Source organism: Pholis gunnellus (genome assembly GCF_910591455.1).
Source record: "Pholis gunnellus genome assembly, chromosome: 5".
NCBI classification, from domain to species: Eukaryota; Metazoa; Chordata; class Actinopteri; order Perciformes; family Pholidae; genus Pholis; species Pholis gunnellus.
In genome coordinates this window covers 3,814,035-3,886,123 of record NC_136531.1, presented here as the reverse complement: position 1 = coordinate 3,886,123, position 72,089 = coordinate 3,814,035, and the positions used below count along the sequence as shown (strand labels likewise).

At 41.9% G+C, this 72,089-nt stretch overlaps 4 protein-coding genes across 4 annotated transcripts; all 4 read right to left on the bottom strand.

Moving 5' to 3' along the window:
* Positions 1–41,856: 41,856 nt before the first annotated feature.
* b3gnt2a (UDP-GlcNAc:betaGal beta-1,3-N-acetylglucosaminyltransferase 2a) lies at positions 41,857–48,311 on the bottom strand. Its single transcript, XM_079159812.1, has 3 exons — positions 48,172–48,311; positions 46,362–46,498; positions 41,857–45,090 (listed from the first exon to the last, which is right to left on the bottom strand). The coding sequence occupies exon 3, from the start codon at positions 45,088–45,090 to the stop codon at positions 43,870–43,872; it is 1,221 nt and encodes a 406-aa protein (XP_079015938.1). The 5' UTR covers positions 46,362–46,498; positions 48,172–48,311; the 3' UTR covers positions 41,857–43,869.
* Positions 48,312–50,088: 1,777 nt separating this feature from the next.
* Positions 50,089–55,783, bottom strand: commd1 (copper metabolism (Murr1) domain containing 1). The gene is made up of 3 exons (XM_079159362.1): positions 55,601–55,783; positions 53,985–54,275; positions 50,089–51,438 (listed from the first exon to the last, which is right to left on the bottom strand). The coding sequence occupies exons 1-3, from the start codon at positions 55,772–55,774 to the stop codon at positions 51,331–51,333; spliced, it is 573 nt and encodes a 190-aa protein (XP_079015488.1). The 5' UTR covers positions 55,775–55,783; the 3' UTR covers positions 50,089–51,330.
* An 886-nt stretch (positions 55,784–56,669) lies between these two features.
* LOC306696453 (uncharacterized protein) lies at positions 56,670–61,204 on the bottom strand. The gene is made up of 4 exons (XM_079160063.1): positions 61,150–61,204; positions 59,556–59,584; positions 59,291–59,406; positions 56,670–58,700 (listed from the first exon to the last, which is right to left on the bottom strand). The coding sequence occupies exons 3-4, from the start codon at positions 59,404–59,406 to the stop codon at positions 57,368–57,370; spliced, it is 1,449 nt and encodes a 482-aa protein (XP_079016189.1). The 5' UTR covers positions 59,556–59,584; positions 61,150–61,204; the 3' UTR covers positions 56,670–57,367.
* A 5,177-nt stretch (positions 61,205–66,381) lies between these two features.
* LOC306696653 (uncharacterized protein) lies at positions 66,382–69,727 on the bottom strand. Its single transcript, XM_079160313.1, has 5 exons — positions 69,569–69,727; positions 69,451–69,483; positions 68,539–68,663; positions 67,879–67,914; positions 66,382–67,540 (listed from the first exon to the last, which is right to left on the bottom strand). The coding sequence occupies exons 3-5, from the start codon at positions 68,661–68,663 to the stop codon at positions 66,643–66,645; spliced, it is 1,059 nt and encodes a 352-aa protein (XP_079016439.1). The 5' UTR covers positions 69,451–69,483; positions 69,569–69,727; the 3' UTR covers positions 66,382–66,642.
* Positions 69,728–72,089: the final 2,362 nt, after the last annotated feature.

The following is a 72,089-nucleotide window of genomic DNA, read 5'->3' as shown; positions in this document are numbered from 1 at the left end:
TGTAAGATGTTCTTTAACAAAATAGACTTGATATTTTTGCAGGTAATGTCGACATGAAGAGCAGCGCATGTTGTTCGGCACCTGGACGGCAGAGATGTTAAATGAAGTCAATCTGTCCGCAGGACAGCGTGCAGAAACGATGGAGTTCTTAATCAGAAAACCTCCTCAGCTTCACCTGACTGGAACAAACCACCTGCTCAGGTGAGCACGGGGGGAACGATTGGCACTAAGAGAGCAGCCGAAGGCCACACACTATCAAACAAAACTTAGTTATGGCTGACATCAGAATTTAACGTTGGCCCGTCACACACAAAGTAAACTACATTTTAATATAATGAAACAATGCAGAACCGTTTTACCTTCCTTGTGTCAGATAACGGGGAGGACTTAATGATGAACACCTGTCACTGATTCAGCTGATAGGCTTCAACAATCAAGCAAAACAAACTGCACAACCTAGAAAAGTTTGATATTCATACAATCCGACAATAAATGATCTTAAAAGAACTGAAAACACAAAGAAACATGTTTTTAAGTTGGGAAACAGTAAAAGAAGAAGCAGTCAATATGTCAATGTTCACAATGGAGGTTTTAGGGAATTATCTCAATTATCAGGACTTTCATTTTTCATATCTGTAGATATCTGTATCTAAAGAGTGAAGACAATTTATGAATAATAGCTACATTTACTGAAGTACTTTAATAACTAGAAGTTTGAGGGTACTTTTACTTTAGTCGAGTATTCCTATTGTTTTGCCACTTTATACTTCTACTCCACTACATCTCATCACATTTGACTGACAGCTTTAGTTAATTTCCAGTTTTTCATCTCCTTCCTGTCCAGTTTAAACCTCGTATCTCCAGATGTGTTGATGTTGAATGTTTGTGATAAACTGAAGGACGAAATGTTCCTTTATGTGATGATAAAATCCTCCTACTTCTTCAGATTAATAAACTCTTTAAAAAGACTCTTGGATCAGCTGGAAGATGCTTCATAACAAACCTAAAAACAGGTTCTTTGTTCTTTTTCCAGCTGACACAGTTCATCATTCATGCTGTCGGGCTGCTAATGAGCGGTGAGTTGACTCCTCACAATAAACCAAAGACAAGGAAACAACCGGCCTGTCACCTCGGTAACCTCTCTCCATTGTGAGACAGTGACTTTAACGTGGTGGACGCTCATCGTTAACTTCCCATCAGTCTCCATTATCTCTCTTGTGTTTTCCAGCTCCTCACAGCTTCTTCCACTCTTGATTGTGACTGTTGTAAAAGTGAAGTAAACAAAACAACAGCAAGAGATTGAAGAAAGGATTCCACTTGAGTCGGTGACTTTATTTCTCGGAGGCAGTTCGGCTCATTTACAGGCTGTATGTTAATAATTAACTTCTGGAAGCAACGTTGACTTCTCCTCTCACAGCTGGAATGAACAGCGGTCTCCTGGACGAAAGATGAAGAAAAGATTTTGAGGGATATCTATGAATATTTTTTGTAGGTATTACTTCAAATGCTGGATGAGACCAGCCTGATATACACACATTTACTACATTCCTGTTTACACTCATTTATTTTATTTTATTGTATATATTTGATGCCTATATTGTAACTTCTGCACTATTTTACATCTCATTTTATACATATTTAATGATCGTTGTTGGAGGGAGCCTGAGCAGTCGTCACATTATCATCTCACGGAGCAGAACGACATTTCTGTGCTCGCGCAGATTTAATTAAAAATAGTTTGAGAGTCTCCGTTCTGAAGAGACCAGTTCCCTCATGTGTTCATATATGAAGGACTTATGATCCCTGCAGGCTTCATATCGGTTTGGTCACTTCATACTCACACAGTTAAAGCACCGCCGGCCTCTGGGGACTTAAAACATACAGCTTTTGTTTGAGTGGCCTCTGACACTGAAGTGTTTGTGCGATGGTTTTATCTTATGTTGCAATGAGCGACAGCCACTGAAGGTGCGGTCTATATTATGGTTTTGGATTAAAGATTAAAGCCCAGTAAAGCCTATGAACAGGCCTAATCCTGCTCTTCAGTGCAGCTCAGCAGCCGGCCCCCGGAGGCGCTGATCCACGATCAGCTTACTTCCTAACGTTCATCGTCAACGGCTGAAAAAAAACTAAAACTGTTGCAGAGCAAAAGGTAGAATCTGAGACTTTACTCCATAAAGACGTAAACATTTGGGAAATGTGAAATCAATTTCAATAAATATGGCATCCTCCGACAAAGGACTGTGATTTGGTCACATAGTGTTTCCTTTACAAACATAATTAACATATTTTCGAGCATTGTATTGACAATCTAGACCTTGATCTCTTATATCACTATTTGGTTTTATTTGTGACTGTCCTCAGGTCTCTCAAAGGGAACTGAGAACTGTGACTGACTGTCGCCATATATGGAACAGAAGTGACCATATTTGGACTGTGGAGGAGGGACATAGAGATGACGTTTACTGCTCTGGTAGCGACCTGTCAATCACAAGGTAGCCCCACCCCTAAAGCATATTCTGCTTTATGGTCTGTTTGACTCTAAATGGACCATCATTTACTAAATGAACATCATGCTGTATTGAAGAAGACTTGAAACTAGAGATTGAGACCATAAACTCATGTTTACAATGTTTACTGAGGGAATAAATCAAGAGAGAAGTAGAGTCATTTTCTCATAGACTTCTATACAACCAGAGGAGTCGCCCCCTGCTGGTCAGTAGAGAGAATGCAGGTTTGAGACACTTCAGCGTTAGCTTCATCGGCGCCTGGTTGGGAACAACTGAACAGCGGGGAACAGCTCTTCACTTTTGACAAGTGAGATTGTCCATCAGTCATTGCGCCTCTCTGTATAGTAATAAAGTAACATTCAATACAACAACAAACGTTAGTTAGTCGGCATTATGCTCCGTAAACATTGAGTATTGAGAGTTCAATGATTATTTTATTGATATCTAACCATGAATTCATTTAATTTATTTTTCTTTCAGGGAGAAAGGACTATTTTTTATGTTATGTTCTCTTCGGCCCAGATGTAAAGCAAACATCTGACTTCTGCAGAAGTCCAAGTCAGTCCTTCACCGAGTTTTGGTTTGGTCATAGTTCTCAGCGCAAACGAACTGCACATGGGGTTTGCTTGGAAACGGACCACCTCACGCAAGCGGTCTCAGATTTTTTTTGGTCGCCACCAAAGCACGATTGCTGCGTTTAAAACTGTCCGAACAAACCGCACCAGAGTTTGATTAACGTTGACCCTTACGTCGAGACACTGTGCCGCTGACCTTTACGTTCCTCGACTTCCAGTTGTGGTGGTTTCTGAGACACCACACTTCTAACATTTGTCGATTGAGATGTCAACATGGACACTGATTTCCCAGAATCCACTGCAGAGTTGCTGCTGTGGGGCTTCAGAGCTCATTCGAAAGCAATTTAACCCCATCTTTATTCTGCTTAACAATACCAGCAGAGAACACTAATTAGGTACATTTCACCCATTTCCATGTTAATGTTTTGTTTGTCGCCATTGTTTGAGGAGACAATGAGCAGATATGCTAATGAGGGAGTCCCAATAACAGTGTCCTAATGGGAGTCCATTCACAGCCGTTAGCCCAGAGGCCACCCCGCCCCCCCTACCCCCCCTCAGGGATGGAGGTATTCTCAGGCCGGAGAAAAGGCAGGTTACAACACATGAAGACTCAGAGAGAGAGAAAGCTCCGAGTAAACAAAGCTTCAGTCTCACAGGGATGAATGACAGAGGATTTAGCTTCTGAGATCAGATAGGACTGAATGTGCATTTCTGTGTCTGTGCAAGTGTGTGTGTGTATTTGATTCACACTTGAGATTACAACAGTGCATACAACTGCATACAGTTAAGGTTTTCATTTATAGTTCAGCATCAGATTTAGAGACTGTCCTAATCTTTCATAGTTTCAGCAAATGCCAAAAAAAAGGAGAAACAGAGGAAGTGGTGGATGGTTGGGTCAGCAAAGCATCAAAATATATTTATAAGATTGATTTTAGCTCCCGACAGTCAACATTGGTATCTTTTAACCATTATCGTCCCCTAACAGTAACCAAAAAGTTATTAATGTAATGTTCAACTCGCTACTTCAGGCTGAGAGTACACATGGCCTCCTGTGACAATATAATATTGATTTGGGGACAATGGCGTGGCTGGATAGCTAGCTCGTCTTGTTGTTGAACATACTGTCAAATTATATTTACTATTTGTCAACCATACGCAATGTTATTAACTTTGAATCTTGCTAGCATAACGTTAGCTTTATGCTAGCATTATGCTAATCAAGATTTTGTGAAAATGGTAATTTGAACACCAACAATTCTGAAACAAAAAAAAGCAAACTTCCACTGATGAAGAATATGTGATGAGCTACAAAAACAATAAATGGACCTTGAAGTTAAATGAAAAAAGGTTTTTTGTAGAAGAATGTTTATACATCTCGAAATAAGATGATGAAATGAGCGATACTAGCAAAAAATAAAACAAAGAACCCGTCCATCCTGTTTAAATGTTAGAAGCTAGCGTTTCACCTTTTTCAGACGGCTCAAACAAGCTCTTGGAGTATTTGTTGGTTTTTTAGCAATCAGGCATTGAGGTGTCAGCCTTGTTAAAAAAGGCCGAGGTTGCGGCGCTAATAAGGTGCTAATCCTGAGCTGCTACACAAACACACACACACACACACACACACACAAGCCTCCCTCCACCCTACAGAGGCTGAACACACAGGGCGAGCTGCAGAGAGACACACACATAACGCGGCTTATCGCTGCTCTCCAGACAGCCGCCCCAGATCAGTCAACGCACTGCGCGATCGATGCATCTGATAAGGAATTAAGACAGAAAATAAACTGTACGCGTTATCGGGGAACTCGGTACATGGCCTAATTATGATGCGGCGTGTGTGTGAGAGGATGATACGGCGGGACTGGAGTGGTGCGAGACTGCAGGAGGGAGGGAGGGAGGCAGGAGGAAGGAAGGGAGGGAGGCAGTTTTGCATCCTTGCTGCCCCAAATGGCAGCGAGGGGCAGCAAAAAATGTGAACTACAGTACCCAGAATCCCAGACACAGCATGTTCATGTTTGACTGAATAGTGACGTGATGTTTTATATCAAAGAGAAAGAGAGATGTGTTTTTTTTGATTTTGGGCAGTTCCCAGAGTCTCAAAACACAAGTTCAAGTCGAGTATAATTTTAAATAAATCCGAGTCACGTCTTTAATCTATAACAACAGGTTTCAATTTAAGTCTAAAGTCTGAGTCATTTGAAAGACCCAAAGTCAAGTTTAACGAAAGTTTTATGTAATTTGAAAGAAGTTCAAGTCGTAAGTCATTCCAAACAAGTCCGGGTACGAAGTCATCCAGACAAAATCTTACGTAACTCAAAGCAAGTCAAAAGTCCAAGTGTTAACTACGGTGGCCGACAAGGGCAAATGCACTATTTCAATTTATTTTTGTATAGCCCAAAATCACAAATTTTCCACAGAGGGCTTCAAAATCTGTACACATGTGACATCCTCAGTCCCAGGACCCTCACATCGGAACAGGAACTTCCCCCCAAAGAACCCTTTAACGGGGAGAAAACAGGGAGAAACCTGCGGGAGATCAACACACACGAACGTCCAAAACAAATACAACAATGGAACAACGTTTATCGACCTGGAAACCAAAACCTTGCAGATAAATCCTCCCAAAACAAATTCAAAACCACAGGATTAATAATATCACATGACCTCTGTGTTTTAGCAAAATATAGTTAGTAATTTGCGATGGAAATTTTATTTGACAAATTACAGACGTTGCAAATTCACATATATATTTATATAGGTTTATACGCCTCGACAGAGGAACACGCGGACTGAACTTTAAGGTAAGATTAAAGCTGGCGATGTAAAGTGAGTTGGTTAGATACTTTAGTCTTTCCAGTTTTCGTATCTTTGTAGAAGTAAAAATTGAGCCCGTACAGAAGGAAGAGAGGCTGCCAGCAACTACGTCTGAGGACACTACACCATATTTTTTGCAGGACAACAGCATTGAGTCTCGAAGAGAAGCTGTGAGCAGAGGCCTCGTTCTCTACGTTGGTGGAAAAACCGGAGGAGTTCATCAAGGTCGACCAGGTAAAGAAAATAAAACTCTGCCGCTGGGATTCGAAGCCCTGCCTGTATGAAACAACGTTGTGCAATCTAGCTGATGGCTTAGTGAAATCATGTTTCTACTGAGGTATTCGTCAAATCTTCACATTCTTAACTACAGATGAGCAACTTTAACTTTTGGAAAATGTATTTATACAATGCAGAAGGATGTTCTATATAACATTTGAAGATATGCAAAGTAAGCACCATTTTAAAATGTATGTATTCACTTTACATAACAGGCTTGAAATGAATATAAATATACATTTTAAACATGAAGGCAATGTGTTTCAGGCATGCAAACTTGTCACGTTTTGATAAAGGTTCACCAGGTTCATGTAGATGCTTAATGAATTAGAAACCCCTTTTTTAAATAGAAATAAACCAATAAAAGTGAAGTTTAAGTGTAACTACTGTAGGGCTCATTAAGTTTCAAGAGTGTAAATTTAACTTATTGTGAAGAATTTTCAATCAGCAGCACTTCCTCAACCCCTTTTGTTGTCAATAAATGTAAAGACTTGTCAGAACCCAGTTGATGCATCTCAAGGGTTACTCCTGCAAACAACACAATGTGTCCAGATGTGTTGTGTCCAGCCACGCAGCCATCACACACCATGAGGGAAAAAAGGTCAAAGTGAGAAACCGTTCCCACGTCCACGTCCAGCAGTTATCCCTGCGGCGTAGCGGACAGACAGGACGCTCAGCTCCGCCTGACGCTTTTTCGATCGTCAGCTGAAGGCGAAGGAGGCGAACCCGTCCGACTGACCGGACTCCTGCTCTGAGAGAGAAACCCCTTTGATCTGCCTTCAAACTGATTCGTGTACACCAACTGACGGGGCGGCACGAAACACCCCCGATGCCCGGGCCTGCACGCCCCCCCCCCCCCCCAGGTCCCCAGCTAAGCTATGTGCTTTCATTTATGGCAGATTCCACAACACTGAGGGTGGGGGGGTTAAGGCCTGAAATTCCCTCAACATAACGTTGTGCCTCTCTTTGGTTCCCTGCATTGGTATTTACTTTTACATTCCTTTGCAGTAATTCCGTCAGTAATGATCAGACAATATGCTATGTGTCATATAATGTGTGCAGCATTTGAGTCCAAGACAGATTTCCCTCTGTGGACGTTAAAGTATATCGTATCATATCCTCTTATCTCACTCTATTCTCTACATTTACACACTTAGTTTAGTGACGTTACCTGTATACTTAACTAACGCCACGCACACAAGTTACGTAGCCTAACAAACATACTTAGTTTAACCCAAACCCTAAAAATAATCCCATGTTAGATAAATTGAATATTAGTTACATTAGTTTTTATTGCTCCTCGTCATATTTTGCCACTTGGGCAGAGGCCCAGTTTTTTGCCAAGTATCTAGATGCAGAATGTTCACCCGTGGTTAACGTTGTGAAGCGGTGGCGATTGGGTTTAGGCAACAAAAAGTACTTGGTGAGGGTTAGAAAAACCACCACAATGACGTCACAATGGGTCTAATTGCCAAAAACTATTCACATTTCTCATCCTTTTGTTCATATGACAATAGAAATATGTGTTCACTGACTTAAACAAACAAGCATGATCTGAACTGCTTATTTTTAGAAAGTTCACTAAATCTGACAATTCAGATTTCAGTATTAAATGACATCAGCATGCTTTTGAATTAGTACTCTTTTGCAATTGATGGATTCGTGGAGCTCGGCGCTGCACAAAGTAATGAAGCGTGAGTTGGACGAGAAGCAAAAGTTTTATGTAAACGTTATTATGTATGATCGATGTGCCGGGGAGCCAATCAGTGAATTACACTAGAAATTCAGACGAAAGAATAAGTTGGAAGAAGTCAGCTTGGCCAATGAGTGAGCGAGGACATTTCTGTCCAATGGAAAAGCTAAACTTGACAGAGACGAGGTGGATTTTGCCATATTTTTACGCATTATATGGCAGGAGTGACTTGAGAAGTTTCTATTGTACATCTTTATACTTTTCCAGAGTGAAAACTCCCAAGCCTCTTCCTCCTTTCAAGTGTTTGACCCTCAATAGTTTTGGGTGGAGTATCACTTTAAGAGCAGAAATTGCTTGACTGCCTTTGGAGAGGATAATGGGGTCCTGGGTGTGTTTGTTTGTGCCCTCGACCTGATCGGCATGTGATGAGCGGGGAGGTCTGCAGGCCTAATTGGCCTCTTTAAATGGAAAAATGTCCAGCGAGCATGACGCGTCGATGAGCTGGTAGCTCCCCGCCACAAGCTCCTGCTCTTTTTTATCATCACTTTATGGAAACAAACCACTCCAATTAGCGGCAGAGCAGCCATGGAAATCATAATGACCATAAATTAGATGGTCATCGGATGGATTTAAAAAGTTGAAGTCAGAGTGGGTGATGTACTTTAAAGGTAATTTGCACTATTTTGCAATAATGTACAAAAACACTAAAATCTTTACACAACAGGGAAGAAAAAACACTTTACTTAGTAAATACTTAAAACAAGACACTGAAGACTTTATAAAAACGGATGATGCCTTTAAAGTCCAACTGAAATTCATGAGTGGAAGAACACTCAGGTGAGAAAAATAGAAGTTCCTTTAAAATGATAAAATATCTGCAATCATTCATTAAAATAGTTCAGAGTCTCATTGTTAACTGCTAATGTACCACTAACAGGACAGTAAAGGAAAAAACATCTGAGAAAATCGGTCCTTAAAACAGAGCTTAAAAGATTATTTCACAATAATAAAACACCAGTTGGAGCGCATTGGAAGCCGAATGGTCACAGCGCCCACTTAACTTCAACCGTCCCGAGTTTGATTCTGGTCTTGGGGCCTTTGTTTCATGTCATACTATAAAGAGAACATGACTTGTAAACCCATGAATAACAATACACCGTTATTAGTAGACATCCCATGAAATAATGAAGTATGTTAGCCAAGAAGCATGAACCAGGAAGTATGAAGAGTGCAAAAACCCACATAAGGTCGGCAGCAATCTTTCAGCCAGTCGAACACAGTTTGTTCCCCGAGTGAAACGAGAAGTCAACGTTGATTTATTTGTTCCGTAACTTACATACTTTAGTAACAGAATTCCTTCGTTATTCTTACCAAAACCACAATCTTTTGCGAAACCTAACTAAGTAGTTTTGTTGCTGAAACATAGCAAGTTTTTTCCTGTGAAGACGGAAGTTTATTTTGATGAGTGTACGCAAGTAACGAGCGAAAATGTACACACCTTGCTGCATTACGTAGGAAAACACTCAAAAAACGAATACATTTTCGGTAAGATTTCATTTGAGCTGTTGCATGAGGGGACGTCTTCGCTAGCCGTTGATGTTTTCTTAATGTGCTTGCGTGAACCATGTTTCTTCCCTAACTAAATACATTTAATCAATTACTGTACACATTAAGTACTTGTTCTTTACTTGCATATTTCCATTTTATGCTACTTCATATTTTTATCTTAGATGTACTCCACTACATTTATTATTGAAACCTAAGTTGCTCTGCCGATTTAGATTATTAATACAAAATGAAATAAACTAATAAATGACGATGTGTAATTATTAAGATTAGGTCCACTTTTACCAGCTGCAACATTAAAGTGATTAACACATGAATTCATTAATAATTAAAATCCAGAAATATTATACATCATATTCTTAAATGGGCTATCCATAATGAGTACTTTTAGTGCTTAAAGTATATTTTGATGCCAATACTTTTGAATTTTTACTTAAGTAACATTTTAACTTTAACTTTTACTCGTGAGAAAGTATTTGTAGTTTTACTTTCGTAAACGATTTGAGTTCTTCTTCCATCTTTGCTTAAGTCGGAGAGCCTTTGAATGACAACTAGCTGAACTTTAGAGTCTGGAATTTCTTGAAGAAAGCAGGAAAAAACAGTCAGAGAATGAACACGTTCCTGTTCTTTAAAGAGAGTAATAATCCCACTGAAGGCACCAGAAAAGCACCTTGTGGTGTTTGAAGCAGACTCGAGGCCTGCAGGTGTCAATCTGTTTTGAAGCTGCTCGTCCAGAAAGACACAAATGTGGCTCTTTAAAGAAGCGGACCGAAGGGGAGTCGCTGACACTTCAAAGGAGGTTTGTGAGCTATTCGCCCTCCCTCCAACAGCGAGGTCACTGTCAACTCTGACGAGTCACCGCTCTGCCATTAGGTTCGGGGGTGGTTGTTTTTTTCTGTCTGCTGGTGTGTGGGAGTGTTTGGAGGCGGTGGAGGGGCGCTGCTGTGGCTGTCGTCGGTGAAAATCAAACAGAGCCCAATTAAACTGATTCTAACATGCCAGTGATCACGAGGAGGAGGCTCACCTGGACTCTGTTGGACGACAGGCCTCTGCCGCCGTGACTCCTGGGACCCTAATTGTCCCGACCAAAAGGAATCTGCCGCTTCGATGTGCTAACGGCCGGCTGAGGACAAATTCCCATTTCAGTGACTGCTGGTGGGGTAACGGTGAGCTTGTCTGCAGAAATGTTACAAATACAAGATGAGGAGCTGCTTAAAGACATAGTGGGGATAAAAAAAATTGACTGACAGAAACATTTGATGATCATTTTTCACAATATCCTGACTATTTACCAACTAAACAATTAAAGGATTAATTAATCAGTTAACCGAGAAATAATTGTAAGAAAATCGATAATGAAAAGAAGTTGCAGCCGTACTTCAAAGCGCTACTAGTGGTAGAAAAGTCATCAGGAAACCCCGTCTCCTACAAAATGACAGTCCCGTACAACTAAACCGAATTCTCAAATGTGTTTGGAGGGTAACGTATTTTCTCCTATAAACTACTTGGTTAGGTTTGAAAAACATCATGGTTTGGCTTAAATTAAATACGTTTGTTACATCACTTAAATTACGGACTTTAATTGAAATAAGTGAATGTTGACTTTTGGTTTCACACTGGACACTAACAGCGGTGTCCTGGGTAAAAAAAGTCCCGTGTCAGGCTGTTCTCATCCAGCATTCTTAGCTATACCTACAAAAAAGAATGCGCCGTAATTTGTAGATATCCCATGAAATTATTTTTTATTACGTAATTATGAACGAGGAAGTGTAAAGACTACGCAAACCCACATAGGGCCGGCAGCCTAAACACCGATCTTTGACCCAAGAGAATTGCCGCATGTGAAACAGGAAGTCAATGTTGATTTATTTGTCACATAACTTGTGTACTTCAGTATCAGTCCTTCCATAGATATTTTTCATAAACCTTACTTAGTAGTTTTGTTGCCTAAACCCAACTGAGTTGTTTCCTGTGAAGACGGAAGTTTATTTTCAAAAAGACTGAATATATGTGATTGTCGGACATCGTCACGTGTTGCTGGCTTTCGTAGGAAAAAAAAGTAACTTTTTTGTAAGATATCAAACGGACTGTTGTTTGAGGATGCGTTGCCTGTGTTGACCCACCCATCCACTGTGACCTGCTCCCTATATGGACTTCTGCAGAGTTTGAATAGAAACGTATTTGTGCGACGTCAAAAACCAACGTAATCCCGTGAGAAAATATATTTTCCTCAAAACATGATTGACAATGCAGTGTTGTTATATGGGAATGTAGACCAGGTTGACTCACTGTACCTTTAACCCGATCTAAACACACTTCTGATTATTTCCAAAAGTTGTTTCATTTCAGTCCTCACATCCAAAAAATGATGTGTTTTAAGTATCTGTATTTTATCTTTTTGCAGTGTAGAATAGAAGTGCCAAACCAACAGAAGCAACCGTTTCTGATTAAGTCACAAACGGTTTGTGACTTAATTTCAAACATTAGGTCAAGGTAGTTAGGTAAGTTATAAAGTCAGCCAGAGATGTAATCGATACATCCATGAAAATAACTGAGTAGTTAGCATGTTGAGTAAAAAGAGAAACTGAAACTACAACATGAGAAACCCAAAACAAAGAAGCAGTCAAAATGAATTTACATTTATTTCACTATTTTAATCATATTTAAGCTTCTCATATCAATAAAACAAGCCACGCTTTGACAGGTGATGTAACAGTTGATGATGAATTGAAGTTCCTTCAAACAGAAACACAAATAAGAGTCATCTTCTGCTCCGAACGTCAGTCCCCTAATTACCAATTTTCTCAGAGCGGGGGGCCTCGGCATCACACAGGAGTCTCTCTCTGGTGTCGGTATAGATTATGGAGCCCACCTACAGGGAGTGGCCGCCAAACAGTACAAAACAATTAACGCTACTGCACCGCTATCAAAGGCTCGCAGAGCAAACCGTGAGCCACGCATGGCTGGAGCGAGAGCTCGACGGAGGGAGAAATGAGTGTAGTCACATCAGAAAAGCAGCGGAGCAGGAGTCTGATTTAGTACAAAAGGCTGCAATTAGCACGGCACGTTAGGAGCACATGGCGGGGCGACTCCCTCACCGCGCCTGTTTGGGACTGACTCAAGATTCCCCGAGTCCGCCTGACGCTCCACGTACAAAAAACATCAGTAATCAGCTGACGCCTGGATCCCAAAGTTCAACTTAGTCCGGCTTTTCTCTGGGTTCATGTCTTCAGTGGTCGTACTGAACAACCGCTACCCCGAAGCTGGTTCCCGGATCAATGAGTTATTAATTATGTCCTATCAACAAGGTGTAATGTTAACAATATAATCACATTGAGAGGTGAAGTCCCTCTCCTTGTATTGTCCCCTATGGCCCCTTATTTCTGAAAAAATATTCAATGGCTAGAGACAAATCATTTTTTGATCCGGTTTAAATTGTGCCATGAATTACACAAAAGGTTTTCAATATAAAAAGTAATTTAGCAAGAAAGTCACATTTTACGTTTGTCATTGATTTGTTGTTAACAACACCAACACGGTTACTTTAGCTTGGCTTTCTAGCTAGCTAGCTAACTTAGTTTCACGCACGTTATCTTACCTAATGTGTTTTATTCAGCGACTCTTCTAATCAGCAGGGAAGTGAAAGACCGAACAAGACCTGTTGTTGGTGAGAGAACATCCTGGTATGAAACATACAGGCAGAGATGTCGCTTACGCAACTTTTGGGTGTGTCGTCTTTCTAATTTAACATGTTAGCATGCTAACATTTGCTAATTAGCAAGAAATAAAAACTGAAATGGCCGCTGAAGGTAAAGTCGTTATTTTTACAGGTATTCGCTCATAAATTGGACAAATTAAATTTGGAGATGGATGAAAAGTCAGAAGATCCCATAAGTTATTACACTTCATCCTGAGGGGAACATGAACCAAATACAATGCTCCCATCCAACATTTGGTGAGAGATTTTACTGAAAACGTCACTGGTCAGCCTCAAGGTGGCGCCAAGTCTAGAGGAAAACCAAAGACAGTTGGCTCATCCTCTGGGGACCAAGAATGTACAAAAGTTTAATGGCAACTCATCCAAACCATACATATTTGTAGAGCACATTTAAAATCACAAAAACAGTTGACCAAAGTGCTATGCAACTAAAAAGACATAAAAAACAACATAGAATAAACGTAAAACCATAAGCGGAAAAAAGCTAAACAACAATAAAACATAAACATCCAATTGTTGTTGAGATATTTCAGCCTGGAATCAAAGAAACATCCAAAAATCTGATACTTGACAGTATGTAGTGTTTAAAATAAGTATTCAATAGTAATCAAAGGGGCTAAAACTAGCGAATAAACCACTGTGGCCCTTTAAATCATTGTCTACTGGAGGACCAAAGTATCACCTCTGTAAAATAAAAAGCCATAACACACAGAGTAGTACGCTGATATCACAGGTACTCTGATTCATTGTATCACCTCTGTACTAACCAGCAGTAACAGACCTTCTCTCAGGTGTTATTATGTGGATGAACACCAAATAAAACATCGCTGCCTTGTGTTGCAACAGATTAGACGCTCTCGAATAACTCCCAGGGAGAAAGAGATGGTTCTGTTTTTTTTATATCGCCTGTAATAAAACCGCACAGCCCTGCAGGCAGACTTAGTCTAAAGAGTAATGACTTTCATAATAAAGGGTCATTTGCTCGTCGCCGTGGATAACGCTAAAGACATCATTAATGGCATGTTACTTTAAAAGCCTTATCGAGTGCTGGATTAGAGAACGTATCGGCCGGTCTGAGAGTAATCTCGTTATGACAGACAAACATCTACAATGCTCCCACTCATTTTGTTCTTCTCTAAGGAAACACCCACACACACACTATAGGAAGTGTTCAGCAGAGATGATACACGTGCACAAAATAATCCCCCAAAAAAAGAATGTGTTGAATGACAACCTCGTATCAGCGGTTGCAGAGACGCACAATGCCATTATGGGTTTAAAAAGACGGTCATGGTTTGTGTTAAAATAATAACGTAAAAACGTTACTGGTGTAAATAGAATAACAACTCTCATCCAACTTTGTTACGTAACACGCGTCAACGTATCCTCATACAACAGTTTGTATATCTTCCAAAAAGTTACACTTTCCACTCGTTACATGCATACAGTCTAAGAAACTTCCGTCTTCACAGGAAACAACTTGGTTAGGTTTAGGCAACACAAATACTTTGTTAGTTTTAGGAATAGATCTTTGTTTGGGTTAAAATAACTACGTAAGTGACGTTACTTAAGAACTCAAGTTACGCGACAAATAAATCAACATTGACTTTGATTGTCCAATTCTATTAATTGATGTGTGCAATCCTACTGTGTAGAATATGTCTTGGTGTATTGTGTACTCTACTAGATCCTATAAGATCAAACATGGCCCGTATATAGAAGTACATTAACCAAAGTACTGTACCTAAGAACAAATTTGAGGAACTTGTACTTAACTTGATTATTTTCTTTTGATGCCACTTTCTAATTCTCCTCCACGTCATTTACTGAACAGCTTACTTTACAAATTAAGAGTTTCTAAGATTTGATGTTTTGTCCTTTAAATAATGGTAACAATGTTAATGTATTAGTAATAAAGTTGAGGTTTTATAAAACACACATTATGAAGGTGGCACTTCTAAGTATTTCTGCAAACAAAACAATCAATCGGTTAATATTCATATAATAATAATAATCATCAGTCAATAGTTCAAAATGAGCTCAACCTCAACCAACAACAGTAAAATCCTGCTTTTACATCAATGCATGAGTGATAATGATGTCATGTGTAATTGATAATAGTCACAACAGTCACATTGGACATTTTTGTACTTAAAATATTTTTACTTTCATTTTCATGATTTCACTGAAGTAACATTTTTAAAGCACGACTTTTACTTGAAACAAAGTATTTTTACCTTGAGGTATTAGTACTCTTACTTTCTGAATACTTCCTCCACCACTGAGAGGACAGCATGCTTTGAAGTGTCACACAGAATCATGATCACCTTCTTCTGACTCTGTTTCAGTGTAGTGATCCTTTTGGAGGCCGTTGCTGAGCCGAGCAGCACCGTTTGAGCCTCCTTAGCGTAGTAAAGGGTTAAAGCAGCGGCTCCGGTTTGCAGATGCACGTTAAGCTGCCGGCTGACGCCCCCTGTTGGTCGTCCTCGCACACGTCCCGAACTGTGGATGTGACGGAACAGATGGGAATTCATCCTGCTTTGCCCAAAAAAGGTAAGCAAAGAAGCTTTAAGCCGCAAATCGCAGAGGCCGACATCCGAGAGGTGAAAGGTGACACAGTGAAGCGTTTCATGACGCTGATACGTTTCTCTACCTGACAGGAAGTGATGTGTCAGTCCACAAAAAACTTGGCTCCTTCTGTGGGAAAAAGCAAAGGAAAATGAGGGTTGAGTAAATCCACAGGGAGTGTGTGACCGCAGGGCAATCCCCCCCCGCAGCAAAATGAAACCATGAAGCATGTTATTTGAAGGATGATGGTAGCAATTGAAGAAATGCAGGGTTTGGACACATCATGTTGGGTTGTTGGTGAAAATGCTGTGGGGTGCCCAAAGGTGTGGAAATGGGAAAACATCTCAGTGGCCTTGGATTTAAACACCGCACGTCTTTGATCGCCCTCAGGTGTCCAGAAACATCCAACATGCTGTATTTAAATCTGAAAATCAAAAACGCGTGGCGTCATTTTGCCGCTCTGAAGCTGATTATGATGATATTGCATCATGTGCTGGCGTGCGGAGGGGTGACCTCATCATCGTAGTGTTTATGGATCACTGGGCCGCTGGGCCTTGATTTCTGTTATTGAATTATGGGAAATTCATTCTTTTTATTGAAGGAGTGGTTTCCAAATCCAATAAGACAGTCAGCAGTCCTTGGTCAGAAAGCCCTCACCATTCAGCAGCAGCAGCAATGTCATTCTGCTACCGTGTGTTGGTCAGAAACAGGGAGGATGGGAGTTTTTTGTTTTTTTTAATTGACCCCCCCCCAAAAAAAAGATCGGAGAATAGAAACAGATTTGTCACAAACTCTCTCTCTGGGTTTCCAGCAGATCTGAGCCGTAAATCTACTGTAACTGAGGTCGAGTGTGTCCACATTGAAGTATATTAAAACTAGATATTAAACAGGTTTAGTTTTGATGGCAGCGGGATGATGTCTGGTTTTATGTTTTCCTTATCAGACAGATTTAATGTTGACATTGAACCAACTTCTGACCTCGATATCAAGACAACATATTGAAAGAGATTCTAGGCAGAGGTCCAGAAACAAGGGATCTCTGCAAAACATGCCATGATGTGTCACTGCCGGCCAAAATCTAAAAATATTCTGATGTGAAACCCCAACTGGCAGGAAACACTGTTTGTCAGTGCCATTAAAAATGCAAATGATCGTTACAAAAAATATTGAAATAAGTGTCTTCTGGTTGAGGTCATATTTGCTAAATAAACATAAGTAAACATTAGATTTGGGTATTTCAGTTGTTTCAGTACTTATATGACAATCTTTTGCTTTAAACATACTTAAAAAGTAGAAACAGCACAGTGTAGAAATACTTTTAAATAAATTTAAAATGATACTGAAGTAAAACTACTTAATTATTAGCGTCACAATATACTTTAAGTACAAAAAAGTACTCACTATGACGAATTACCTAGTTCACAATAATGTATAATTGTGTAATTGGATTATAATTATTGATGCATTAATGTGTTCAGTGTCGCGGCGGCTGAAGGTAAAGCTCATTTTGACTACTTTATATAAACGACTGGGTAATTGGTGAAACACTAGCAGCTGAAGAGCCAAAATATTTTCCTCTAGTTGGTGGAGACCAACACAGAGCTACAAGAGAGTATCGAATATTGGACTCATGTGGACACAGAAACTATACCGATGTGATGACCATGTTGCTCAGCGTCTGCTGGAAGTGTAAATAGTTACTAAAGTACAATTTTAATAAGGTGATAAAAGTTCAGGGTTGTGTTTGTGTCTGCTTGTTTTGAAGTTAACCAAAAGTCTTAAGAATGCAGCTTTAAAGGCACAGTGTGTAGGATTTAGTGGCATCTAGTGGTGTGGTTGCAGATCGGAACCAACTGAATACTTCCGCTCACTCCTCCTTTTCTATGAGTAGTAATGAGCCGCTGAGTGCAAAACCGAGGTAACGACGTTTATGCAGCGGTGTTATTCACACTCTTTAACTAATGCTAATGGTTACAGTTTAGAAGAACACCCACAAAGTTTGTTTTCATGCTGATTGAGCGAAACGCAACTACGACACCGACTACATGAGATGTGGATTTTCTTACATTGAGGACAAAAGAGGGCAAAAACATCAGTGTGTTTCGTGCAGCGAGGTTCTGGCACAAGAAAGCATGAAGCCGTCAAAACTGAAGCGGCATTTGTTGGATCAATCCGCAGCGGATAGACTGAAAACTATACCTCTGTCAAATGACTCTATAAGTAGACGAATTGAAGACATGTCGGATGACATCAAACAACAGATCACAGCTCGAATTAAGGCAAGTGGTCATTTTACATTACAAATCTACAGACATAACAAACAAAGCAGTTTTACTCGTTTACGTGAAACATATGTGGGACGGGGACTTACAGGAACAATTTCTCTGCACAAGAGAGCTCCCTACTACTACGACTGCAGAGGACATTCTCAGCTCAGGTTCAAACTGCACCATCTTTTCATTAAAGACATTTGAGAAGTTGAAAATTCGGGTCGCGGCTTGTCATTAAGGGGTGATGGTGGGTGAGAACCACTGATCTAGAGCATTCCTAGCTTCACTTACGAACATTATTGCACTATAGTTCGTAGATAACCCACAAACTAAGATATCAAACTAACCGTTGCATGAGGATGCGTCACTAGAGCCAGTGTTTGGTTTGTCAGTTTTGGGTAGAAACATAGCGGTGCAACACGATGGGCTCCGTGACGAGGACCCGCTCCCTATGCAGGTATGAAGGCTTCATTCTGAGCTCACAAAAACACAATCCTTAGTTTTAGGTGATTGTACAATGATGAAAACGTAGTTATGAATATTATCTTATATTTCTGCTAATAGAAATGCTACACACTGGCCCTTTGCTGTAAAGTAGTTTTATTCTTCCACACGTTCTGAATATTGCAGTAATACATAATAGATATGAACTGACCGGATTTGGGGCCTCGGCACAAAGCAGGAGTCTTTGGGGGTGAAACTAAAATCCTCCAGATGAATATATGCAACTCAACCTGCATGACTCCCTTCATGAAACGTAAACTGATTCAGCAGGAAAAGGTCGTTCCATATCATATTGAGCAGAAGGAGGGAAGGGGAGCAGTCGTTTAATTAAAATGTGATAATAGGCAGTTCGGTTCACGAGGAGGCTAAAGCCTCGTGGGTTAGAGATGCAGTGTGTGTTCCTCTGGACGTTTTCGGCCCCCGGAGCAGGATTGATCTTTGCCTCCTACAGGAGAGCCCGGCCTCCTCTGGGCTTAAGGGCCACACACCTGTGCATGCATCGGGGCCGGATAAGCCCAGATTAAGCTAAAGTTACCAGCTCTCTCCCTGCAATGTCATTCAAAACCTCAACGGCAACCGCGCCGCGGACAAAGCGCCTTTTGGGCTGTCCTAATAAACGCCATTAGCTTTGAGACATCAAACATGGAGGATTATGGGATTTTCTGGCCCTGTAAAAAAAATAAAAAAAGATGGAGGGTCTGGGGGACTCCCTCGCTCAGCCGTCCTTTCTCTGCAGAGATTACGTTACAATTTGTTTTCCTTTTTCCGCCATTTTGTACGTCCCTCCTCCTTTTGCAGAGTCCACGCAGAAAAAAGTGGTACAGTAATCCCCTGCAGATGAAACTAAGAGCTCAGTAAAAAGGAAGATTACACAGAGCTTTGTAGATTGTTTCTATACACATGTGCATGGGTATTTGGGAGATCTATAGGGACTTAACATGAGAACTGAACACATACACACACACACACACACTCACGGGTTGAGCATCATTTCTGTGTGCTATTCTTACTCCACTTCTGTGGAGAACATGAAGGGGTTTAGCCTCGCAGAAGCTGAAGTCAAGGAGTGGATACAAAGAGAAGATCAGAAAACAATAAGTGTGATGAGGCGACACCTGAACTGTGATGCGCATTGATTTGTCCGGATGATTATTTATTATAAAAATATATGTATATTCAGGTGAAAAGTCCAGGTAAAAGCTTGGTTTTTCGACGTAATGCTGTATGTAGCATGATTGTTTTTCCGATATGTTTATTTATTTACTGTCATATGCACAACAATTACAAGAAGCATTTACCTTGTTGGCAATGAAAGATATTAGATCAACAATGCTCATTGAATATGGGAAAAAAGAAGAAAAATCACGCTAATAAAAAAATGACATAAAATAGTGCAGAAGTTAAAATGTAGGTTTAAAAATGTAACATAAATAAAAAATTGTTTTTATATATTTGTGAAAGCAATTACTGTTACGGTTATATATCCCGGACTTTATACACAATATATATATATATATATATATATATATATACACATACATATATACATACATACATATATATATATATACATGTACTTTTCACAAGACAGCAACATAATGTGTTCGTGTTAATTCCCAAGCAGTCTTTCCGAACAAGAAGGTGCTTCTTCTGCTCGTGTGTCTCCCCCTACAGCAGCTATAGGGCCCATTCAGACGCCATAAGGTCACCTATAGTTTATATTCCTGCTCTGACAGAATCATGTGTACATACTATAATAATGAGCAGAGGCCCCCCTCCCCACCTGAACAGAGCCACAAGTCAAGTCGTCCCTAACAGGAGTCAAAGGTTGGGCTGCTGCTAATCCATGTAACACTAGGAGAATAATCCTCCGGGCTGTGGCCTGCCCCGCTCTACAGTTTTCTTTTCCCCCTTTTGTTTTTCTGGTAAGTGATCTTGGAAAATGTTTCAGCAGTGGCCCCCAGACTGCAGAGAGAGGAGCAGGGGCCCGAAGACTAAATTTGTGGGTCGTGTTGTTCCTCCTCGGGGAGCACTAGTGGTTTAGGAGACGAGAAGGAACCGCAGAGAGCTGTGGCGGGTAGCGTGGCTTTGGGTGATTTGGAGCGGTGTCTTATTTTGAAAACGATTACAGTGAGTCCGTCAAGATGTAACACACTTTGCTTTATTTCAATCTTTTCAAATATCTTGTAGGCTTCAAAATAATTGACATTTCAAAGGCTCGAACTATGCTTCCATGTCGGCTGAATTTAGGACACAACCAGTATATTCTTCAGCATCCCATCGCATGCCAGTCACTTGTTTAATGGTGCATTCTGGTAGTTTACATTTATATTGCATTACAGTTATATTTCCCAGGTGTCTGTGCTCTGTGTGTTCTTTTTTTTTATTCAAGAATAAATAAAAGTAAACTGGGAAATTAAAAATCTGATGTATTTTTCATCACTCAGATCAAAGAAAAGTTAACGTTTGGGAATTTCTTTTGCAGTTTTCTTCCTTTATATTGTTGGATTAGAAATAGAAAATCGTAGTTTTAAATTTGATAGCGAGGCGACGTCCCACCCGTTGGACCACCATGGGACCTTATTCCAGAAGAATATATACAGTAGTCAACAAATAGTTTTTTTGATCCTGTTTGAATTGTGCCATTAATTACACTTAATTAATTAAACATAATTTTGCACGTCAAAAAAGAAGCATTTTGTTGCAAAACTTTTGAAGTATAAGACGTTATTAGAAAACTACGATGCCTGTGTGTTTCGTAGCAGGATGTTCTCACACCAACGACGGGTCTCGCTCGTTCTTTCGCTTCCCGGCTGATGAAAAGCGTCGCTGGATAAAACACATCAGGAAAGATAACGTTACATTTGTGAATAGAACTTGGCTAAGTTAGCCAGCTAGCTAGCGAGCCAAGCTAACAGGGATGTTGGTGTTGGTGACGTACATTGTGCGAGACGAGAGATGTAGTTTACTGAGCGGTTTCACACAAACCGACGACAAACCTGGGACTTTCTTGACTTGCAAAATTATCTTTTTAAGTTTAAAAACATTGTATGTATTACAAATATTTCTCTCTCGCCGTTGACTATCGTACATATTTTTTTCCGAATGTGTCCACTCGTGGCGATGGCAGCTGTTAAACACCAACAGGACATGTAGGTAACCACCAGTTATCACTGTCGCTCGTTAAACTGAAACAACTGTTGCTCAGAAACGGTCGTGGGGACGGCCATGTGACGCTAGCAGCGAGCTACTTCAGACGACACCCACCTGTCACTCAAAGCAGCCACGCCCTTAATTATGCCTAATTTTAAGCCTTAATATGATTCAAACGGGAGAGTTGTATAAAAATTCACCGCCGGTAAAGTTGTCATGAACAGAGATATTAGCTATAGAGACAAAAATCGTTTTTTTCTACCAGGTTGCAAACATTGATTTCTGCTGTGAAGTTGGGCATTTTAACATTGAGGTCTATGGAGATCGACTCGCCTTTGCAGCCTCAAGTGGCCATTCGAGGAACCGCGGTGTTTGGCATTTCTGATATGGCTTCATTTCTCAGACCGGAGGTTGCTGCTTGTGTCTAAAATCTTTTGAAAAATGATGAGTGTCATCTTTTTAATTTAATCCCAACATGTCTGCACGTTTGACACTTCTTTAAAAAGGTGTACGTTTCTCAGCTCCAGGTGATTCTGACACGTATTATACAGGTAATAATGACAAAATGGGATTCCATTAATCCTGACGGGAGCCGAGCACAGTTGACACCACGCAGTAAAGAAAGGCAGCTAATCTAAATTGTTGTAATCCTGGTGCTATGATGGACACTTAAGCAAATAGATTCTGTTTGTACATCTTGTAACGTATATGGATTAGGTTGCCGCACAATATAAATCAGATAAGAATACAAACCAGAGATTTTATCACCTCCAGTGAAACGGATGAAGGACTTTGACAGCAACGTTTACCATCAGAATGTGATTACAAACCACATGTTTCCTCACATTTCCTAAAGGCGTTTTTTTTTCTTTTCTGTAGCCTCTATGCAAACGCATTGCATGCACAAACACACACACACACACATACACACACACACACAGAGCGTGGCCTTCAGGCAGGTGGAGACATCGACACTCAAGCCACGTTCAAAAGGAGGATGCACCAGCTTCTTCCCTCGGCCGACATTGCGAAGGTCTCTTCTGCCTTAATCCTCTTTGACTTTATTCATGCAAAGGTCATCTCTGATTCTGGAAATGGAGGAGGTGTTGGTTGTGGAGGGTCTCCGTGTGTGTGTGTGTGTGTGTGCGCCATGTTGTCATTTTGAATGCATTAGTCAACAGTGCTGGTCATTACTCACCAAGGAAGCGTGAAACTATGCAGCCTCAGAGATTGTGAAATCTTCCAAAAAAAGATCTTAAAAAGAAAGCGTCGCCTCCTGTGTTCAACGTTCGGGGAACTACTTTATTCACAACTAGTTTTCCGTTGCATCTGGACACAAGGACTTCATCGAACAAGGAATTCAGTGCACCTGAAGCTGCTGTGTCCTCTTGTTAACCAGCTGCCGTCACTTTGATGAAATTAAACGCACCTTTGGCCTTTGAAGGCTCTGACACGGCAAAGTTTAAAAACTGACTCAAAGAGCATCATCACTAACAGAGAAATGCACTTTTACATTAACCGTCAGTGGAAAACATTATGTGCACTATTTCACACAGCAAATTTGTTTGTTTTTTAACCCTTATAAACTATTATATTATCTGCACCATCCACCAGAGGCAGCCTGGTTTTACCAATTTCAACCAACCATTTTGCGTGCCATCACTCTGTTCTTGCTTTGTATATGTGCTACGCTAAGAGCTAGCGACGTAGCATAAAGTGAGGAAAAGCAAGTGGCGTAATAGAGAACGTGAGAGTCTACGGGTGTCAAACAAATACAGGACTTTCACCCAGAAGACCGGCATTACTGTCCCGTGTGAAACCGTTTACTTATTTGAAGTTCTGTTTGTGACGTGTTTTTTCCGTACTCATTTTACAGCGTTTACATATTTATCAACCATGATGTTTTTTTTAACCGAACTTAGTAGTTTTATTGCCGAACCGTAAATGTGACGCCTGGAATGTCATTAAAATTGACCTGCTATTTATACACCTTCCCATGAGAATGGTGATAAAATTGTATTTTCCCCTTCAATAATTCTTTAATAAAAATGATATACAGTTGTGCCCCTCCAGTTATTTAACAACAAATTAAAATCATGTAAAAGGTCAGGAATGAAGGCAGGTAAGATGGAGGTTTGAAGTCGACACCACTGGTCATTTTTTAATACTGAAAAAAGAGGGCTGTAGATCCCAACATCAGCTTTCTGTACTGGCAATACAACAGTCGAACTCAATGAAGTACTGCAGCAGTCAGCGAGTAACGCACCAGCAGCCATGTAAAACAGAGGAGACACACAGCAGAGAAGTGGGAGTCAATTTAACCGAAGCGCAAAAGAGAAAAGGTCACTTCTGAGCAGAGACAAAGTGCTAATTAAGAGGAGCCAGTCCACTGCCTCCACACAGAGGCGGTTAAAAAGTCTTCATCTGTCATAAAAGCCTCGGCGTCGGGACGTCAGAGAGCCGCTGAACTGGAACAACACAAAAACCAGAGAGCTGCAGCAGCGGAGGCACAGGAGAGGTAGAAGAGACGCGACGCACTGCTGTCAAATTTATTCATGAGCCTTTTCTCTGCATCAAATGATATTAGCTCATTTAAAGCTAACGGGACGAGCTAATCAGGTAACCTTCCAAAATGAACAAAAAAAATGCTGTAACTGCAGAGCTTCAGCCAATCACTGCACTCTAGTCTTTTATAGAGTTTGTAGAAAGATGTGACCCATGTCGCTGAAGCTTCAGGCTTCCACATCCCCTCAGTAATTGTTCTCAAACAAAAAACATGCTTCTTTAACTCCCAACTCGTTAAATACAGACGGTTAGTCAGCGGTTAGTCAGTTAGTTAACTTGGAGTTAGCAACTAACTCCAATGTAAACAAATCCATGTCATCATTAGACGGTCAAAGCTACTCACGTAGTATAAAGAGTGAGAAAGTCCTTGAGGACCACTGAAAGGGGCGGTTGGATGGGTCACACAAACACAGGACTTTCACCCAGGAGAGCACTGTTCGTGTCCATGTGAAACCAAGTCAACACTGACTTATTTAACTTAACGTACTAAACACTTCGAACGTTACATAAGCTACGGACGCAAAGTCACGTGGCGTTAGCGTGACGTGACTACCGTCATGGCACACTAACGCCGGTCCCCTGGGTGAAAGTCCTGTGTTTGTGGGTTTACATTGAAAGTTAGTTGAAAGCCGGGTACGTGTCATTCAGACACTAAAGGGGGCCTTTTGTGTGGATAGACAGACGACGAGGGCTACTTCCCAAGCACCGGAATTTGACTCCCCGGAAGTGAGACTAAGCTGAGCTGGTGAACACAGTGGATCATTCAGCAGCTGAAGAGGAGTTGGTGGAGACCAAAAACAGAGTTAAAAGAGAGTGAATATTGGAGCTTATCGGGTAGACGCAAACACAACTCCTAATGAATGAACATCTTGTCTATTACTCCTGGATGTGTAAATAAGCAGCACTGACAGCCCAGCGAGTGTTGTAGTTGTGCGGTTCCAAAACATTCGACTGGTCAAACTATGACGCTCTAGCTACCCGTTCAGTTTTGGACGTGTCGGGGATGGCGGCAACCTCCGGTTCTGCCAAGTGAAGCCAAAGCGGTCTTAAAACGTGCATTCTCTCTACTGACCACCAGGGGGCGACTCCTCTGTTTGTATAGAAGTCTATGAGAAAATGACTCTACTTCTCTCTTGATTTATTACCTCAGTAAACATTGTAAACATCAATCTCTAGTTTCAAGTCTTCTTCAATACAGCATGATGTTCATTTAGTAAATTATGGTCCATTTAGAGTCAAATAGACCATAAAGCAGAGTATGCTTTAGGGCGGGGCTTACTGTGATTGACAGGTCGCTGCCACTACCAGAGACGCATACGGCATCACTGCTGCTTCCCCTGATCCCAGTTTCAGTCTCATACACTGATATCCAACAGTGACATTTAATTCCTCCCAAACTCTTGATGCCAGGCATCCAGAGCTGGCACTCGGTGTAATTTGCCCTCGCCAGCGTCTTTTCTCAAACACACTGCATTCCCTGTTTGCCTGTTTTATTTGCTTTCATTGTTGTGTGTGTGTCTGTGTGTTTTGTTTTTTTCTTCTCCTCTCTCTCTCTCCCTTCCTCGTCTTCTCATCTCTGCGGTTTGATTGTTTTTCGGTTTAATCGCAGCTTATTCCCGGGCCTTGTTTCCTTCCTCGTGTTGTCATTTCATCCTCCTCCTCCTCCTCCTCGTCTCTGAGGGCTTGTTTTCTGTTCGTGCCATGGCTCTTTTCATGTGTCCCTCGCCGGCAGAAATTGACGCTTAAATACACAGGAAGGAAGAACAAAACAAACAGACAAACAGCAGCCAGAGAACAGATGGCTCTCTCTCTCTCTCTCTCTCTCTCTCTCTCTCTCTCTCTCTCTCTAACTTTGTGACATTGGAAAGAACGGGAGAGAAAAGTGATGGTGCAACACGATGAAACATCCAAACAACAAAGAGTCTGAATGGAGAGCCGAGGCTGCATACATACTGTACATGAGCTTTACATGAAACACAGATAAAGGCTCTCTCACACCCTGCCTTTATATCCTAAAGGATAACGCCGGTTTATTACAGCTTAGGTCATATTGTTGTACTGTGAGCAATCTTTACAACGGACAGCTTGGGGGATCATTTTACTGCTTTCTCTTCCACAAACGTTTGGCTAACCAGGGGTTTGATTACTACTCTCATTGTTTCACTGCTCGTATGTGTTGACCGGCAGGAATTCAACTCGATCAGTACGATTCAAGGATTCAAGAAACTCTTGGATCATTCATTGTCATTATGCAACACAGGGATGCACAACAAAATGCAGTTGTAGGCCATGTGCAACACAAATACACCATGAGAAACAAAACTACACACAAACAGAAGTGCATTCCCGTTGTGTATATCTTACATTTGTATCAGGAGGAATGTAAACGGTTCTCTGGACAGATAATATGGCCGACATCACGAAAACATTGTCCATTAACTCTGACTGTGTTTGAGCACCAAGCATCATTGATTGGTGCGATTGGCAGAGTCCACCTCCTCTCGACCAACCAGAGTCCTGCCCGTCAAGTGCAGCTGGATCCTGGACCACGATGAAGCCAGGTCTCTGCAGGAACTCCATTTGCTGGGTTCGCCTGAGGTCTTATTTCATCCTTCTTATTTTTCTCAGCATGCTGGGTAGTGGAGTAGCCTCAGGTCCGAGCTGGGTTAGCTTAGCTTCCATCTCGGCTCTCCTCCCTGGGGCGGTTTGGTGGCGTTTGGTCCGGCAGGTCTGGCTAGGTGGTCGGCCGTTATCGGTGATTGTCTCAAAGACCGCTGCACTGAATCCAATCCCCACGCTTCCTCTTCTGTTGTTGATGAATGTATTCTGTCTCATGCCATTAGTGCTCCAGCAGTAAACATGAAAATACAACAAATTAAGACAAAAAACGCTCGCCATGATGAAAGATACCAAGACAAATTGCTTGAGAAAGTCTACTTGGTAATAAACCTGATTCTGTTGATCAAACTTTAACCATCATGTAGATATATTCGCTTTATGTTCGACAGATAATAAAGGTCAATGTTATGCAGTATGTTCGGTAGACATCTTAGAGAGCTAAAGGTTTGTCACAGTCTTGCTTTGACAGAATACGCCAGCCACTCCTCGATTCTCCATCTCCAATCTCAACACAACAATCTTATCAGAGCTTTTGCAGAAGGGACTCCAGAGAGCAGCGGAGAAAAGGCCTGCAGAGGAAGTGAATGTCTGAACCACACTGTGCCGAAACGCCGCGGACAGATAACAAACAGTTTATCGGTGAGCCAGAGAAACTCTGTTGGAAGTGGGGAAGGAGAAGAGAGTGGGAGAGAGACGGCGGTGAAGGGGGGGGGGGGGGGAGGAAAGGGAAGAAAGAGGCCAGGTGAGTCAGAGGTAGCCGTCTTTATTACAGCACCAGACCCATTACATCGCCGCGGTCTGAGCCGAGCCGGGCCTTTCAACTGGGAGGTAAATTTGAGGAATCCGGCGGGTGATGAAAATGATAAAAAAAAAAGGCATTCTGGTATCCCGCCACTGCAGAGCCACTTGACATTTCTGATGACATTTGAGCCCGTTTGAATCTGCCTGAAATTGCAGCGTTTCATCCCGACGTAAGGCTACACTTTAGAAAGAAGAAAAAAAAAAGCTTCTTATCTGCAAGATTATGCCGGCGTATTATATGAGGGTATTATGCGGCGCTAATAGTGCATGTAGATACTTCACAAATGATACTAAAAATGCCTCGCATCACACACAAGGAGGATTTGGCCCTTCAGTAAAAGAATACTTCCGAATATGCAAATGCCCACAAAAGAATTAGGGCTTAACAGATTTGACTCACTCAAACAATGGCATGCGGCTCTTTTCCCAGGATGCAACTGTCCGTCAGTTTGCAGGATTAAGGCTCTGGGTTGTGACAATGTGTTGAATGGAAAAGGACAAAGAGACACCTCTTTTATTATAGGGATATGACTATAAATGCCTCTCCTATTATGCCTGACGAATGATTAAAGCCCGAGGAGGGAGACGGAGAGAGGCTGCGCACTGCCCCCTGTAGGATAATCCTGATCACAGCAGCTCCGCTTTATTTATGTTTTTGGCACCGTGTCGGAGTGGTAGTGCTGCTCCCGGTGAAATGCTTAATGTGGGGAAGTGAAGGTCTAGGTATTTTAGGTGGATGCAGAGATTTGGTCCTTTTGTTGCAGTTGAACTGACCACACGGCCTATATATATATAAATATATATATACTTTTTAAGATCTATTTTAGTTTCAATGTCCTGACAGCAATGAATCAATCAAGTGCTTTGACGATCAAAAGAAACTAAATCTGGTATCTGTGGCTGTCGCAGGACTGTAACACGTCCGTCCAATCATTGTATTTGGCCTGAATGTAATGATTGGACGGGCTACATGCAAGAACAGCTAAGAGAGTGATTCAGTACTCGAGTTCGGCGATTTCGCCGTCGCCATGTTGTTTTTTTGGCAACCAATGAACGGAAGTGACCATATTTGGAATGCGGAGGAGTGATATAGAGAAGCTGTATACGTCTCTGGTAGAGACACAGTAAGCCCCGCCCCTAAAGCACACACTGCTTTATGGTCTGTTCGACTCTAAATGGACCATAATTTACTAAATGAACATCATGCTGTATTGAAGAAGACTTGAAACTAGAGATTGATACCATAAACTCATGCTTACAATGTTTACTGAGGTAATAAATCTAGAGAGAAGTAGAGTCATTTTCTCATAGACTTCTATACAACCAGAGGAGTCGCCCCCTGCTGGACACTAGAGAGAATGCAGGTTTCAAGACACTTCCGGATTGGCTTCACTCGGCAGAACCGAAGGTTGCCGCCTGGTCATAGAGGGATTAAAACCAGTAGTTCATCTTCTGGGGAGGATAAATGTGCATCTTTCATGATAACAGGCCAGTTAGATTATGAGATATGTTTATTTTTGTATATAGAGAGAGATGAGTCCAGTGAGCTTCATGCCGTGGTGGGGACAGCGTTGGAGTAGAGTCGGTTCAGTGACTCTTTTGCCCTAAAAAACACACTTTTTATAACGGTTTAGAGGGAATGAATCTGAAAACATTTTACAGCTCTAAAGCTGACAGGACGAGGTAAATTGATTCTTAATATCCAGAGATTTTTGCATCTGCATTTTTTTTTTCTCTACATTTGTGCTGAATATAATTTGGAGGCGTTGATATTTGAGATATCAAAATTTTGGAAATCTATTTCTTACAATGTGAACGAAAAGGCCACAGCTTAATAACTTGAAATGTTTCTGTCTAGAATTTCCACTGTAAACGTATAATTGACTATAACGATAAGTGTTGCATGCTAGCTCTTTGGATGAATTATGACAAAGGCTTTATGCAAAATATATCTTTGAGAGGCCGTACTTAGCCACAGTAAAAGCTATGCTCACATGTTATTAAGCAGGTATGATGTTACCATGAATCTCAGCTGAATCAACGTGTATCAAGTCAGCTATGAATCACATGTTTGTCTTGAACTGACTCACCGTAAAAATCCCTTCTCCTTCGCGCTCATCCTCTTCTTGGGCTCGTCTGGTGTAGAGTTGGAAACGCCGACGCCGTGTTCAGCCGCCCATTTCTCAAAGCGTTCCTCCTCTTTCTCTCTCAGCGTTTCTTTCTCCTCGCGCCTCTCCTCCCAGAAAGCATCAAAGCGTCCTTTAATGGTCTTCCTCTTTTTGTCCCGGCAGAGATACTCCTCCCGTTTCTGCTGCTCTCTCTCCGCTCGGGTCATCGGGCGAATGAAGAAGATTAGCACGTTAAAACAGTATCCGAGGGTAAATGACAAAGAAATAAAGTGGCAAAGGTTGTTTCTAGCGTTACTCGCGGGAGTTTACTCGTTGGATCATTTGCCGAAATAACTACATAATGATGCATATTTGTAAAAAGTCTGAATTCATGTTTGTTAGTTCTCTCCGCAAGACGACGAGTCAATAACTTTTTAAATGCTTGTTTTCTCATTGGAGCTCGGATCGATCGGTGCTAGGGTATGCTAACATTGTAGCAGCTCCATCAAAACTCAAAATAACGTCATCTAGGCGTAAATACAGCAGCGTTGTGTTCGTTGTTTGTACATTTATACACATAGTGTCGTCCGGTCTCTACTGATATCCGGTATCGTAGAGCTCTGGGTCACGCACCTACAAAATGTCAACTTGTGCGAATTCGCATTTCTCGCGTCCATTCGCATCTTTGCATTGACTTTATATGTAATCTACTCGTGCAAAAATATTCGCTTGGCGTTTGGTGTGAACGTACCATTACTTGAGGAGAACTGGTCGCCCTCCTCCAGCTCTCTCCTGTACGTCTGTATCTTCTCCCTGTAGTGTTCTTGGACTAAGTCATCGACCCAGTTCAACATCTTCCTACGAATGCTCTTGTCTTGTCGTTGGACGTTTTCATCCATCAGAGCTGCGAGATTGTCAAAAATCTCCCGTTTTTTATCCTGGGTGTTTGTCTGATACGCTCTGTACAGATTCTCCAGGATCTCCGGATATCCAGCCGGCTTTCGTTTGTCAATCTTTGGCAGCTGCTTTCCTTCTTTTTCTTCTAGGCCTCTCTCGTTAATTTCCTCCACGCTTATCTCCTTTTCAGCCTCTCTTAAATCCAGTTGACGGACGTGATTTATGATTTTGGAAAGTCCAGTGGGGTTGATCTCTGTCCTCTGGCCGGAAGTGGCGGCAGCGGGGACGGCGCGGACCAGATGTCTGCTCCACCGACGACAGTTTCCGAGATTCACTTTTTGATGACGAAAGATGTCGTCGACGAAGAGGCCGTTGTCTCTGGTGGACTTTGGAAGAATCTCTGCGATTGTCTTCCTGGTGGAGAGGCCGTTGTCGTCCTGTTATATTGTCAGAACAAAAGCTCGTTATCAGAGTGCTAAACACCAAACTGGAGTGTAACATGTATTCTATTAAAGCTCCATTTAAAACAAATCATTGAGCCTCACTGTTGCACTGGGTGACATGTTCATCTGTATGGATTTGGATACTCTTTAATATTTGGGCTCCAGAAAAAAACAGTTGTAGCAGAAGATAATGAGGATGTAAGAGAACAAACAAATATAATTTTGTTCTTTTATCAAAAAAAAGGCCAGCTTTGGTGTACTTTTCCACTCTATTGGCTAAATCTTTATGTTTAATATTGTTTTTTAAAAGTAGTTCCATCATTGTTATCTACTTAAAACTTCTACTTCATCCGGTTTGTCACCAACTAAACTCACTTTTCAAAAAGTGAGATTATACTGTGTGTGTGTGTGTGTGTGTGTGTGTGTGTGTGTGTGTGTGTGTGTGTGTGTGTGTGTGTGTGTGTGAGAGAGAGAGAGAGAGAGAGATGTATTAAGCAAAACAAATGGTTGTCTTTACCTTTTCTGGGATATCGGTGACCATCTTTAGGTTCAGCCTGATGTCTTCCAGCGCCATGTTTCTTGGTTGTTCGTGAATGTTTGTATTCAAACGTTTGAAAATCAACCAACTGGAGAAGATACTGTGGACCATACATGATGTCACAGTTACTCATTTAAATATTCCATTCCATAACCAAATCAGTAGAATAGTCTCTCTCACACACACAAACATATTATTTTAAAAATACAAGTATTCAGCTGCTGTCATGGTGACTTTACAGATTTCTTTAAAGAGGCTGATTGAATGTTCACTTTTGGGTTTCTGATGAATGAGGACCATTTTATTTCTTTGATTTTAATATTATATGTAATTGAGCATTTAAAAAAATGACATGGCTTTTCACAAGATGGTCTCAGTATGTTTTGTGTGTGTGTGTGTGTGTGTGTGTGTGTGTGTGTGTGTGTGTGTGTGTGTGTGTGTGTGTGTGTGTGTGTGTGTGTGTAGGCGCGCGTCTACATTTGGCCTGTTCTGACAAAAGCGCTGAGAAAAGCTGACCTTGCATCTCCCATCAGGATGAGCTGGTCAGTAATCCCATCAGTGTTTAATAACCTGATCCGAGTGTTATGGGCGTCATTATATCAGAAGAATCAGGCTCCTTTTTTTCTCTTCTCATGGCACACCGTGTTGGAATTGGCTCCCCGGCAATTTATTTTTCTATTAGCCGAGCCGTGTGAAGTGTGATTGGCCGGTCAGCGGCGGGCCGGTGGAGGAGCTGCTCGGCCCGATAAGAGGCCGGTTAGAGATCCTGCTCAGCACACAGACTCAGTGCTGATTGGCTGAAGATACGAAGCGGAGCACTGACCAGCCGACATGAAAATGTCAACTCGTCTGTTTTTCAAAAAGTATTTAAAGATACATTCTCTGATTTTGTTAAAATACCTGGTGCTAAATACAAACATGGGATTAAAACAAATCCATTTAGGAGGTGTTCTAATAATAGATTGGGGGATTCTGTGACAAACTTTGGGATGACATAAAAACGGGCTAATCAAGCAAGCTGCATGTTGTTAATCTCCTGCACTCGTTAGTTCACTGATGCACATACACACACAAGCAAAAAGAAAAGACAACTTGTGTTAAAACACGTAGCTGTTTTATCATTTCAATTGTTCTATTTGAAGTGCCTTTAAATTTGTTATTTTGTGTTTTCTGTTGTGTGGCTGTTGAGTCCTGTTCAGGTTGGAGTTGTGCAAAGCTCTGCTGGAGTTTAAACGTCAACATGCATATTATTAAGAAAGATCATATTTTGGGATCTTGACTCTGAAACGGGCCGTTAATGAATGTGTAATGAATACTTTTATTTTTCACTGAACTATCGGCTAATCTTTCATACTCAGTGTATCGTTACAATCACAGCACAGCAGAAGTCTTTTCTCTCTTTTCTTTCAACTTGAAATGAAGACATCAGCACATTAAAAGATGTGGTGGATTAATGTTGATGACACCGTATCTGGCGATAGTTCACCGTACAAGAGTGTATGGACGAAGCGTTAAATTGATCAATTCTACTCATTTAGGGCCTTTAGCATGCTTTCTAGTGTGGTTATGGTTATGTTGGTGCTGTTAAGAGTCTGTTATGGTGACAAAATACAACATAAACTCTCACAAACACTCATGAACTTGAGTTTACAACGCAAGGCTGGGATATGTGTATGCTAATCATTAGCTATTCACAGGCTAGTTGAAAGGGCAACGGCTACATATATATTTGCTTGCACAGTAATACATAGTTTTACTTAAGAATGCAGGAGTTTTACTTGTAACAGAGTATTTGTAAATTGTGGTATTGTTACTTTTACTTAAGTGATGGATCTGATTACTTTCCCCATCACTGGTGGTGAGGTAGAGAAGCTTTATTGGTAGCAGCAGGTGGGACAGCAAAACCAAATCAGATCCACGTTTGCGTTCACATTCGGGAGATCGTCACCAATCGTACGCAGGGATTCCCTCATTTCACTAAGTGTGAGTGGAAACATTCAGATAAGTGAATACAGGAGCTGGGATGGAGCAGGGGATTACGGATGGGGGGGATGCTGCCCGGCAGGTGGAGCTCAGCGTGGGGAGCGATGGAGGAGGAGCGCCCTCCTCGACCTCAGGCTGCCAGCAGAGGAAGGAGGCTGAAGGTGGAGGATGGATCCCCACCAACACCACCCTCCTCCTCCTCCTCATGCTGTGGACAGCCAGGAGAAGCCTCGCATGTCTGTTAAACCACTTCTCAAAGCAAATCCATCCCTCTATCACACTGCTTTATTATCAGGATTATTCATGTTTTTATTGTTGGGTATTTTATTTAGTATTATTTCTAATTGTCTGATTGTATTGCCTCCTGTTTAATCTTGGTTCAACCGTGTAAACTTTGTTTTGAAAAATGCTGTAACACAGTTGTTATTATTATTATTATTATGACAGAAAACTACAGTAGAGGTGTAAGTATTCTGATTCTCTCCTTAGTGAAAGTACCAATACACACTATAGAAGTATTACATAACAAGTGAAAGTCCTGCATTCACAACATCTTACTGAAGTAAAAGTATAAATATTAACACATTTAAAGTATCATAAGTAAAAGTTCTCAAATGGCTTTGTGAGTGTATATTATTTTTACTGATGCAGCACCTCCTCCTCCTCCTCCTCCTCCTCCTCCTCACGCTGCTCAGCTGTGCTGTCCTTGGTGATTCTACCTGGAGGACGTGAGGAGCATTCAGACAAAGATCAGCTCAGAGCAGCGGCTTCTTTCAGCGGGGGAACGCCGCCGGGAAGATGCTGACAGAACATCTGGTGCAGAGAAGAGATGTGACCCTCATGACACACACAGACCTGCAAACACACACCTTTGTTTATTTTAATAAGAGGAGTAAAGTAAAGAAACTACTCGGTGAAGATACTCTGTTGTGCTTTTCCAACTAAAGCTGTCAAATAAAATATAGAAGTAGAAAGTTGCATTAAATGGAAATGCTCAGTTAAAGTACACTTCTTCAAATGTGTACATAACTACAATACTTGAGTAAATGTACTATCATGCATGTCTACCACTATATCTTTAGTTTAAAGAGAACTTCATCAATGTCAGTCTAATATTGTCTCTCTTTTAGCTGTTTCCGGTCTCCACCATCTCCTGAGGGAAATATCTCTTCAGCTGCTAACGTCCACCAGCTAGTGTCTCACTGTGTCTGTCTGTACAGTGGAGCTTATCAGACACTGCTGTAAACTGCAGCAGACAGGAAATATAACGTAAATCCAAAACTAGGAGCAAAAAGAGGCTAAAAAGTGGAACTTCTACATTTGGAACAGTTACAAAACATGTATTCCTCGCTCTCTCTATAAAACTCCAGTGACACCAGTCAGTGGAGGCATAAAGAAGCTATAGACGGTAAAGAAAAGCCTTGTTTGGGTTTTTTTCCAAGCAGAGAAGGGCTGAAGGAACAAGCACCCAGTAATAAAGCAGAGCAAGGTCAGCAGACTCCCCATGTGACAGCACTCCGCCCTGGATTAGCTGCTGTAAGCCTATTAAAGCGGTTGGGACTAGGTGGGCCGGCACAGACTACACTCCACTCCCTGCACACAGTGATGCAGGGTGGCCCGTCTGACGCGGAGAGGTCACAGGTCGACAACCAGGCCACCAGGTGTCCCTGCTGGAGTGCCCTTGAGCCAGAGAGTCACTCTGCATAATCAGGAACATAACTGAATTTAAATGTGGCATTATGCATCCAGACAGTCAAATAGCGGAGTTCAACAACAACAAAGACAGAACTTAGTAGGTTTACATGCACACTAGTGTCCTCGACTTCCTTGGTGTTGTTTGGGATACGGTATTGTTTAACGTTTGTCTCCGTTTGGTGAAAATGTTCAGTTTCCTCACCACGAGTACCGTTACACACAGTCATTTGATCCACTGATCAGGGTTTTGAAACAAGGGGAGCTACATGGAGCTCTCCACTCAAAGGGTTTAGTTCTGTCTGTCAAATCATCGAGTGTTTGACGGCTCTCACGCAGACATTTGAGCCCTTTATGAACCCTTTCCACAAGTCTGCATTCCTGCAGACTTTGCCCAAGGGAATTACCCACAATTCATAGCAACGCGACGTTAAACACGGGGCTACCAGTGTAAGCACGGAGACGTAAAGGTAAACAAAGATGGCACACGAGTGTTCAGCGCGGCTCATCACATTTACTAAGAAACACTCCGGATTTAAGATGGAACATAAAAACACAGGAATGGAAGCAGAGATTATATTAAACTGATTTATTCATCAAACATTTAATTTAGTCATCGAAGCCGTTTTGACAAAAACAAGTAAATAGTCGATTTGAAATCTCACCTTGTGAGGAAAGAGCCGGGAAAACGTTCAAATCAGGGAGTACAAAGTTAAAATACCCACAACTGTACACATATTTTGATGTTGTCATGGTTAACGGGATATGTTGCAGCAAAGTGCCGTCGCATTCGTATTTACACCGTTTCAAGCTCTCACACTCACCAGGTGACGTCAGTAATCCGTGAGGGTTCAGGGTTTAAGGCCTTAGGGGGGACATTGGGATCGGGCCAGGAGCTCCTCAGAAAGCTTTTTTTGGAGAAATCTAGTCAGAGCTAAAAACCCTGAAGAGATTTTAACTTTCTTTCCTCTGCGGATTGCATTCACACATCAAGTGTTTGTCATTTGTAGAGATTATTCTGCTGAACAAAATGTCTTAGTATCGCAAATGTTTCTGTGCCACAGAGCTTATTTTCTGCAATAATCCAAACGGGAACCAGTGTGATGCCAACTTCCTGGTTGGCCTACAAACATATGTCATCCATGCACCACTCTGTCAGCTTCCCCTCTATGGGATAAATGCACTCGTGTAGTTCTAAAGGTTGAGCAGAAGAGAACACTTTATTTTGCACTTCATTGCATTTTCTCTCATTTAGCAAATTAACGACTTTGCAACAGTTACTCTACAGTTATACAGCTTAATTGTAAAAAGATTGTAGTGACTCATAATTTGGCACCCCTGGTTGGAATTTGCAGTATATTTATTAATAGCATAATTATTATCCCTTTCAGATTCTGGTGTCGTAAAAGCGCAAAAAAAAAGAAGAAAAAAGATCCATCATAGGAAGGAAAAGTTGTTTTGTTGAGACTTTAATTCAACAGATTACAAACAGACAAAAAGTAAACTAAATGAAAAGATATGTTGATGAGTTCAGATACTGTTTTAACTCTTCCCACCCTCCCGCGGCTCCATGTAGCTGTCCGGTGGAAGTCGCGGGCTGAAGCTCAGCAGCGGCAGGTCCACGGCCGGGTAGCGCTCCTTCACCTGAGGCCAGTTCTCCCTGAGGCCTCGGGCAGGCGGGGGCGGGGGGGGCAGGTCGGCGTCGTCGTGGTGGTGGTGGTGGTGGTGGTGGTTGTCGTTGGGGTCAGGAGGAGAAACGCTGCCCATGCTGTGGCACCGAACCAGAAACTCCCCCCGGTGGTGACGGTGGTACAGCAGGCCGGCGGTCGCCAGCAGCATCAGGATGAGGAAGCTGAGCAGGAAGAAGAGCACGTAGACGCCTTTGGTCTCAGCAGACGGGCCGGAGCTGCAACCTGCATGCAAACATCATAAAGTCAGCAGCTGTTCAACCTCTGGACTTGTTTTTTTTTTTCTTAAATGAAGTAGTTCACTTCACCTGCAGCCTTCACATCAACACAGACAGTTCCTCCAGACCCCAGGCGGGACTTGTCCAGGAAGCCCGGCCTGCAGCGGCACGAGTACGAACCGAACTGGTTCACGCAGTCGGCGTTAACGTCACACAGAACCAGCTGAGTCCCACACTCGTTTACATCTGAAACACACACACACGGTTGTTTTTTACACGTCATTTGATAATGTTTATTGGCTTTACTTAGGTCACGTTTCACCAGGCTTCAACCTCCGGATCTGAAAAGTGAAGCCGATGCGGAAGAGTCTTAAAGCTGCATTCTCTCTACTGACCAGCAGGGGGCGACTCCTCTGGTTGTATAGAAGTCTATGAGAAAATGACTCTACTTCTCTCTTGATTTATTACCTCAGTAAACATTGTAAACATGAGTTTATGGTCTCAATCTCTAGTTTCAAGTCTTCTTCAATACAGCATGATGTTCATTTAGTACATTATGGTCCATTTAGAGTCAAACAGACCATAAAGCAGGGGATGCTTTAGGGCGGGGCTACACGGTGAATAGAAAAACGTTCCAAATTCACAAAAGATTTGCGCGCTGTCCTTTAGATAATTTAAATAATTGTTATGTGTAAGCAATACTGTGGAGGTTTGGACAAAACAAACATTGCGATGGTGTAACTTTGGACTCTGAGTAATTGTGACGACATTTCTCCTTATTTCCAGAAAACCAAACAATCAATCGATTAATGGAGAAAACAATCAGATGAATCCATAATGAAAATAATCAGTTAATATTTCAAAATGAGCTCAACCAACTACAACAGTAATCCTGTTTTTACATGAATGCATGAGTGATAATAATCTAATGAAATAATATATATATTAGTATAACAGTCACAGGAGACATTTTTATACTTCAAGTACATTTTGCTTATTATTACTGCATGTTTTTACTCAAGATACTTTTTCTAAGCAGGACTTTTACTTGTAACAGTATTTTCTCAGTGAGGTTTTAGTACTTTTTCTCTGAAGTATAGGGTCTGAATACTTCCTCCTCCTGAGGGTGTGAACACACGTTGGCAGAGTAAATCCAAAAAAACATTTCCACTCTGTTTCACAACGGAGACTTGATCCTTGCTGTTACCTGCGATCGACACAGAGATGAGGACGGCTTTCCTGTGGTTTTCACCGACGTCGATCCCCGTGCTGATGAGGCCCTGCAGGCGGGAGTGGACGACCTTGTGGACCTGCAGACCCTGAGGCCCCGGTCCAATCTGCAGCCAGAGGATGTACAGCACTCCTGTGCTCAGCCTGCAAACACACAACCAGGACGCATCACTCATAACGCTGCCGAGCTCACATCTCGACAGATACGTAAACTAGTAAGTGGACCTTGAGTACAGATTATTTTAACGTGAGCTGTATTATGATCATTTATGCTGCAAACTGATGTTTACTTTTCTTGCACATCTCATCACATCTTTGAGATACAGAGGAGAGGATGCAAGTGAAGGAAACAAGGTTGCAAACAAGAGAATTGAGATGGATCCAGGAGAAAGTGAAACCAGTCAGAGAAATAAACAGCACGCGAGGAGAGTTGTGCAACCGGACTTTGATTTGTTTTAGGTTTAACTCGTGTGCTCTCTCGTTAAACACAAACTTACACACTGCAGCTTGTATATCAGCAGCGCTGTGAGGCCGTTGTGTGTACCGACCTTTTTATTCTCTTCGACGACATGGACAGCGGCGTAGGCAGAGCCTTCAGCTGCTCGCTGACCTGCAGAAAGACAACGACGTCACTGTATCTTCAGGCGTCAAGAGATGCTCTCGTTTCTTTCTTTCTAATAATCCCAACAAAAACCTGCTTCACGAAGCACCTTCAGTGTCTTTGCTTTGTAGTCACCAACGTACCAAAGCCTTTACCGACAGCAGCAGTGACCTGGACAGGCTGTCCCAGGACTCCTCAAAATCCTGTCTGAAGTTCACTTCAAGAGCCACTTCAAACAGGTGATCTGTCGGGGAGACACGACTGTGGTGTCAAATAACCAAAACAAAGCATCAACAGCACAGACACAACACCATGCACATGAATTCATCTAACATTAGATCAAGTCAAAACATGAAATGCATTCAAATTAAATTCCGACGTAAAAAAAAAACTGTTAACATTCCTTGTGAAGTTGTACATTATCAGTCCAATACTCACCGCCAGGAAGATGTGGAATTTCAGAGTGATTTCTAATGTTGACTACAAAAGAGAAACACAATTCATACGGGTCAGTGACTCACATCATCAGTGATTCGCTTCAGTTGAATGTAAAACATCTTATAAAAGGTTTAGATGACTCTAAATGTAGTTAAAACACAAATGCACTCACGGTTCCCTCTGTGGTCCGACAGCAACTCCACCATGTTGGGGTGAGGATGAGTCTGCTCAGTCCTCTCTGGTTCGGAGGGGACAGGGAGCTGGTCTAAGAGCTCCCCGACCCCCGTCCTGTTCTCACCTTCTGCAGACCTCTGCTCCTCTGGAACAGCAGCTTCCCCCAGATGTTCAGAAGCTTCCTTCACATACATTTGTGTTGTTGGAGCGGCACGTCTTCCAGATCGAGAGGTCCCCTGCAAGGATGGTGGCACTCTGGACACGGCTTCGGTCGGGTAGACGTGGCTGTAGATTTCAAACTCTGGAGGTTGATTTTCACCCCACTGAGAGAAGAAAGGAATTAATACTTATGGGTTAAAATTCAACACACTTATGGGTTTTACTGCTACAGCTTCACTCGCCAAGCATAGTTGGTAGAGCTGGGCTTTCGCACTACTCGAGCCCAGTGTTTGATTCCCACCTCAGCGTTTGTGTCCGCGGCCTCCTCGTGCTCCAGCTCAGCCGTCGTGGTTGAAGTTGGACCATAATAATCGTACACAAGATCAGTATCCGGCAAATTTGAGTCCATCTGTTCTCCATTCGTGACAATGTCATTGAAGTCCATGAGTTCAGGAGATGGTCCCTCCTGTGGGTTATAAACCACCGGGGGTCCAAACGCCTGGTAGCGGCCATAGAAGCCCCTGTAGGGGGGGCTGGGCCAGCCGCCGATCAGCAGCACCACATACATGGTGTTGGAGGAGGAGGTGTACTCGGCCTCCCGCCAGCACTTCTGCAGGACCTTGTGACCCCCAAAACCTCCGGCGGGCTCGTCCACGTGGATCTGGTCCTCTTTGAGGGAGCAGCCGTCTTCGGGGGTCAGGTCCTCTAAGTGGAGATGGATCCTCTTTGCGGGATCCACCCGGATGGTCCAGTTGCACCACAGAGGCGGGTTGGAGCAAAGGTAGTCCGGGGAGAAGAACTCGCCGGCGTCGCCTTGCAGCAGCTGTTGGCAGCTCCGCATGGCGAAGAAGGCACTGCCGTCACCTTGCCGTCCATCTGAGGACGAAACAGACCAACTGTAGAGAAACCAGGATTTTTACCTCAGTATTATGAATTCGGGCCGACCGTTTCCTGAAGCATCTCTGCTGTTTAGGTTCAACTCCCCAGATATTGTCACTGGATTCATTTCATATGAAAATCAACTTGAAGGGACTTCAGTTGAGTTTTTACAGTTTCTGGAAAGTCAATATACACGGAACTCTTTGGATATTCAAATAAAGTATGGAAGTTCATGGTGTGTTATGATTTTAGATATACTTATAAATGTATTTCTGACAAATCCTGGCACCGCCTCTGTGATCATTGAGCGTGGAAATATCACCAACATCACTACATTCATGGTTAACATCTTAGTAAATACTGACATTTGGAAAAGGGACCTAAAAATACAACTTTATTAACATAATGAGTTTATTTTTCCTCTATGGGTCTGCTCTTATTCCTGAAGACATTCATTTACATTTAAAATCCCAAAACACCTTCTCACCTGGAGGTTTGTTGGCTTCTTCACGGTTCACCTTCAAGCACAAGAAAAGCAACACACAGGAATTACACTACACCATTTTAAAAGCAGTTACATTAAAAACAAGTTGATTTCACAGCCTCACCTGAGAGTCACAGTGTTTCCAAAATAGACCAAATATCAGCAGAAATATGAGCAGCACACCTTTTAAGCTAAAGCTGTTCTTTCGTGGCATTTTACTCCAAGAACTGTTTCTGTTTAACTTCTTAAATGTGCGTATAAAGGAAGTCTAGTTGATCCTCACAGCTTCAGTTAAGCTGCTGTTTTCCTTTCCTGTGTGAGCAGGTGAAACTCATCAGTGAGCTGATTGACTTCCTTTTTGCTGGATGTTTGAATCAGATGTGTCCACCAGAGGTCCCTGTTGGTTTTCACATTCAGTCTTTTTGTTCTACTCTTCAGGGAAATGCTCCAATATAGACCATAAATAATATAAAAATACATGTTAAACATCTGCCAACAGCACTTCTAAGCTAGAAAATGTGTTTATAATAATGAATTCATTAATAATACAAGATATTTACATTAAAGAGAAATTTAAGAAAAACAATGTAAAGCAAATGCTTACCTGTCATTTGTATTAAAAACAACATAATCAAAAATAAGATTAAATCTATTTAATCTTCATCAAAACTTTATTTATCAAAAGACAAAAACACACACAAGACACAAACATTCATGTTTTATCTGGAAAAGATTTAAAACCAAAACAATAGAGAAACAGACTTGCTTATTTAAACACACACACACACCGTGTAAACAAACACACATAGCAGGATGAATGCCCAGGAACAGCAGCAACTGTTGGGATGCTAAAAACAATGAACACTGAGCGTTTCACAGTTATCGTACAAATGTAAATATACTTTCTGTGTCGTCTTTGTGTTGCTAAACAGAAATCAATGTGAGATCATCAGTTCAGAGGTTACTGGTTCAGAGTAGTAGTAGTACTGTAGTAGTAGTAGTAGTAGTAGTAGTAATAGTAGTACAATATCACAGTTTCACTTTACACACTACCACCAAATGTGATTACAGCTCCATCGTCTGGTTCTGTTTGGACCAACCTTTAAATACAAATACATGTCATATTTATAGAATACTATACTACATATATGTTCTATACTACACTACGTTTGCTATACTATATATTATGTTGTACTATTTTACTACATTTGGCTTTATATTATATTTGATCTCTCATGAATACAATATTAAGCTGTTTTACATTCTATCACACTATATCAAGTCAATATGTTACCGTCTCATGTGCGACATCATACTTCTATATGAACACAGACAAACACTTCGTCATATAGTAGTTTAAGTACAACACTGGTAATAGGTACTGTGTGTATTTGTACCGCTTGCTTTGTAAGTTTGACTTTAATTGCTCTTGCATAGTTTCTATTTTTATCCTTAGTTTATATACTTTTTATTATTTTCTTTAACTATTATTTTTTTATTTTAACACCTGAGTTTCTCAATAAGAGATTTATTTTACATCACTCCGGACAGAGCTGTAACCAAATATATGCACCAGTGAAATCCATATCTGGTAAACCTTTATTCTGAAACCTCAAAACAAATCTCACTTTTTGTTTTATTTTGTTAGCGCTTTAAAATACAAAAGTGCCTGAAAAAACAAACAGGTGGCCCATTCTGAAAGGCGATAACTCTGTATTTTATGGATATGGAGATACATCATCAATACACAGTAGTTTCTACCAATTATAACTGTCTTGACTCTCAATGACGCAACGTCTTAAAGGGACAGTTCCCCTGAAAATAAAAAAACAGGTTTTTCATCTTATCTGTAGTTCTATTTATCAATCTAGATTATTTTGGTGAGAGATATCTAGTTTGTTTGTCCGCAATATAATATACATCTCAGCGAGTAAAATCGTTTCGTTCAGATTCAGATAAACTTTATTATCCCACGCGGGGAAATGTGTTTGGTCCAGTTCTTCAGACATGATGACACCATAAAGTCCACAATATAAACCATAAAAAACAATACAAACACATACAAATTAAGACCACAACTGACTCGTAATAAAAACACTTTTGATCACGTCTTAGTGGTAGGCTATTTGTCCCGCCCCTCCTCCACTGGGATTGGACGGCTGGGTAAAAAGAAACAGTGAGGAGCAGCGTTTTTAACCAAAGTAGATCGTTTTTCAAATCCCGGCGACCAGGAAAAAAAACCCGCCAAACGTTCAGCATTCGAGCAGAATATGTGATTAGCGCCTCGTCACGCTGCTGCCGTTTTTCGCATAGCTTGAATACGGAGCATTACAAATATTGACAGTCATTTTTTTAATCCGCCGGCCTCGGGGGGAATAAATCACTTTAGTGGACACGACCCCTAACATTAGCCGGCTGACATGCTAACACTAACAATTGTTTGTTCACAGTTGGCATGCATGCAAGAATCTGGACTTTACTTTAAAAAAGGCTATTTTGCTAACATTAGCATTAGCATTAGCAAGGGAAAATGTTTGCAGTTTCCGGAGCACTCGTTCATCAAATGCTTTCTTTAACACGAGTATAATACAGCTAGAGGAGAAGAAAAGACAAATACAACTTGAAGACACTGTTAATAAATTATTTCGATGACTTTAAAATACTAACTCGGAGGTTCTGCAGCGCAAACAAAAGATGAATGAAGGTGTTCACTGGCAGTCCAGCTCCGGTTGGATAATCCAGGACCAGATCCTCAACATCTCCTGAGGCGTCCGGCTGTGGACCAGCATCAGTCTCCGGTAGATGCAGGGGTTGTACCTGTACTTCTCCTCGATGTCAAAAGTGTTGAAGCCGCTGTGCTTCTCAGGAGCCAGGCCTAGTTTTCTCAGACACATCCCTGTGTAGACATCGTCGATGGGATACAAGACCACCTGCTGAGATGCGATGTAGAGGCGTCGCGCCAACTCCCCCGAGTACAGATATCCTCCGCCTCCTGCGTAAGGCGGGTACGTCCCCACGAACACACTCTCTGGGACAAAATACTTGAGTGTCCGGTCTCGATGTGGACCGGCGTCACTGATGACGTCGCCTATGAACAAATCCTTGGCCTTGCTCTCCGGCAGGCCTTCAAGGAGGTCAATAACTTGCGGCGTGTTGATGAAGACGTCATCGTCGCCCTTTAGGACGTACTGGGCGTGGGGGCAGTTTTGGCCGAACCACTCCAGGAAGAGGACCTCCTTCAGGGTCAGGTTGTAGAAGGAGTCCCTGTAGTCCCATTGGAGGAGGTCTCTGTGACGCTCGGCCTCGTGGCCCAGCATCCCCCGCAGGTCTGGGAGGTGGTCCGCTGACAAAGTGCTGCCGAGCAGGAACACCGTCGCCACGGTGCGATTGGCTAAGACGCCCGCACGACCCCACGTCTCGCGAATGGCCTGCCGCCGGTCAAAATGCGGGATCAGGGACTTGACCGCCAGCAGCAGGAAGGGTTTCCCGTCACAAACGCGGGGCTGGTTTATCAGCATGGGGTACGTTCTGCAGCGCATGTGCAGAAGGAAATCCTGGAAGCGCTGCGGCAGGGAGTTGTAGTCCACGATTTGCGTGGGGACCCTGTAGTCCGGGTCACAGGGGTCCGGCGGCCCCGTGTCATTCAGCCAATCGGGCAGCTTGGCGAGAACTTCGCCAGACGGCGCCGAGTTGACGACGGGGTTGTGAACGAAGTCCAGGAGCTGCTGCTCCTTGTTCCAGAAGGATTTGCTCCGTTCCTGCTTGTGCCAAAACCTTGCAGGCTGGATTGGAACCCTCTGGGGAACGCTTCTGTCGCGCCCGAGGTTCCACGACACGCCCACCAGGACGAAGATGTTCAGCGTCATCATCGTTACGCAGAACACCCTCATTTTGTGCCGCGCCACGGGCATGATGCCTCTTTTCTGCATCTGCACAAAGAACAACGAAGAGAAGAAAACAAATCAATTAAAATGCAACAAGAAACGGACTCAAATCTGCAGAGTCAGGACTCACAACAAAGCCAGGATATAAAGGGACATTTGGAAACATAGAGACAGCTCGGCCGAAGCTTCTAGAGAGAGAACAACTGAAAGAATCTGGAACAGCGGTTCAATGGGAAGCTTGATTTCCCCCCCCGTTTGGTTTCAGAGCTCAGACTTTTGCACACTAGGCCGCATTTTTTTTTATCTCTAATCCTGCAGGAACGAGCCCAAGAGCATTCCCCCCCCTCCCTCATCGCCTCCTTACTCCCTCCTCCTCTTCCTCCAGACGGCAATCACAAGTTTCCAATTCAGCCGGACACATGACGCCAGTTTACTGGCAGCAGTCTTTGTCACTGTCTGCTGAGCGACATAGAAAAGCACACACACGTAATAATAAACTTGTTCCCTTGTTTCCTCGACATATAGAGCAGCGCAAAGCAAATCTCAAGTTACTTCAACACATGCAGAAACTTTACAACAGATGTACCGCTGGATGTCACCGTTGTCTCTACTAAGCAACACACTTGTGTCATAAATATTAAATTAACTGTGTTTTTACTTATTTTCACTCAGCCAGGGTTTCTGCAACCTTTTTTTATATGAAATATCATTTTAAAATCTCCTCGTTAATCAGTGTGCCGTGACAAGATTATAGTTGACGTTGAATTTAATTACGACACCACACATTTTAAATCACTGTCATTTCAATAAATCAAATTGCAAAATTACATTTACTCAAGTAAATGTAATTATTTGCTACTTTCTACTTCTACTTCACTACATCTCAGAGGTGAATATTCTACAGCTTTGGTTACTTTACAAATTCAGTAATATATATATACTGTAATCAACTAATTTATGATGATGCAATGAAATTCAATTTAGCTCCAACTTTATTATTATTATTATTATTCTGAAAGGAGCCATTCTGCATCATGAGTGCTTTTACTTTTGGTACCATACGTACATTTTGATACTAATACTTTTGTAGTCAAATTTAAGTAAAAAAAAATGTATTTCTAAACTGTGGTATTACTACTTTTACAGAAGTAAAAGATCAGAGTACCTCTTCCCCCTCCGCTGTTTTGTTCTAGTTTTCTACTTTTAGTCGCTCGTTGATATAAGTGGAGTGGACAAACTCAGGCAAAGGTTTCTTCTTCTTCTTCTCTCACGGATTACATCAGGACACCCGTCACGTGTCGTCACTCATACATCACCTGCGACTGGTGTGGAGATGATCGGTCAGTTGGGTCTGCTGGAGACCCAGACCTCTGCTGGCCTCATGTGGATGAGCAGCAGGGTGGAGGAGGACGACGTCTCCAAGGAGAACCAGGCTGCTGTTTCTGGAGCCATTCTGGAGTTCAACACAAAGACACGTCAGCCAGGGGGAAACTTCTGCCATTACAACACCGGAACAAACCTGAACACGGGACAATAAAAGTTCATTGTAGGGCAAATCTAATTTATTGCCCCGTCGTAAAGACAGGCCCATGTGTGCAGAGTGATATGACTTGTTATGAAAGCTATAAAATCATGTTCGGGTCACGTGTTGTTCGGCAGAGCTGATATTAAAACCTTCCCTGATAATGCGGTGTGAATATGTCCCGACACTATGCTGTGTGGAACAAAGAGGTGCTCTTCTTTGGATCCAAAGATATCTTAGCTTTGTGATCAATAAGTCATAACCAAACACAATACCAAGGCACACTTTATGGCTCAAATTAAATCAGCCTTTACTAGCCTTTATTCACGTGTTTCAACCACAGACTGTATATAAGAAGTGGACGTAGTCATCGTGACCTGTGGTTTTGTGGAATGATGTTTTGAAGCCTTATATTCGGTAATTTCTCCGTCGCCATCTTGGATTACGGCTGTTGAAATGAACCATTTCTAAAGGCCGCTTCAGTTCATCCTGAAGATGAACAGTTTTTCTAGACGATAAATAATGAAGATCCTAACATCTGGGTTTTGACTCGGGGACCCTCTGAGAGGTGGAGCACCTTCGGGTCCCCGACACTGATAACGTGCTTTAGTGGCGTTTTTGTTCTGAAACACAAAAAAAATTCAAACTCACACAAACCACAAACCGTTCTGTTTACGTCGTTCACTTGATGACAAATATGTTAATAAAACACCACCGCAGACTGATGAACAAGCAGCACTTTAAGCTGAGCACGACTGGCTGCCAAGTATCTGAATACATTTACTCAAGTACTGTACTTGAGTACAATTTTGACATACTTGTACTTTTACTTGAGTGTTTCTATTTAATGCAGCTTCACACTTCTGCTCCTCTACATCTCAGAGGAAAATATTGCAGTTTTCACTTATCTGACAGCTTTAGTTAGTTATACTTTTATGTATAAAAACACGCAGCCTACTTACATATACGATGCAGTACTACACTATTTATATATAGTAGTACATAAAGTATCTAAAACTTGATCCCCATTGACAAACTACAAAACCGAAATACTCAGAACCTCATAATATTATATGATAACAGAGTACTTTTACTTTTGATACTTTAATTTTGCTGATAATACTTCGGTAAGTAACATTTTTCATTCAGGACTTTCAGTGCTACATTTAGACACATTATTTAAGTAAAAAAGGTCAGAGTACCAGCCGGGGGACAACGATATTAAAGTGTTTCATTTGAATATTGTCACTGATGAAGCTCCACCTTTGAGTTTAAATTATAATAATATTATAACATGTACCTCCATTGAAACTGTATTTAGATTTAGTCATTAATCTAATAGATGCGTGAGGTTGGAGCAAAACATTCACATTTGTCATTTCTTATAATATTTCTATGATGTCCCCAAAGTTAGAGCACTTTTCTATAAAGTGATCCGTACAGTACGTTACAGTACAAAGGTGTCAATAAACCCAAAGTCAAACTTCACGCTCATCTCAGTACGTTAAGATAAATTCAGCGATTAAACTCGGAGATGACTTTTCCGTTATTTCCCTCATTGGTGCAACAACAACACGTTTCAGTTCATTCTGAGACACACAAACCTCTCAGACGGGCTCCTCGCGTGCTCATGTGAAGGTCCAAAGGTGCTCAACAGGCGTGTGCACCTGAAGGTCCTTCCAGGTGGCGCAGTTCGGGTTTTCTTTTTGTGGGATCTGGCCTCGTGAAAATATGAACCTCTGTTAAAGCCTCGAGTCCTGAAATCTCCGACATGAACACCAAAGTGACCTCCTCTGTTCCCCGAGTGTGGGGGGGGAGGTAAGACAGGTTTGGTACAAGCGCGCGTCCCGGTGTCGTCTGGCGCGCGCAGTGACTCCTCCCTCAGGTGGAACGCGAGCGGACAGCTCGGTGATGTTGGTGACGTAAGGGGCTCGTTCCCTCCATGCATGAACACCTTCAAGTCCAGGGGAAAGAGTGCGTTCAGGTCCTTTACTAAAGTAAAAAGTACGCACTTAAAGGGACAGTTCACCCCAAAATCAAAAACACGTATTTCCCCTTCTGACCTGCAGTGCTGTTCATCAATCTACACTGTTTTGCTGCGAGTTGCCTGGTTTTGTAGATTTAATTTAATCATTTTAAAGTTGTATTCATCTCATTCATTAATCACACCTCAAATGTAACGCTTTCTTCCTGCCTATTATTATTTATTTTATCTGTAAAAAGGTTTTCTGTTTTTAATTATTCTTAAATGTAGAGCACTTTGAGCTACACAGTCTGTATGAAATGTGCTCTATAAAGATTTGTATTATTATTATCTTGAGAAATCAGGTCATGATTTCTGGAATGAGACACTGCTGTTGATTTTTTCAAATATATATAATATATATATATATATATATATATAGCACTTTTAGCACCAAGTGACATATAGTCCCATTACATGAGAGAGAAGGCGACATCTCTACTTCTGATATCTCCAACAATCGGCCGCTCACACCAAAACCACCTAGATTGATAAATAGCACTTTAATAAGGTAAGAGGGAATAAATATGTATTTTGATTTTAGGTGAATTGTCCCTTTAAATAAAAGTTTGTATCAGCAAAAGGTACTTAAAGTAAAAGTACTCACTGTGCAGTAAAATGTTCTCTGTCAGTGTTTTACTATATCTGATGTTTCTGGATTAACATCACTGCTGCATTAATGTGTGTCACATTTTACTGCTGTAGATGTTTTAATCTACTTTATATCCTGTTGTCTAGTTTAATCTTCATAAGTGCATCATATTCTATGAGATCATCATGTTTGTGAGAACCTCGTATCTCGAGAAAGAACAAACAATCTGTTTTCAGCTTTGTTATGAAGCATCTTCCAGCTGATCCAAAAGGCTTTAAAGAGTTTATTAATCTGAAGAAGTAGGAGGATTTTACCAACACATGAAGGAACATTTCATCCTTCAGTTCATCACAAACATTCAACATCAACACATCTGGAGATACAAGGTTTTCACTGAACAGGAAGTAGTTATTTAAAGGAGTCTTTAAAGTCAGACAAATGTGGAAGAAAGGTACAATATTTGCCTCTGAGATGTAGTGGAGGAGCAGTATGCATTTAAATAAAAATACTCACGTAAAGTACAAGTACAACCTGAATTTGTACTGAAGTAGTACTTGAGCGAATGTACTTGGCTACCTTCCACCACTGCAGAGTTCAGCATTAAAGCATACAGTGTGAATGTAGATACAGTTTAAAGCTTCAGTCTTCTTAGAACAATGACAAGTCTCATTCTGAAACTGTGTGCGCTCCGCTCATAAATCAAGAGGAACCCACCGACCCGACCCCGGACCCGACCCCGGGCCCGACCCCGGGCCCCGTCCACGCCCAGTCAACGGTCAACAGACGACGAGCGGCCGACCATCAGTGTAACGTGATTTCACAAAGACCAGAAAATATTCACATGGAGCCGTTTCAAAGCTTCAAAAGGTAACGGAAACATCTCTGCACCCTGAAGCGTTGCCCTGCAAGCACCGACAAATCCCGTTTATGTAAGAGAGATTACATCATTGTTTCAGCATTTGAGACAATAGACAATAAAACACAAAGGCAAACTTTTTGCATCTTAAATCATTTCATGACAACTTTTAATCTTAATTGGCACAAATCTGTGTGTAAGAACATTTTATATACAGAATATTACAATAATGTTTGAACAGCAGTTGCGTTTACAATCCTGCGGCACGAAAGCAGAACTGTGACCTGAAGCGGAGGTTTTATGGTTCAAACTTTACTGATTAAAGAGTTGATTTATGGACGATTTCAGCATTTTATTGCATGTTGGATATCTAGTCGATGTCATAAACATCTGGAGTAATGCAGCTTCCTCTCTGAACAGACACAGAAAGAAAAGAGATAAAACGTCAGTGAAAACCTTCCACACGCACAGTGAAGTATTGAAGGAGAGGACGTAATGTGCATCACTGGATCTGTGTTGAGAGATCACCAACTGCTTTTAGATTAAAACTCAACTGATGAATCGACTGCTTGAAGCTGTGGTGTCAAACTCTGGCGCTGATGTCCTGCAGGCTTTTGTTCCTCTTAAGACTCAATGAGCCGTGTGATCTGTACCTCACTGAGAGACGCAGCATGCTCTGCTTATTCTGGCCCACAATCCTCTGCACAGCGGATATTTGAGCAAGAGAGTCACAGTTCAAGGTGCAACGTTATGACGGAAGTAGTATGTTCCAACTGAACGCATACTGTCTGCAACATTGCGCATTTTGTAAGCACTAAAAGAAAAGTACGAGACTCGGAACGCAGACAACAGGCCGACTTCTGTCCGTCTGAACTGGACTTTGTCTGCTGCACTTTGAGCTCAACACAAATGTCTGGGGTTGTGACATTTCCATCGCTGTACCTCGTCATGAGACAGACCTTTCTGACCGGGAACTGAGACTGTTCTCTACAAAGCCAGCAGACTCCATTGATAATAACGCAGACTTTCCCTCGCAGATCACGGGAGCTGCTGGTCTTCCGCTGCCTCGATCGGTTGGTTAGTTTGTTTATTGTGTGACTTTGTCGTTTTAAATAGTTTGTTCGGATCCACTGAAGTCACACGATAACACACACAAACTAACCGATCGAGGCCACTTACAAACCATCCCTTTAATATGTTAAACGGGTCGTCTCTGAGTCTGCGTGGCCGGAGCAGAAGCCATGTTGGATCCATTCAGAGTGGGCCAGACGTCGTCTCTCTCGCGCGCGGTTTCAGGTGCGGTGAACGATTCGGTCGATGCTCTCCTGGATCTCAGACATGTTCTTCAGCAGCTGGTTGACTTTGGTCTCATCAAACTCCAGACACACAAACTCTGAGTCCTGAGACCGAGGGAGGAAGGAGAAGGAAAGACATTACAGCACACATTACTTATAAGAGCGTTAAGGTAAACGAGGTGGGATTCAGTTCATTAGCTTTGACAGCCTTTTTATTTGGAATAAGGAAAAAGTATATATTGAAGTAGTTTTGATAGAATGGGAGAATTAGCAATAATTAGTCACGATAGATCAGGATGTGGGAGAGTTGAAGGACGGGGTGAGGAGAAAGGTGAAACTCTAAAAACAAAACAGGAAGTTATTTTTTTTGTTGATTTGGCAAAAATCCATCAGCTGGAACTGCAGCAGCGGCTCAAAGCTCATTAGGATATTAAGGAACTTTAAACCCAGAGCGCCTGACTCCAAATATGTGCATCAGAATCTGTAGAATTACAGAACGTTTGAAGTTCTCTTCAGTATCAAAGTAAACCAGAGATAGTTGTCTGTGCATCCATGCTCACACAAACAGGAAGTGATCACAGCTAATTCAGAGGGAATGACTTCATATATATTCTCATCATCTGCCCAAGATCGTCCTCACGGTCAGAGTTTTGGGTTCATTTTGTAAAAAGAAAGTTGGATGAAATCTAAAAGGTGAAACATTTAACACCAAAGTATGGTTTACATTGTGTACTAACTGAGAGAATGCAGCTTTAAGGAACTTCAGCATTAGCTTCACTTGTCAGAACCGGCGGTTGCCTCCTGGTTCATGCAGAAGTAAATATAAACAGTTTGGCTTCATTTCCAGTCTCATCCAGCTCCACTGGGAGTTAAGCTTCTAAGGACACCTTGATGTTCAGTGTAACACCCTCCACCTACTTCTGCAACCTTCAGGCTATAATTAGACGTGAACGAATGGACCAATAACAGAGTGTGTGTCCTGCAGTACTACAGGACAATACAGCGGACTGACAGCGCGCTGCTTCCAGTCTGCTGACCTGCTTTCTCTGAGCTGTGGGACCCACAGATCGGATTCACGGAGAACCGGGACAAACTCCTGAATAACAAACTGTCGCCACAAACTATGTCAACTCCTCACCGGGGACAGCGGCTCAAGTCCGTAAAGCCCGTAAAAATCACAAAACAAGTCGGCTCCAGACAAACGTTGTCACGGCTGCAATCATTTTGAAATGTTGTATTTTACTTGATGTTATGCGTCCCATCAGTGGTTGGGTAGATTTGGGTGTTTGTTCTGAGAAACAGCGCGACGTCACACTGGGTGGTCTTACAGTGACACAGTGAGGTCATACCTTTGGGGAAGACGTTGACCTCCACTGAAGTCGTTTTCTTTTTCTTTGTTTATGTTCATTCCACATCCACCTTCCTCCATTGTAAGGTAAACAATAGCCAAAGCAGAAGATGTAGAAACCAGCGTGGTGACACACAGGCTGAAGAGAGGAGAGCCTCCAGACAGCAGGAGTGACCTGCACTGGATGGAGCTCCGTGGTGGAAGTCGTTCTATCCGAACACAATGGATTATCTACAGCGGACATCTGGGCCCATGGCGTCCATCGCACAGCAAATCTCATCTTTCCAGACAAATAAAAATTCCAACATTTAGCTCAAATCATTAAAATGGAAATAAGAGAGTCAGTCCACTCAATGGTCTACGATACAGACACAATAATAGCCGTGGTCTTGTATCGTTTATGGCCTACTGAGTGCACCGGTCGGACTTTACCGGGGAACGTCATCAGAATGGATTTGAAATGGTTACAAATGGTCAACAGAAGCCCAAAACTTCAGGAGAAGAAGAAGAAGAGATAAGAGGCTTGCAAAGGAGGCAATGCTGACACCTCTGTGGGAAGCTGCAGGTCAAAACAAGTCCTCCACTGTGTGTTGTATGTACATTTCTAGCACACTTAACAGGCACTTAACAGAACCACTGGGTCTGTTTCTGCTCTCTCTTTGCCGGTCTGCATCTTCATATCGACTTTCACTGCTCACACTCAAACGTTTCATTGCACCAAAAATGTTTTTTTGTTTTGAAATGAAGGTCAACATATTAAGAGCAGCAATGCTTTGGAGTCATTATCCGTTGGGAGGGGCTTTGAAAAGGTTTTCAGCCCAAGACCCAGATTGAGTAAAATTAGCCTTCTCGTGGGACCCAGGCTCATTAAAACAGACCAGTACTCCGTCCAGAACCAGAGCCAGAGCCAGAGCCAGGCATCCTGCTTTAGTGCAATCTATCCCCAAAGCCACCTCATGCATGTGTTGTTTGCAGTGTTTACTGGTATTTAAACTGCATAAAGATACACGTTTGTTTGAGAACTTTCCCCTTGTTTTACCACAAATATTCTACAGTATGTAGCAGCAGGATGGAAGTCAACCAGGCGGCAAACTCCGGGTCTGAAAAGTGAAGCCAGTGCTGAAGTGCTTTTAACCTGCATTCTCTCTATTGACCACCAGGAGGCGCCTCCTCTGGTTGTATAGAAGTTTTCAAATTTTCAATTGTATTTCCCTCAACATGCAGCAGTAGAACACGGAGGCTTCACTGGTGTGTTTCCAGCATCGATGTGTGACAGCGAATGAGGAAACGCCGTCAGTCTCACCTGTCCGGCCCTGCCCAGCTCCAGCTCCATCAGGGCTACGGGGCCGCCGTGGTCTGCGTCCCCCCGGCTGGCTGCGGTCTGGAGGTCCACCCTCCAGGAGAGGCCCCTGAGGCCGGGCTCCCAGCAGCTCTGAGCCAGCAGGCTCTCCCTCACCCGGACTCTCTGGCTCTTCCAGAAGCGAGAGAGGGCGGCGGCCTGTTCGGCCGTCACCCCGCCGCCTCCCTGCCTCCTGGTCTGGGCCGTGAGGAAGGCCTCCAGCTGGGCGTGGTCCATGTCGGCCGAGGCGATGGACTGAGAGGCGGAGGGGGAGAGGAGGAGCATTAAATAATGTAATACACATAGATAAAAAATATATATATTAATAAAAATACCAGGTACTGACACCAGGTACTGTATGTTGGTGCTGCCCCCTGCTGGCATCAGGAGAGACTCACAGAAAGACTAATGAATGAAAACATCAGTTTTAATACACTCGTCACCTTTTACATTAACAACATATTCGTGAGTTATCAGCCGATAAACCCGAAAACCTCCTCCGACATTAAACACTGTAGATTCAGATTAACCTCTGGAAGCATTACATGGAGCTTAAAAGTATTTTTACACTACTACTTGCATATTACACTCATATTACAGACTTTTTTATATACTTATACATCTAACTGTATATCTTCCTTGTAAATATTAATATGTTTTTCTTCCTTTATTGCTACTTTTAGATACTTTGTTCTATTTTGTTGCCTATGTTATTATTCGTGTTCATTACATATTGTACTGTAGCGACATATTGGATTTATAGTGTATACACTAGTACATCCCACGTTTCATTACAATAAGATTTTATATTTTTTGGATCAAAATACAATATCAGCACCTGCCTGATATTTAATTTTTAAATTTAATTTAACTCGATTTAATTCAGGAACCTGCGACGATCTAATTTGAACACAGTCACTTACATTCATATCAACTCACAAAAAGCAACTCGATCCTGTTCTGTACCTGTAAGTATTATCAGCTAAATGTACTCGTTGTGCAGTAGAATGTTCGCTGTCAGTGTTTTACTGTCATATATATGATGTTTCTGGAGTAATATCACTGCTGCATACAGTCCTGTTTTCAGCTTTGTGAGGAGGAATTCAAAAAGGCTTTTTAAAAATACTTTATTAATCTGAAGAAGTATGAGAATGTTCTCCACACACACACACACACACACACACACACACACACACACACACACACACACACACACACACACACACACACACACACACACACACACACACACCCCCCCCCCCCCCCCCCCCCCCCCCCCCCCCCCCCTCAGTTTATCACAAACATTCAACACTAACACATCCGGAGTCACGTGGTCTTCACTGGACCGGAAGGAGGAGCACAAAAAAAAAGCAAAGTTTTGCTGCTGAGATGTAGTAGAGTACAAGTCTAGAGGTGTACAAATGGAAATACTTAGGTAAAGTACAAGTACCTCGAATGTGTACTTACATACAGACAGCAGCGTTCCTTGAATACCACCACTGATGTCACATAAAAGACATATATAAGATATATATTCATATGTGTGCTGTGTTACTTCCAGGACGATGGTGTTGCATTACCTTTAGGAGGCCTTTCATTCTCTCGTGCAAAACCCTGAACTCCTCGTGCGACAGCTCGCGGTACAGCTCGTTCTTCAGCAGCTCCTCGGTGATTTCCGTGTTGTTGTAATAAACGTGTTGCGCTATTCCATTCAACAGTCCGCTCAGAGATTTCGTCGCGTCCACATCCGCCATGTTTTCTCTTCTCCGTGAAGTCACATGAGTGCGGACGGATTGTATCACGTGAAGGACGTCACGACGCACGGCATTGTGGGAGTTGTAGTTTTTAAATATATATTTATTTACAGTGCCAGAGCAGGAACGGTTATTCGTTTATTTTTCACATTTCTCCATACTTAAAATGTATACTTAATAAATGATAGCAAAACAAGATATACCAGAATATATATATTCAATACTTGAAGTATTGGAGCAACAGTGACTTTATTTTGAGTTTTGCAGGGTTTACAAAGTAATACGTGCTTCTCACAACTCTGTTTAATAATGTGTTTGTATATATCGTATTGCAGTCACAGATAAAAGAAAAACTTTGAAAAGAAAAGTTTGCATTTAGTCAAGACTGACTTCTGAAACGTACGTGTATGTGATCACTGTACTTGTTTATTGAAGTGCTCTACTTAAGAAATTCAAGATTTTTCGAGGCAATCTTTCTTGTTACACGACAACCTTCAAATGTTCCAAGATTTGCAAGAAAAGCAAAAGATCTCGCTCGCGGTTATTTGTCTTTAATGCAGATCTTCCACTGGACAGCATGCCTTGCTTTCAGCCCTTTTGATGGGAGGAACTGGTGCTCGCTGGGAGTCTTGTGGTTCAACTGAACGAACTTCAAACAGGGACTGATCAGGCAAAGGAGAGCCACGCTGTGAGTGTCTGGTATTACTTCTTAAGTCTTTGTAACTGATTGAAGAAATATTCAGGTGTCTGATTAAAGTTAGATGTTGTTTTATACATTACCAGTCAATTAGCTACAGAGCTCTGCTCTACGCTGACATTTATATTGAGGGGCCTCCACACACAGCACTACTGTTTTGCAGGAGTTCCCAAATGACTGACACACAGACAGACCACAATAGATGCTGAGCCAAGCTTTAATCAGAAAGAACAGAACATCAGAGGATTTGGCGATGCTTTACAGGAGTGCAGTGACACACGTGGAAACAAAATGCACCGTCAGCGAGTGTTCTCTCGTCAGCTACCTGCATTAGCCGTAGAGTCACCGGTAGAAAGGCACTGAGGTCACGTTCCCTGCTGGTCGGGTGAGCCGGCTGTAACTCAGGATTCAACACAAAGATACCGAAGCTTTAGTTGACAGATTTAACGAACCAGATAGCGTCACACCTCATATCTATTCTTGATTTTAAGACTGCTAATGAGATGCTTTCAAGTCTGTATATTTCAATTTTATTTATTTGGAACAATGTCAACCTGGGAATTGAACTGTTTGAACTCTGTATTCACCCCCACATATGTTTGTTTGCCTTTTCCAACTTAAAAGTGTTTGATGCTTTGTCATTATCTGAAATGTATTAAGAACTAGAAAAAAAATCAAGATCAATTCTGCCATTTTGCTCTCGCCCAGATAAAACACACTGGCTATATTCAATGCCACTGCAGGTTAAGAGTTTTAATGAGAGGGAAGTTATTACATCTATCAAAACACATTTTTATTAAGCATGCGGTGCTGATTTGTCTCAGTAGGCTTCATTGGGCTGCTGCTCAGATTCTCGGGTCCTTAGGATGTTGTTGTTACCCGTATCATTGCAGTCCCTACCCACGCCTGCCTCTACCACCTCCTTTACGCTTGCTTTGCTTCCTAACCTTGCCACCTTTTCCTCCTTTGCCACCTCCTTTAGGCTTGCTTTGCTTCCTAACCTTGCCACCTTTCCCTCCTTTGCCACCTCCTTTAGGCTTGCTTTGCTTCCTAACCTTGCCACCTTTTCCTCCTTTGCCACCTCCTCTACGCTTGTTTTGCTTCCCAACCTTGCCACCTTTTCCTGGTCTGCCGCCTCCTTTACGCTTGCTTTGCTTCCCAACCTTGCCACCTTTTCCTGGTCTGCCTCCTCCTTTACGCTTGCTTTGCTTCCCAACCTTGCCACCTTTTCCTTGTCTGCCTCCTCCTTTACGCTTGCTTTGCTTCCCAACCTTGCCACCTTTTCCTTGTTTGCTGCCTCCTTTACGCTTGCTTTGCTTCCCAACCTTGCCACCTTTTCCTTGTCTGCCTCCTCCTTTACGCTTGCTTTGCTTCCCAACCTTGCCACCTTTTCCTTGTCTGCCTCCTCCTTTACGCTTGCTTTGCTTCCCAACCTTGCCACCTTTTCCTTGTTTGCTGCCTCCTTTACGCTTGCTTTGCTTCCCAACCTTGCCACCTTTCCCTCCTTTGCCACCTCCTTTACGCTTGCTTTGCTTCCCAACCTTGCCTTCCCTCGTTCCTCTGCCACCGCCTATTCCTTCCCTTATACCTGGGCCTATACCTCCACCCATTTCTCCACCTGGTTCTATCTCTTTGCCTGTGTCTGTGCCTGTTTTTGGGACTGTACTTGCGTCCTCGTCTTCGCACTCTTCATCAGACGAGGCATCATGAGACGGGGCATCGTTTGCCACACACGAGGGCGTAACATCTCCACCTGAAGAGCAGCTCGTGCACTGAAAAGCATCATCTCCAGGTTCATAACAGCGGAATATATTGTCAAGCCCGAGTTTGGAAATCGCAAGCTGCTTGAAGGATTCAGCCAGTTGAGACGCGTCCGCGTCAGCAACATCGGGCACTTTAGAAAACACGAACGCGTAACCGCTCCACTTCTGGACGATGGCGTTGACCTTGTCAGCGAGGTCGTCTTCGTTTGTCGGACAACACGGGGAATCTTCAGAGTAGATGACGAGGAAATGACCCCGGCTGCTCGCCATGAGGGTTTCTATGTTTTCTAGTACTGCCTGTGATTGTGCTGCTGCCACCACCTGGGTGCCCTGGTACACTTCACCCTCTGAAACAGCTTGTTTCACGTCGTCTGCCGGGTCGCTCTGAAAGACGTCCTGAAGATTATCTATGTCTTGGTTCTCTGGGACGTTCACAGCCAGACTGAAGGAGCCATCGAGTGCGTACCTGCCCAACAAAAACACGTCATGAGTATCGTGGGTTCAAGAGAATGCAAGACGTAAATGACGCCATGTACGTAACGTCTGCTCGTTGTTCACCGCACTTCTATCTGAATGAGATATTTAAATCGCTCTACGAGTTTGGCAACAATCAGTTTTCATTATTCTTTCAGTCATTTGCCCTCAATTACTGTTTCTTGTTGATTTCTGCAGTGTAACAATGTAACCTGTTTCTGTTTGGTGTACAGCGATGAAAGTTAACATGCACACCTATTTGAAGATGTCTCATTGTGCATTTGAAATAGTACTATTAGTCTTAACATTTTATTCTAAATTGTGAAGCTGTAGTTAAAAAAATGAGCGCTATAAATGACTCAATAATCAACCTCCTGACATTAGAATTTAGGTAAATAAATACACTTTACGAAGAGAATCTAACTGCATTAGTACTAAATCAAGTTTAGCAAAAAAACAGAATAAAAAAAAATGAATATTTAACTGAATATTATATTTCTATGACTGTGTATTTCAAAAACACAGATGTTTGAATAGAAGTAGTAGAGAGAAGACACAGATCTACAGTCTTTGTGGACTTACTCCTTCTTGATGCCTTCTATAATACTTGTGAGCCAGTTCTGGTCCACAGCAGCCAAACTGTCTCCAGCAGACAGGAAGACGGTCAGCACCACGGCCATCCAGCGCAGGCCAGCCATCTGCACACAGGTCAGGTTTAATAACGCGCAGCGTCGTCACACACCAGATAATGAACAACATGCTGACGCTGTTTAGAGTATTCAACACAATGTTGGATCACATTTCAAACATGTTCTTCTGAGATGACGGTTAAATAATTCACCGTTACCTCTGTGTTGCCAGCAGGCTCTTCTGGTTCTAACACAGAAAGGACACAAAAAGCAGGGACGAGCATTAAGAGCACGAATACTATTTGATGATCAGGGACGCAAAACTGAACCGTGAAAAAATGTAACCGCTGAATGACAAACTGAACCGCTAAATGGCCTGCTAATTATTGGATGAGGAAGAAGAGAGACGAAGAAGAGACATTTATCTGAACATAGGCCTTCTTGACCATTAAGTAGCCTTATTTCATGCACACAGACACACACACACACACACACGCACTCACACACACGCACACACACGCACACACACACACACACACACACACAAACACACACACGCACTCACACACACGCACACACACGCACACACACACACACGCACTCACACACACGCACACAAACACACACACGCACTCACACACACACAAACACACACACGCACTCACACACACACAAACACACACACGCACTCACACACAAACGCATACACACACACATACGCACTCGCACACAAACACGCACGCACTCACACACACGCACACACGCACACACACACACACCCACGCACACACACACACACGCACTCACATACACGCACACAAACACACACACGCACTCACACACAAACGCATACACACACACACACGCACACAAACACACACACGCACTCACACACAAACGCATACACACACACATACGCACTCGCACACAAACACACACGCACTCACACACACGCACACACGCACACACGCACACAAACACACACACACGCACTCACACACAAACGCATACACACACACACACGCACACAAACACACACGCACTCACACACAAACGCATACACACACACATACGCACTCGCACACAAACACACACGCACACACACACATGCACACACACGCACACCAGCATACACCCACACGCACACACTCACACACACAGACGCACACCAGCATAACAAACACACGCACACGCACACCAGCATACACAAACACACACGAACACACACACGAACGCACGCACACACACACACACACACTTGTGCTGGGTGCTTCCCTCTGAACTGTGCGTATTCGTTGTAGATTCGTGATGCTGGGATAACTGTCTCCGTGGCAGAGATTGAGCTCCATCTCCGTTTCATTTTTTGCGGTTTCTTTGTTGCATAAACTATTACATTTTTTATAATTTATTGACTGATTGAAAATTCAAATGTACTTTTCCCTTTTTCTAACAAATAGGCGTTAATATTTGTATTTCTAACGTTCAGAAATCTGTAAACAGGCCTTTTATAAATCCTGCTGAATAACTAAGAACCAGGCGTCTCCACTGCAGCTAGAAATAACAGAATCACATGTGCTCATCTCCGTTTTACAGCTGAGAGGATTAGTTGATGAATTTAATTCATTGTTCTTACATTATAGAGTATTTTTACACATTGGACTGTTGGCTACATAATATGAATTCAAAGATGTAGTCTAACCTGTGCTTATCACTATTTTCTGACGCTTTACAGAACAAATTATGAATCATACAAATCATCAGCAAATGCATCACGAATGCCTAAGAATCATTGGCTGCAGTCCATTCATGTACCTGCTCTGGTGTAGAGAGACGTCTGATGCTCTGCACGCGGCTTTCTTCTCCGCGTTAGAAGGGAAGGTGCTGCTGCAGTGACCACAGTCACAGCGAACGCACATCTAACTTTATAGAGGACGTCGGACAAACCCCTCTCCTCTCATCATACCCTTATTTGAACATGTCTTTCAAAAAGAAGAAAGAGGAAGATTTTTTAAAAAAAAAGGGTTTTATGTCACTATGATTTGAGAAAGTGAGGCACACACGGGAGACTCGCATACATGCGCAGCTGGGACTTACACATCATCAAATGTTAATTAACATTAAAACAAAGAATGTTTAACTTTTGTCAACACATCTATGCTTCACAGTAGACGTCACACAGCAGGGATGTTTCTGTAAATGTGTAGTCTGATGGTATTACAGTGGACCTTTTCAACACTTTTCTAGCTTTATCCAGTTACCGTACAACTCTCCTCTCATGGTATCTTTGTGAGTTAAGAATTGTTTATTTTCAAACTACAGTTTCTCTGTTCATGAATGAACCGTCACATTCTTCTCGGTAGCCTTCAACGTACATAAAGTCAGTTCAGAGAACACTTTTGCAGGAGGATAGTAAAATATAAAGTTATTAAACTGAGATGAGCAAGCTGGACAACAATGTATATATAGAGGTCAGACTGTTACTGAACACTGTGCACCATTAGATCTCTGCAAAATCTATACAAAACCATACGTGGTATGTTTTTTGAAACAATTTGAACATCAATGCTGGAAGCATGACAAACCATTTGTATCATTGATGAACTGATTGTCAAGACAAAATGCTCCACATTTTCTAGTTCCAGCTTAGAACATGTGGATCACCTGCTGCATGTCTTTATCTTATGTGATAATAAACTGAACATCTTTGTTCTGCGTTTTTCGAACAAAACAAGTAATATGAAGACGTCCCTCTGGGCTCGGGGAGATTGTGATCATTTTATATAGAGAACAATAAAACTCTTCTTCGTCTTCTTCACTTGCGTTCAGAGATACTTGACTTTCATCAGGTCACTGTCGATGACTTCATCATTCTATACATGCCATGAACGCTGTATGGACTAAATGATCAAGTGAATTTTTGAAAAGAAAAATCATCTTTAGTTGAAGCTCTGCATTTAAGTTAAACGTTTGGCACAAAAAGCAAAACTCGGCACCAAACACGACGTGTGTCGACACAGTCGTGCTTTAGATCAGCCTCTGGATCATACGCCCAAGATGAAGCTTCTTTATCTTGTCTTGTACCCACAAAGGCGTTCACGAAGATGTAAAAGGCTTTAAGACCAGATGTGACTTTCGTGTCAAAGAGGAACTTCTTCAGAGGGAACGAACTGCAGCAGCGTTCCCACCCTGAGTTGTGTTACTTCGCTGAAACCTGAGTCATCAACAGATAAGGTCAAGTTGAAGACTTCTGCTCAGTGGATGACTTGTAGATCCGACTCAAAACTGAAAGCTTCCTGTTTTCATCTTTCCTCTCATCTGTTCGTGAGAAAGTTTAATAAAAAAAGAAAAGAAAGACGTATACTTGAGACCTAAGCTTATAAATATCCGGACCAAAGTTCAAATCCATCCGGAACCAGGGGATATATTCTGTAGTGTTGGAGCATCTGCTCATGTAATTCAAAGTGCCCACGTATTAGTGTTCTTGTGTGTGTGTGTGTGTGTGTGTGTGTGTGTGTGTGTGTGTGTGTGTGTGTGTGTGTGTGTGTGTGTGTGTGTGTGTGTGTGTGTGTGTGTGTGTGTGTGTGTCGTCAACACCAGTCACTGACTTGTGAACTTAAATGCTAACGCCGGCCGCAAGATGTTGGTCTTTAAAAGCACAGAATTCAAACAGAGACAGAAATGTGTTATTGTTCTGTAGTTGAGCACTAAATGTGCGTCCACACACTGCAGCAGCTTCAACGAACAGACTTCTATCTCAATGTTAATCTGAGCCCAGCAGGGTCAACACACCGAGTCAAGCCCCCAGGCTGCTGAGTGCGTTTGAATGTATGATGTTTGTAACGTTGTGGACGACTTGCAGTGTTTCCACTGGTAACATACTCGCACTATTATACAGTTAAGCTCTGACTTTATCATTCTGAACCGTAATCCTTTTACCATGTTGTTGTCATCTATGCACAATTCAAATGATTAGGAAATAAATGATGCAAAGGTGGAGGCCTTCCCCCACTGCACAACTCATTCCGGCGCCGCTGCTCTGAGCAGCATGCATGTGAATGTATTACGAAATATTACATTTAGTGTCTGATTGAGTTAGTTGTTTTCGATGTTTTAAGTTTGTTCCTCCGCGGCTTATTTGGGACTTGCAGTGAGCTTTGTGTCTGAGAACGTCCACACCGACCAGGTTTCAGACCGGTCGCTGCATCTCTATTTAAAAAGATTGTTTTTTTAAGAGTGACTTAGTCTTGATAGTGTTGGAGATAAACAGAAAAAAACTAAAGTTAAGTATGAGACTTAACTACGAGTCAAGTCACGTCTCAAATTTCAGAGATTAACAGCAATGAAATGTTGCTGAGAACAGTGTAAGGTGTGAGAAACGCCTCCCGACAGGAGAGAGCGTTCGAGTGTCGTAGAGAACCGTGTCTGGTGAAGAACATGCGTCTCCAAAATGGCAACTTTTCATAAAATTAGAAAAATGTGGCTCGAGTAAATATTGTGTTTTCGAGAACTCTTAAAATCAGAGCGCGGTGCTTCATGTTGCAGTGATATTTTAAAGTGTTTTTTTTAAACCCATGACTTTTTGAAGGACCTGTGTGTCTTCTTACCTCAAGAGGTTTTGTTCCACACACAGGTCCAGTTGGATCACTCACCAACATCACTATTTTGTATTGTATGGTGTATTACACCATAGTGTTGTATGGTTGACTGTAATGTTGTAGAGTGTATCCTTCTTCACAGTAATATACAGTAAAATATGTGAGTATGCATGGTAAAGGAAAGGCTCAATTAAATAGAAAACAGATTTTGCTGCTGTCTGTCCGATAGAATCTAAACTCTAACAAGTAGTAGTGGTGGTGTGTGTGTGTGGGGGTCCTCAAATAACTGATGCACAGAAAACCAAAGTGACCAAAGTCAATGCTGAGCCAAGCTTTAATTTGCCAATGCTTTACAGAGATATAGAGAGTACAATGACATGAGTACAGTACATATAGTCTGTTAGCTTTCTCTAAATATGTTCTTTACAGAGAATACAGAGTGTTCCTGCACAACGAAAACAAAACCAATTCACAAAATCACAAATGGGCTCATGCGGTGGGCTGTGCAATCAGTACAAAGATACACAAAACCAAATAACCGATTTATTAACAAAATCATTACAGAACATCTTTATTCAGCAGTCAGTACATTACTAATCCGCCATCAAACACCGGCACTGTTTTCAACTTGAGTTACACGTTTATGACGTTTTTATTTCTAAATGTGTGTTCTGGGCATGAACATGGGTGATGAATAGACCGATGCTGAGCGCAGTGAGACTGGAATTCTCCTGAGATGCATTCAATAACAACTCGATTTATTTCGGTGCAATCAAATTCAAATAAAAACTCAAAATAACCCGAGGCTGCTGCGAGGGTTTTGCTAGCTGGTTAAATATTTGCTTCCACTTCAGAAGTCGGTTCTGTAGATACACACATGTTGTCGGTCACAACAAGCGGGCGCGTGTGCTTCTAAATGACGTGCTGCGGGGATGACGTATGAGGAAGTAAGCGTCGCACTGGACCCTCGACAATGATTTGATTTTGGATTATTGTAGAAAATAAACTCTGTGGCAAACAAACACTTATGATACTTCCACGTTATGTTGAGGAAACTAATCTTCACAAATGAACATCACTTTAAGTGTAAATGCAATCGGAAGTAAAAAGCTAAAGTTGATGATGTTTTGTAGTTTCATTTCGCCATTTTAAGAACATGCCTGCATTAACGCTGCTTAATCTCAGTGTACTTAAGAATTTGAAGATATGTGTCAAACTAAGCTAAACAGTGAGACTACAGACAGACAGACAGCGTTTAACTGTTAACTGAGCTGTCACACTGTGCTTCTTACTGGTGGTAATAAATTAAACCAAAATGTTAAAAAAAAGAAAAATATTAGCATAGCAGCAATGTATATTATTTTGGAACAGGAGGAAGAAAATACGTTTTCTGAAGAGCACAGTGAATATCATTCTACCACACTAACAATGACTGTGCTTGAAGGTACAAACAGGAAAGACACTTAAACTAAATAGTATTTTTGTGACAAATAGTACCTTTCATCATTATGACTGAACGTCACTAATGAGGAAGCTTATTTTCTTGGTCCTTCAAATGTCCACACATGCTGGGTGTAATTCTTGAGTCTGCTTAGTAAACTCAGGGATAATTAGTAACTTCTTTCACATCACGTTGATTATTAATAGTTTTTGGAGATCTGGATGTGGTCCTTTGTGCTTTTATTAATTCATGTTGTGAATCCTGTAACTCTCTTTATGTGTCAGTCGGTAGATTATGCAGCAGCTACAGATACTCACTGCGCCCCTCTGTGAGAGTCACAGACTCACATCTGGCGCTGCCCTTTCCCCACAATGTAGATATATTCTCATCTTTTTTTAAATAAATATCTTAAATATCGTGGTTTTCATGTAAGACTATAGCCCAAAGTTATTTGCTTTAAGTGTTCTTGAAGTTATTTTAATTAATAAAACACTGCTGATCCGATCCGTGACTAAAAAACTGTGATACGATATGAATCGTGAGCTCGAGGCAATACAGCGAAAGTTATCTATTGTTTGGATTTACTTTCACCGGGGATCGGTATGTGTATACATGCTGTATTATGCTACAATGTGTCATTTTGTAACTTTTTCGGTTGTTGGTGTGCCGCGAGATCTTTTTAATGTAAAAAATGTTCAGAAAAGGTTGAAAAACACTGTCCTAGTATGTATTGTGAGGCTGAGCTATGTCATGAGATAAAGGGCTGTTGGATAAGTTGCAGTTTGAATTTGGGAGATTAGCAACACCTGCAGCATGGCTCCACGCCTTTATCTGAAAATGTAAAAGCATGCAGATTCACTCTGCAAAAACATTAAAAAGAGAAAAGACGATAGTAGAACGGTGTTATCTATAAGATACGTTGAACTGTTTCACCAGAAGATCCAAACTGTGAGATGAGGGTTGTTCAGCCGGCCTGCGCTCTAAAATGACACACACACACATCAGAGCTGATGCTGAGCCAAAGCTTTAATGAGAGAGAACAGAACACGTTACAGAGGTTTAGTTTACAGTGACAGGAGTAAACACTGAGCTTCATTTACAGAAGACTTCCTTTTTATCTTTAATTTGTAACAAAATGAAAATCACCTCTGAGTATCACAAACTGTCAATGGTGGAACGTTGGCGCTTGCACTCGTTGCTTCCCTGCAGCTGCCATTACGGACCTCGAAGCCCCTTTATGAGGAGGAAACACCTTCACCCTCAGTAGTCTTATTTACCTTTTTTGCCCATGCGACGCCTACATTGGCCCTTGCCCCCTCCGCTGTCACCCTGACCCCCCACCCCTCCTGAACTACCGGCAACATTAGTGGAAACCCCTGCGTTCTTATTCATGTTGTTGTTTTTTGGGGCTGTCTTACCCTGACCACTTTGTGAGGAGGCTGAAGCTGAAGCGGATGGCAAGTTGTGGCTCGGACCAGCTTGTGCTTTGTCTTTGTAACAGAAGGGGTTGACCATACCTTCTTTATCTTTCACAGAGCAGCGTGAGCAGCTATAGGCGGTGCAACGGTATATGTTTTCCAGACCAATGCTTGATCCAAGCCTTTCAAGCGCTCCTAAGAGCTCCTTTTCGGGTACGACTGAGTCTTCATCATCTCGAGGCTGGAATACATCGGTAAACACAAAAGCGTAGTTCCTCCAATTCTTAATCTGTGTTATGCTAGTGAGAATGTTAAATCTATGAGCTTGGGCTGTACATTTGTCAACACATGGGGAAGCAAGAACGTAGAAAAGCAGGAAATCATTTTTGTTTTGATTATTTAACGTGTCAAAGTTCTGCAGAACACGGTACTCGGCATGATCAGTTGTACACTCTACTTCAGGGCACTCTGTCTCAAGTTCAGCCCATGTCATCTTAGCCTTTCTTTTCCATTTCTTCAGAACAATAGACCATTGTACTTCTCCATTAGGACACTGTTCCACAACATTGCGCCATTTCAGAACTGTGGCTGCAACCACCCTCGTGCTTTTGTAAACTTCACATCTTAAAATCGAATTCTTCACTTTAGCAGGAGAGTCATCAGCAGAGTCAGTGACTTGACTGATGTCATACTCTTTCTTGTTGTTGTTGTATGGGATTCTGACAGCCACACTGAACATGGGGTATCGACTGTCAAAGGGAAGAGAAACACAAGATGTAAAGCAGATGTCATTTAAAACAGTTTGTTAATAAAGTATAGGAACCAAATTAAACTGTAGACTTCAGTCATATGTTATTCCACACATCTGTTATTGTCTCTAGTAGATTAAATATAGAAAGTCAAAATTCAATTGTTCGTCCAGAATGTTTTCTTAATATTGTGAATTATGGAAAGTCATGGAGGGTAAACAGTCTGTGATGAATGTTGTTATAGTCGTCTGTAGTCTTTTCTCTTTGCTATGAAACACATTTTAACTTTTATTTTGAAAAGTACTTCATGAGTAATGTTTACTTCATCATCTACTGACCTTCCACCCATGCTGTCTGTGTAGCTCGGTCTATACCTGCCAAATGAAGACAGACACAACATGTCACTGGCATGTTTGATTGTTTGAACAGTTAACTAATAAACAACCGAATGAAACCAGGTAATATAAATAAAAGTTAGTAATTTAAGACAGAGAAGCAAATCAAAAACAGAACAACAGACGTTAAAACTAAAATAATACATATTAAATAAGAGACTAAAACTAAATCAAGTTTAAACGACCTGCTTTTTAAAGGAGACATGAAAAACTCTGGAGTGCCACCGACCCACAATGAAATAAGACGAGCGGTGCAGTTTTTGTGGGCGGCCTCGTTCAGACCCAACAAGCCGATCAGACCAGTTTAAAGACACAGACGCTAACATGGAGCGTTTCAGACAGAGGGGAACACAGGTCCATTAAGACAGACAGCATAATAAAAGAACGTGTTTCTTCAACATTAATGCATGTCAACATGTTCCAGTAGAAACATGTATGAACCTGGAGATGAACACATGGCCCCTTTAAAGGTGTCCACAGTGTCTGCAGCTCTTAAACACAACGAGAGAGAACAGAACCGCAGGAACGTTGGCCGGGTTTAGTTTAGAGGAAAGAAGGATGAAGTCGATCAACCTGTCTGGTATTTAATACAAGCTGACTCACCAGTCCCAGACCTCATCAACGATTAGTTGAAGTTGCCTGTTGCTTGGTCTTTGAAAATCAGCCGAACTGTTTCCAACAGACAGCAGCAGGCCCAGCGTTACAGCCATCCAGCACAGACCTGCCATCTAAGTATGTTCAACAGACATCATCAGGGATAATAATGATAAACATCACAATCTCAAAATGTTTATGATCTGCAGCAGGTTTTAAATTAAACCCAAGCTTCACCAGCACACATCACATTTCACCTGCAGAGAGTCAACATCTCATATTTAGGGTTTATGCTCATAATTAGATGCAACATTGAAATGTGATGACTAAAATGTGTCGTTCCTTATTTAAAGTTTAGTGAGACAACAATAACGTGGAGAAATAAAGACAACAATTTCTGGATTCTTGAGAGATTTGAAAATAGTTTTAAAGGTGAAACTTTCATAATGTGTCTCTCAGACTCGTCCCTCAGAAGAAAAGCTTCTCTGGAGCTGTTCTTTCATGAGACGCAGTCTGATCTGGTCTACAGTCAAACAGTCACTAAGTACATGTACTCAAGTACTTGTGTGAAAGTTTGAGGTACTTTACTTGAGTATTTGTATTGTCTGAAATGCACCTTTCTGCATAATGAGTACTTTTACTTTTGGTACTTTGTTGTTAATACTTTTGTACTTTTCCTGAAGTAACACTTTAATCCAGGACTTTTACTGGTAACAGAGTATTTCTACAGTGTGATATTGATATCTTTACATAAGTTAAAGCTCTGAGTACTTCTTCCACCACTGCGTTAACTTTACACCAAAATATTCACGACATGGAAACTGAACGTTTTGCAGTTTCTACAAAAGTTCACTTTCCAGAGAAAAGGGAACAAAAGCGTTTATCAAAGTTAAACGGGGTCAGAATCATGAGAACGCTCACCTTCAATGCTGCTGCCAACGAGATGTAAGAACCCTAAAACACAAAAGACACAAGAAACAAATGTATTTTAAATTTGTATTTGAAGTTATAATTTGTACTAAATGTGAGATCGTGTTACCTGCTTTGGTGGAGAACGATGTGTATCAGCTGTTTCCTTCTCAGTGCTCAAGGTGCTGCCGCAGTGAATGCAATCAGGAGGAAGTGACCTTTTTATAAAGGAGAGCCGGACCACGAACGACCACGAGCTTTCTTCTCAGCGTTAGAAGGGAAGGTGCTGCCGCAGTGACCACAGTCACAGCGAACGCACATCTAACTTTATAGAGGACGTCGGACAAACCCCTCTCCTCTCATCATACCCTTATTTGAACATGTCTTTCAAAAAGAAGAAAGAGGAAGATTTTTAAAAAAAAAGGGTTTTATGTCACTATGATTTGAGAAAGTGAGGCACACATGGGAGACTCGCATACATGCGCAGCCGGGACTTACACGTCATCAAACGTTAATTAACATTAAAACAAAGAATGTTTAACTTTTGTCAACACGTCTATGCTTCACAGTAGACGTCACACAGCAGGGATGTTTCTGTAAATGTGTAGTCTGATGGTATTACAGTGGACCTTTTCAACACTTTTCTAGCTTTATCCAGACCGTACAACTCTCCTCTCGTGGTATCTTTGTGAGTTAAGAATTGTTTATTTTCAAACTACAGTTTCTCTGTTCATGAATGAACCGTCACATTCTTCTCGGTAGCCTTCAACGTACATAAAGTCAGTTCAGAGAACACTTTTACAGGAGGATAGTAAAATATAAAGTTATTAAACTGAGATGAGCAAGCTGGACAACAATGTATATATAGAGGTCAGACTGTTACTGAACACTGTGTGCACCATTAGATCTCTGCAAAATCTATAGAAAACCATACGTGGTATGTTTTTTGAAACAATTTGAACATCACTGCTGGAAGCATGACAAACCATTTGTATCATTGATGAACTGATTGTCAAGACAAAATGCTCCACATGTTCTAGTTCCAGCTTAGAACATGTGGATCACCTGCTGCATGTCTTTATCTTATGTGATAATAAACTGAACATCTTTGTTCTGTGTTTTCCCAACAAAACAAGTAACATGAAGACGTCCCTCTGGGCTCGGGGAGATTGTGATCATTTTATATAGAGAACAATAAAACTCTTCTTCGTCTTCTTCACTTGCGTTCAGAGATACTTGACTTTCATCAGGTCACTGTCGATGACTTCATCATTCTATACACGCCATGAACACTGTATGGACCAAATGATCAAGTGAATGATTGAAAAAAAAAAGCATCTTTAGTTGAAGCTCTGCATTTAAGTTAAACGTTTGGCACAAAAAGCAAAACTCTCGCCACCAAACACGACGTCAGTGTGTCGACACAGTCGTGCTTTAGATCAGCCTCTGGATCATACGCCCAAGATGAAGCTTCTTTATCTTGTCTTGTACCCACAAAGGCGTTCACTAAGATGTAAAAGGCTTTAAGACCAGATGTGACTTTCATGTCAAAGAGGAACTTCTTCAGAGGGAACGAACTGCAGCAGCGTTCCCACCCTGAGTTGTGTTACTTCGCTGAAACCTGAGTCATCAACAGATAAGGTCAAGTTGAAGACTTCTGCTCGGTGGATGACTTGTAGATCCGACCCAAAACTGAAAGCTTCCTGTTTTCATCTTTCCTCTCATCTGTTCGTGAGAAAGTTTAATAAAAAAAGAAAATAAAGACAAAAAAATAAAATGTACAAAAACAGAAAGTACAAACGTAAAACATGGTTTAAAAGCAGGCCTTGGACATGAGTTGTTACCCAAACGGCAGTCTAAACAGGTGTGTATTGGGTGGAGAGCATTCCTCAGCCTCGGTGCTACTGCCTCATAGGCTCGGTCACCACGAGTCTTAAGGCGAGTGCGTGGGACCGACAGATTATTTAACATGTTTGACCTGAGAGGCGGGTGAATACGGGTGAAGTAGTTCAGTCACATATGTAGGAGTCTGGCCGTGTAGTGCTCTGTAAGTGAGGGTGAGAATTTTAAAGTGGATCCTAAATGCTACAGGGAGCCAGTGAAGAGATCGTATGGGGGTGATGTGAGAGCGTCGATTTGTCCTGGTGAGTAATCTCGCGGCAGCATTTTGGATTATCTGTAAACGGTTGAGAGCAGATACACTGAGTGATGAGAAAAGTGTGTTACAGTAGTCAATGCGTGAAGAGATGAAGGCGTGTATAATCATATCTAGTTCAGCTGTTGATACTACAGATCTCAGTTTACTGATATTTCTTAGGTGGGAGAAACAAGACAGCTGCTTAACATGGGGTTCAAACGACATGGATCGATCAAAAATAACCCCTAGATTGCGCAGGTTGCAATGGGCAGCAGTGGAGAGCGGACCAATACTCTGCTTGATCGTAGGGACAAACTCATCTGGTGCAATAACTAGAACCTCCGTCTTAGTGCCGTTGAGTTGTAAGCAGTTTTCTGCTAAATAGCATTTACACAGTCCAGGAGCCCAGTTAATGCAAAAGCCTCACTGGGTTTGAATGACAGATGGAGTTGTATGTCATCTGCATATAAATCATAGGACACATTATAATTTTTTATAATCGGTCTCAAAGGTA

Bases quoted from the DNA above. Each gene is read 5' to 3' on its own strand.
- b3gnt2a (XM_079159812.1), bottom strand. From the start codon at position 45,090: ATGCAGAAAAGAGGCATCATGCCCGTGGCGCGGCACAAAATGAGGGTG.
- commd1 (XM_079159362.1), bottom strand. From the start codon at position 55,774: ATGGCGGATGTGGACGCGACGAAATCTCTGAGCGGACTGTTGAATGGA. The intron at 54,276-55,600 runs GTAATGCAACAC...TCCGCCTCTCAG, and splicing joins GAATGAAAGGCCTCCTAAAG to TCCATCGCCTCGGCCGACAT. The intron at 51,439-53,984 runs GTGAGACTGACG...CCTCGGTCTCAG, and splicing joins AGCTGGGCAGGGCCGGACAG to GACTCAGAGTTTGTGTGTCT.
- LOC306696453 (XM_079160063.1), bottom strand. From the start codon at position 59,406: ATGGCTGGCCTGCGCTGGATGGCCGTGGTGCTGACCGTCTTCCTGTCT. The intron at 58,701-59,290 runs GTAAGTCCACAA...TTTGTTGGGCAG, and splicing joins ATAGAAGGCATCAAGAAGGA to GTACGCACTCGATGGCTCCT.
- LOC306696653 (XM_079160313.1), bottom strand. From the start codon at position 68,663: ATGGCAGGTCTGTGCTGGATGGCTGTAACGCTGGGCCTGCTGCTGTCT. The intron at 67,915-68,538 runs GTGAGTCAGCTT...TTCATTTGGCAG, and splicing joins GTTGATGAGGTCTGGGACTG to GTATAGACCGAGCTACACAG. The intron at 67,541-67,878 runs GTCAGTAGATGA...TCCCTTTGACAG, and splicing joins ACAGACAGCATGGGTGGAAG to TCGATACCCCATGTTCAGTG.